Genomic DNA, 60,435 nt, shown 5'->3' on the forward strand with positions numbered 1-60,435 from the left:
ACACAATGTAACCCGCCGGTAACATCCTTAATGCGGTCTCCATTAACATCCTGCGATGATGAATCCCTCATTTGATTGTATTGTAGCATTATAAAATGCCCCGGTTGGATGTACAACATTAAATTACACGAGAAGTAATGAATAAGATCACTCGATAAGGTGCTCATATTGATGTTCTAGGCCCACATTGGTCATATCCGGAGATGTTCCATATACCTTCGGGGAAGCTAAAACCTAAATAGACCAATATCTTTATTATACAAAATCACATGGGAATCTTCTAATATGTAAATGCAGATGTTTGTCCGTAACGTAAGGTAGACTGAGAATGGAATGACAAAAGGAAATTGAGAGAATGATAGTATGAGTGTGTAATTATCCAAAACTTATCTTGCAACGCATAATACCACATGAAAGTTCAATAACCAAGAATGCATATTTGCCACACAATCTCCGGGTTAAACCGGGAAAGTAGTCCGAATCTGAAGTAAATTAAAATCACATTCCAATTCACGGGTCATGCCAGCTCAAGTGGGGGCAACTTGGCCAAAGCGCTTATTTTGGCATTCTGAACAAACACCTTTTTTGATTTTGCCCCAAAATGCCTAGATCCCTCTCGGCTACAACCCTGAATTTTAGAGATTTTTAAAAATTTCATCTTTCAGAAGAGTTTACTCTACAACCAAATAAGCTATTCTTAGTACGTCAATTTGAAGGTTTTTAATGTGGATTCTTATAGGTGTACCCACATTTTATTTTTATTATAGTAACTACAGTAAACAGGCTGATTACGGGCAGGTATACAAATTGTCAAAAAATAGCATATTTTCATCATGGGCGGGATTTTTTATTTCTTAATATTTTGGGCTCAAATTTTCACCACACTTTGGAAAACTTTTCTGCTTGATGCGTTTACAAGGGCAAATGATTTGGGAGATACGGTCAGATGAGTGAGTGGTAGTTTTGAGCTTTTTTGTTGGAAAATCAATGCTAATCAATTAATTTAATATTTTTTTTTATTTTTCCTTGAATTTTTCACATGTTCTGGGCAGGATTCTCATTATATGAAATCATAACTAGCTCATTTATTTACTTCTGTCCATAATTTAATTGTGGTCCTAAAAGTTAAAAATACGTTCCTGTGGGATACAGCCAAAACGTTATGCTTTAGAAGTACGATGAAATCAGATAGATTAGCAGGTACCTATATAAAATTTCATTTTTTGGATGACAGCTGCTACTTGAATAATACCCTTATTTGAGTAATAAATTTCACGAGCAAAAAAAATTAAAAATATTGAAAATACAGGGTTGTAGCCCAGAAGGATCTAAGCACTTAAGAGCAAAATCAAAAAGACGTTTGTTCAAAATGCCAAAATAAGCGCTGACATCGACCAAAACTTTTTTAAATTCTGTACCCCTGTCCAAAATCTGCTATGAGCTTAAACATATCGTATGTAAATTTTAACGCAGATTCTAAATAGAGCTAACCCCATCATTCGACACGTCAAATCGCATGTGAATTCAAAAATAAGGTTTTGGTAAGGAGATTCAGTATACAGGACTAGTGTTTTCATTTCCGGTCATTATTCGGCTTCCCGGAAAACGGGAAATAGCTGATTGCTCTTCTCGAGAATTCCCGGGAATCGGGCAATATTTTAGATCAGAGATCAGAGAAGTATCAAGTTGCTGTCATCGGAAAAATAAATCCAAACTGCCTCCAAATTATCTTCCGACATCTCCGGATTTAAATTTACGACTACTCTGGAGAGGCTCTTTTGACCTAGAAGATATTTTCGGATTCTCCCAGAAGTCTCTTCCAACTTTCCTAGAAATTTTCATCTGATTTCATCGGAAGCTTCTTCCAGAAGTCCTTCTGACTTCAACAATAGCTTCTTTTGACTTCCGCTGGTCCATTCAACTTCTGCAGCAACTTTTTAAAACTTGCATTGGTAGTTTCTATTCAATCGAATTTTTCGACATCCCCGGAAGTTTCGTCCGACTTCCTTGATAAGCCAATTCCTTCGATTTTCAATTCTTCAGATTTTCCAAAGAAGATGCCTCTAAGTAGTGTCTTCAAACTTTCTTCTTAGAAGTTTATGTTGAGGGGGCGGGCTCGGCGTAGTGGTTAACATCTATGATTCTCAGACCAAAGTCACTGTCTCTTCCCCGGACAAGTCACGAATGACCCAAGAGTAATACTGACTATGTAAAATGGGTAAAATTGGTGTATGTTCAAGCATTTTTGTTTTAAAGTGTTTTCAAATATCAGCTTATATATTGATAGTAGGATTTGGGACGTGAAAATACACCATCTCATAAATCTGTGTAAATTCGTGTGTTATCTTTTAGAAACTGAAATCTCTTCGAAAAAATGAAACATTTATTTTTTGCATCATTATAGCTACGTAAAAAGGAACCAGTTGTCGTGCTAATGAATTGAAAAATAAGCGCAACTAAGCGGGAATAAATTATTTATTCCGTTTCTATTCAGTTAGCATATTTGTATGAGTGAACCGGATCGGTAGTCGATCAGTACAGATGTTTTTTAAAGTTTCTCCTCCCATCCGAACGTAGTTTTTCATCTATTGTGAAGTGAGGTTGATTGATTGTGCTATTGTGCGGAATATGCGGAAGGTGCATATAACGACGCCTTTTGTTTTATTTATTATGCGTTTATTTTTTCAGGCTCGTTTGCTGTAGCTTTGCGGAGCCGATATTCATTGTTTAGATAACAAATTGACTTAAAACCAATGTTAGTAAAGCGGGGGCCGATTTTTTTTTGGTTTGGATAGCAATGTGCTCTTGATCTCGAACTAGGCGACACTCTGATGAAAACGACAAACATGGGGATACACCGACACAAGATGACACTAACTACTAAATCCTCAAATCTATCGGTTTTAAAAATACATAAATTAAATTCAAATAGTCGAGGGTCTTGGGTCGCCAAGACATCTCTAACGGGTATCGCGGGTTGTTTTCCTCGGACCCTGAGGGATGTAGATAACTCAGATCTGGCAACACGGTGTAAGGTACATGACCAAACAACATGCTCGATATCGTGATAACCACTGCCACACGCACATAAATTGCTGTCTGAGAGCCCTACGAAGAACGCCTTGTGCGATTTGTTCGAGCGAATGTGAAACTTTTTTATAACAATAGAAGCCGCAATCAAGATTATTCTTGTAGTGTCTAAATTTGCACCTTTGGTCCATTTATGTTTGACCTTGATTATGCACCACGATCTTTTGTGCGTACGAGTAGAACAAAGAGATAAGTTAGAAGAGCATTGTCAGTAATTGCGGTGGTTCAAGGGAAATTAAAGCTGCCGGTAAAATAATCTTAGTGTGTATTTTTTTATTACTGATTTATCAAATGCTCTATATTGACGAATAGAGTTTGCTAATAATTCACCATCCCACTAACACAGCTCTTCCCTTCCTGTGACATCTATGAAGGTAGTATCCCAAGTAACCAAAAGTTCCGCATTCAACGATTAAAATAACTTCCAAGTTCCGTAAAGTTCAAATAAAGTTCCAACCGAACCTTCAAGTTCCATAAAGTTCAAATAAAGTTCCGACAGAGCTTTCAAGTTCCATAAAGTTCGAATAAAGTCCCGATAGTACTTTCAAGTTCCATAAAGTTCAAATAAAGTTCCGACAGAACTTTCAAGTTCCATAAAGTTCGAATAAAGTCTCGACAGAACTTTAAGGTTCCATAAAGTTCAAATAAAGTTCCGACAGAACTTTCAAGTTTTATATAGTTCAAAAAAAGTTTCGACAGAACTTTCAAGTTCCATAAAGTTCGAATAAAGTTCCGACAGAACTTTCAAGCCACATGAAGCAATCCGCACAAGTCTTTATTAGTAACAAAATTTAATGTACGTAAATATGAAATGATCAGTGGCCCGAATAAATCATAATTCTTATATTTATGCAGTGCATCAACATTCTATCCAAACATAAAAAATAATTTAAAAGTAATTTCCTGGATTCGGGCATGCGATCTACGAACGCTAACCACTGCGCCACAAATGTGTTGGAATACAATGCGGGCAACACCAATTTAAAATTCATCAAGGTGTTGTGTTTCGTATTCAAGTCAGTCAGCTGGCACTGAAAACTCCAACAGTAGGCGGGACAACAGCTCACTTTATTATATCTCATATGACGCAGCGGTTCGTGCTGGGGCTCTCACGCAGAAGGACTGGGTTTAATTCTTCAAACAGCTCCAATTCTACTACTAATACTGATAAAAATCAATACACATTAATACACCTGCCTAGAAAAAAACATTCATAAAAGTTCGAACTAAATATAGAATTGGTGTAGAGGACAAAAACCTTTTTTAATTTATTTTCTTAAAGTTCCGTTCAAGTTCCGCCAGAAGCTGCTAAGAATGCTCTTCAATTATGATACCGGAACATTCAAGTTCTTATAGCGACTTAAAAATGAGGCTGCTTCGAATTCTATAGACCACCACCAACCAAGTTGCTTAAACCACAAATAGCCTTTTATCAGAACTTTTGGTTACTTGGGATGGGATCCCTGCACCTTCTTAAGTAGACGTTGGATTCACTTTCCCTTCCTTCCCCTGCGATTTTAAGGATGTGGCCAGGTGTATAATGCGATGCTTGTATTGTAGATTTTATTTTTGTGTAGGTAATCACTAATCCCAAGTGTTTTTTCTGCGTCAACAGACGATATTTTCTGCAAAAAGTATTAAAGCCCGATTCAGATTAAATTTTGACGCATTCAAGTGATCATAACTCAAGAATTAAACAACATACACGGTTGATCAAACCGTCAAACAAAAGGGTATTTATTCAACTTTCAAACGTTATATGACAAGTTATTACAATTCACGGTTTCGAACGAACTGTCGCACTTTACTTGTGATCGATGCCATTGCACAGTCGCTGGCGAACTTATTCCACTTTAAACGCATTTGTTGTGCATTTGTCACTTCTTTACCTCATCTTCGAAGTTTTCGCTTGACAATTGCCCAATATTTTTCGATCGGTCTGAACTCAGGGCAATTCGGAGGATTAATCTCTTTGGCGACGAAATTAACATTGTTTGCAGCATACCATTCTAGTACCTCCTTAGAGTAGTGGCAGCTGGCTAGATCGGGCCAAAACCAAGGTTGCAAAGACTCATTTCAGCTAAAATAATGTTTTTCGGAATAATAAAACCAAAAGATGGTATGATGGCATGTTTTACTTGTAACTTACAAGAAGAGGTTACAAAGTATGCGTTGGAAACATAAAACCTGTAAATTTTGCTTTCTATGAGTCACAATCAGCGATTTGCTGATCGCTGAGTGAGTGAGTGAGTTTGTGAAAAATCGCTGATTGTGACTCTCATGAAGTTAAATAAACAGGTTTAATATGTCAAACACATTTTTTGCAACCTCTTCTTGTATCCTACCAATTCAAAATTTGATCATGGCATCTAATAATTTCATAATTTAGAAAAACATTGTTTTAGCTGAAATGAGTCTTTGCAACCTTGGCCAGAACATAACGTTGGTCATGTGTTGCCGAATGAAGGGTAAAATCCGCTTTTTCAGACACTCTTTAATGTAAACCTTCGACGTCATTGTGTGAGATGTGATGAAAACCTTGGGTTTAAGGCCGAAACTGCAGATTCCTTGCCAAATCATTAGTTTCCGGGCAAACTTATCAGCAAAAACAAATGTTTACCTGGAAGGGACATCCCCACGACCAGTTGCCAGGTAAAATTAATCCGGGGATTTGTTTTTAATCCATTTTGACATATGTTTCGTCATCCATTAAAATACAGCCATCAAATTTCGTCAAATCTCGTTCGTATAGTAATCGTGCTCGCTTTTTGGCCACTAAATTTTGTTTCAGGGAGCGATTCGGATGTTTACTAGCACAAAAAGACTTATAACCTTCTCTTGAAAGGATGTTACGAACGGTGGAAAAGTTGTATGGAGACACCTGGATTGCTTTTCACGTACCTCAACACCTTTCTCCTCAGCTCTTTGTCCCTAGTGCCACTTTTATGATAGATGCGCTGTGCTCTATCCACACTCAGAGTATCCTTGTAACGTTTGATTACAAGACTCACCGTTGACTTTGGGAATTTTAACACTTTTGCTATTTTTTAGGCAGACCACGAAGGGTTCTCTAGATGTTTGTGCACAATTAATTTTCTTTTCTCAAGTTCCATGATCCGTAATTTCGGGATGCGTCGATCAATCGAGAAAAACTTTTCACCAATATCTTCGTCAATGAAACATCAACAAATGCCTGTCAAACGTTTTTTGTTCCAACCACCAGGGGCGCGGTGGTGTATTAAACCGTGCGTCCAGATTTACTTCAAATCGAGATTTAGTTGAGCATTATATAGCCACCCACGATTTGTTCAACCGCATATACTATGCTATGCTATTATAGAGGTAAAAAGGAACCATGCGTGGAAAATCAATATCAGAGCTTAGACGCATTGTCAGGACTCCAAAAGTGCTGGAACTAAAATGTGAGTGCCAGCTATGGTTCATTTTCGTGACAAATGTAGCTGCTAATTAAAGGTAAAGGTATGCTTAGTTGAAGTTTATATATGTAGTATATCTGGAATATACTGATATCAAGAAATCATTCAAGCGTTCAAACGTTATGACCATTTTTAAAAGTGACAGTTATTCCGAATCACCTTGTATAATACAAACAAACAAAACTTTTGACTTAATTTCTTGTAACTTTCACCCAAAAATGCTTCTAAACTTGTGTCCCGGAAAATTGGATCAGATTCCCGGGATTCAGAAAATAATATTTTTGGTAAATTTCCCGGGATTTGTTTTCCATGACGGTAGGAAACACTAACCAGGGCACGTTCCGGGCTCCCGGGGAAGTGTCAAAAATCGGACTTGATACACATGAGAATTGAATTTTGAGATTATTTATATACATATTGAGTGTCCTGGGCCAAATTGGCCACATATTCCTGATTCCCTTGGGGGAAATGGCCAGAATCTGAATTGAACTAAACCCCATCGTACGACACCTCAAATCATGACAATTCGAAAATAACATCCTTGGTGGTCATGTTGAATGGAAGACGGGTTCGATCTCCCCATTTAATCTATCTTTGGTGAACTAATAAGGGGCTGTTTATGGGACAACAGCCTATACAAATTTCCTAAAAAATGTATGAAAAATTGTCTACGCAGGGCGAGGCTCTCAAACCTCTAAAAATATGTCGACGTAGTTTATGATCAGAGGACATTACAGAGGTTCATTTTGATCGAAATTTATGATAATGATCAAGTGTGATAAGTCACCTCTAGAGTGTCTGTATTCATATAGTGACGACACGAAAAAATTTGAACAATCTATCGCCCAGATAACCTGTCATATGGATGAGATAGTACAGGCACTCTGGTCTTCTCTAATCAACAAATGTATCCTCAAGAACAGAAAACCGATAATCGACAGAGCAGTTACAAGAAACTTTATAATCCTCCAAAGCTTCGAATGTCGTGGATCTCCACGATCCGAAGTAAATTTAAAACACTAAAATCCTACGAAATATTTCCCATCCTGAACAGATGCTTGAATGCTTCGATAACGCAAATCGGTATGACACCCACCCACGCAAATTTTACGATGAACAATTTCTAGAGAGCCATAATCACTCTCAGCACACACCTAGAAGCTTCGCACCATCCATCGTTTTGGCGGTGACACTCGATCTAAGAGAGTAGGTTTTAACTTAACTCTGCTCGCCAGATGGCACTTTGGCACCGGTGGTCATTAGCAGCCTCAATGTCCCGTGCGGTTTTCTGTCTGTTTCGATTTAGGATTGGACCGGGATAGACCGTCATCCTCTCGTCTTTCGGTGTGTAGTAGGTAGCTTTAGTCGTGGTGCTCTAAAAGTGTCGCGTGAATTTTTCCTTTCTCTGATTGACAGCAGACAGTGTGAGCAGTTAGTGCGTTTTGATTACAGGCGCGCGCGAAGGGATTTGAATGTGCGTCATCTCATGCAGTCGCGTGCGTCTCACTTTTAAGCCCTTCTGTGCGTTCCGAATATATATAACGTGTCTTCTCCACATTTGTCGGTAATTCCTCGCATATGAAAACCCCGAATAATGGAGGAAAATGTGCGAGGGCGAGCGCGCACTGAGAGTGATGTGTATATTTAAAAATAACTATTTTCTCTCCTGCCGAATATGTTGAACACATCTTGAACGGACAGCGAAGATAATATTTGCCGTTTTCCCAGTAAAATTCGCAGCCTCGCAACGATCCCGGTCGGTTGGTTCTCTCGCGCTCTCAACCGTGAGAACACCAGAGACTCGTGTGTACTTCACTGGGACTTGTGGCAGCACACACCAAGAACCAACCGAACTTGCCTGCCAGGTGGAGGTCGTGCGGGAGTTTCCACTTGATTCGTCCTCTCGATTTAGTGAATATTTATACTTTTTTTTTTAAATTGAAAATTGTGATTTTGATTGCTCGAATTGATTTTGAAACGCGTAGCTTTGTAGCGAACCCTATACTAACAGACTGATTAATTTTAAAACGGAAATTCAAAACGCTAATGTGATAGTGAGTGAACCGCGACTTGTTCTTCTGTATGGTTTAATTTGTCTTTTGAGAAAAAAAAACATAAAGTGCGAATAGCAACGAATCCAAGCAGGAACGAGAAAAACGACATTACGAAAAAAAAACAGAAAAACACAAAAGAAAGAAGAAAACGACAAAATTTTAAAAAGTTGGAGTGCTCTTTGCGACGACACGGGTCTGCTTATTTCTTGCTCATATTCTCCTCAGTGTGTGCGCGTTGGAGAGTGTGAGATTTTTGAGCCTGAAAAATTCGGCAGTGTGACTCGGGTATTCAATGAAAATACTGATTTTCCTTCAATTTTCTCCACGTTGAACCCGGCAATAGGAAAAAGTCCTTCCCCCCCAAGGCCTACACACACGGTGGTTGGCGAAAACGGAATTCCAGCATGGTGCGGTTATCGGTGTGGGTCCTACTAGGACTTGCGCTATTCACCCTCTCGGTGCACGGTAGGTTCCGCGTGTTAACGGTGTTTGCAATGGTTTCAAAAAAGTGAAAATTTCCAATCAAAATCAGTGAGTGCGTGATTCAGAAATATCCTCTCGGTGCATCGACGACGCCGATAGATCGAGAAGACGCAGTGTGTCCCTACACCCCGAAGATGTATCGATGCCAATAATTGTTGATTCCGACCCAAGCAAGGAGTGCAGCGCATCGCGATATTGAAAAGCCACGATTGTTACATAATCCACCTTATGCAATGGGTGGAAATTTTCAGCTGATCCTACTAGAAAACGAATCGTGATGTATGTATGAATATTTTGGTGGGCGATACCCCAAGAATCACTGACTGGGAGCAGCAACGGAACGTACGTATGGGGTATGGTTTCTCTTTGACTAATGACAGTGAGTGAGGTTAGCGAATTATTTTTAACATCTACCGAGACCGACCAGTGCACTTATGTTTGACATGAAGCGAACGGATCTTTAATTAAATATTTGAACGGGCGAAGGGTTTAGAAGCGTTCTCGGTGTGTTATTCCACAGGTGATCAACAAGTCTGCTGTCCTGTTGAAGTTGGTGATCACCTGATGGAGTAAAGGAGACGCATAATACCGTAACGCGTAATAGAGAGTGGAACAACACGATTCATGAACAATGCTGCTCCATCAAGCAAATGTTGGTCGATTTAACGCTGCATGGTTCTGTCAAACGTTTCGTGCTTCGAGGTACTTCAGTTTACGATTTTAATCTTTCAGCAGTCACACTAGTTTACTGAGTACACCGTTGTATTTTTTCAATGAATTAGCACGAGTGCTGGAAGATAAAGTGACTGCCTGAGATCAATCTCACCAATTTCCACCAAACTTTGATTCCCTTATTTCAGTAATATTCATAACTTAAATTTTTAATTTAAAATTTTTGAAAAACTTCTATTGAACTACAGTAACAAATTTTTTCAATGATATTCTAGAGGAAATATACCTAAATTAGTTGTCATAATTCGAATAATTTCTACACGCAAAACAAACTTCTCTTACTTCTAATGTAAGGTTGGATTTATTTCATCCTCTGCATATGTTTCATACAACAAATTTAATGGCAGTTCTTGCAGTGGATTGCAGCGTACAAGCAAGTTTTTCCAAAATGTATATTTTTTGTATAAAACTTCCACGAGATGATTTTCTAGACGCAATGCATTTGGGGAAAAAAAATCTTGTTCGAAAAATAAGCTAACATAAAAATTTAAAACAATATTTTAAAAACCTCCCGGTGATCACATTACAGAATCTGTTCATGTCACGAAACTTTGCAAATTCTGCATACTTTACCTGCAGAATCTTACATTTCTTGATTGGGTGTACTAGGGCTTAGATCTAATTTTACCTACTAAGAACAACCCGTGCTTTACCTCTATTTTTCACGAAATGGAATGTTTTCGCTGCAGATGACTTCTAAATGTATTACCCTTTCCGATCGTACCGTAAGATTTGATGAAGAATAACTAATTGTTGAAATATTGTTAAAAATTGAACACTGCTTCTTTGCCCCAAAAACGGCCTACAGATTCTAAAATCGGCCTAACGCATTAAAACGCCATTGAATTCACTTCAACCTATCGGAAGAAGATAAAAATTGTTATTTTTTCGGAGCGCTTTTTTGTTTTTTATTTATTTATTTGTTTGTTACATCATCAGGCTTGATATAGCCCCAATGATGCCTTTAAATTAGTTCAGTACAATAATGAGAAACAATGTCATACAAACATAACACAAACATATCCTTAACATTAAAATTTGAACATAATCATTAACATAGAATTTATTCACCGCTAGAAAAAAAAAAGAATCTGCTTGATATTGAACTGCATAACTTTAACGTGTTACTCGATAGGATACCACGCCACGGCGACGATATTTAATTTGATGAGGCCATGTAGAAGTGCTCAAAGCTGCGTGCTTCCACTTTTATCAAGAACAACTTTAAACGAAACGTAGTCCATATCTTCACAAACCTTCCATCTAGGCACAAGTTTGGTTACCCTAACACCACAGACAAACAGACATAACACATTGAATATTTTTCAATATAAAACATCGTCACTAAACCACTACCGCCATCTGTTGAGTATACTGTGATGGGTAGTACGCTGAACAGATGGCGGTAGTGTGTAAACGTCAAACGCAAGGTTTATTGACTATGTGCGCCACAGGTGGCGGTGCTACCAACTAAAAACATTTAAATTGACCGTTAAATGCGTGTTCGATGAACAAATTGCCAGTGTTATGTCTGTTTGTCTGTGCTAACACTATCCGTTTCTTTTATACCAAGCGATTGAGACACCAGCAGGTCGATGTCATGCTCTTTTACTCGGTTATCGATATTTGAGAGCACCAATGAAAACGAGTTATCCCTACTAATAGTGAAGTAATCATCCTTTCTTCTCGGGCTGACGCCACAACCATGACTGGACATGTTCCTTGAATCTGAAGGCTTAGACGACGGCACTGGCGTTGAATGTTGCATCAATAATGATTTTTCTGTGGCCAGCATCTGATTACCTCCAGACAACATTTTGATCATTTCAGCAACTTGAGCCTTCAATTCCGTCACCTCCTTGATAATCTGCAGTGGTTGCTTTTGTTGCATACATTTATTTGTATCTCGAAAGCGGACCGATCCAAATTCTACCAAACAATCATCGCAAAGCCAAATGACGTTTCTGCAAAGAGCACGTACTGTATAGGCACACGCACATTAGATCCATTTGTGTTGCGTTGACGTAAATTTGACAGTTAGACAATAGATTTAGCTGTCACTTTGCCGCAACGCGTCAGATCCGGATCTAATGTGCGTGGACCTTATCTGTTGTGAGACCTACGCAGTGTGAGTGAAAAGCTTGACTGCATCTTCCTTGACAGGCAGTGAATATATCGTTTTTTTGCGCCGATGGAATGAGAGCACTTTTTGCACGGCATGTTTTGATTCAATGACAATGGAATCCTCAGTTCGACAGCGATGGTATAACAATCTTCCGATTTCTGATGGTTGATGTTAATTTCTCGGCGATGTATGATGATATCAGCAAATCCAGGCTTGATCATGCGAAAGAAGCACTACCCAATTAACAATTTTGGTTTTATAAGGGTTCTGTAGACCATGATTCAGACTTGTAGAATGCTATAAAACCGCAATAAAACCTGCAATGTTACATGGGTAGCAGGATTACGTAATGATATTTCTTTGATTTTCCTCGATAACGATATAAACAACAGTTTTCAACGGTAAATCAAGAGCAACAAAGCAATACAGCTAGCAACTTAAACAACTCAGCAACTTTTTGAGAATAATGGCTGCAATCATACATACCACGCGTTTTTACTGGCTTCGTTCGGTAGCTTTTGAACTGAAGAATCGTACCAAACGCACAATTGGGTTCTTTAATTTTAAAAAAATATATCGGTTTTTATATATCATCTTAAAGAGCTTCGTTTTCTGAGCACAGCGATATTTTTTTCGAACCCACACACTTTCATCCTGATTTTTAAATCAAGATTTAAAGCAAAATAATAACTTCACTGTTTGACACTAAACTGTCAAACTGACAGCTCGCTCCCATACAAAGTGACACCAAGGGGCGCTAATAAGGTTATTTTTGCAAATGTAATCGTTCTTATTTAAAATAGTTCCTGTGTTCCAAAATTGATAAAATTTTGGGTTTGGGTTCCATTTTTAATGCAGATTACGAATATGTATTTACCTCAATAACCTTAAGGAACTCAATTGACTTTTTAACGCCGAAATCATGGATTTATTTGATGTTTTCTACTCGATAGGCCAAAACAACTAACAACATCTAGCGGCTACCGAAAAGGATTTTTATCAACCCTCAGGATCTCAGTTGAACTCAGGAATGTGCCAACACCCAGTGGGAGCTAAATTTATGTTAGGCCCAAAATCATCGAAACACTCTTTTATTAAAGTAATTTTAGTACATTTCACAAAAATGCAATATCAAGCATTGGGCAACCACAAGTTTGCAACTCTATTTAAAATTTGAAATAAACAACCATCCTCATACTATCCCGAGTAATTAAGATGTTTGAAATTTTTAAAGGGCCTATGACAAAAATGTAAACAAACCAGAAAATGAATTGTAAATTTTTCCGACACTATTTAATTCATATAGGGGAAATGGCTCTAATGTTGGCCTATGGATTTAAGATTGGGCCCATACATAAATTAAGCAATCGACTAAATTTTCAATAGCGTCCAAAAATATTCATTAGTGACGCGTTTATCTAGATAAAATTGATAAACAGCAGATTTTTAGTGACGGGCCCAATCTTAGATCCATAGGCCAACATTAGAGCCATTTCTCCTATAAGGAAATTTAAGTATTTTAGGCATTTATAGTAATAGTAACTATATTTTAGAAAAATACATAAAAATCGATAGCAATTTAATTTTATAAATTAATATGCCTTTTTGAGAATCTTTCAACGGTTAGTTCCTTTTTGCTAAGCCGTTTTGCTTGTTATCAGACATAGTATTTGCTAAGCCTTATCATAACGTCAAACAAATGCAAAACAAATCATTGGCCGATGCAGCAGCAGGGCCTGGATTTGATTTGAAAATTTTCAATCATCACTCGACTAGAATCCTCACTAGACTTATCAATGGAACCTAATGGAACGAAAAACATATATGTTAAGCCGTTTTATCATGTGGACCTATTTATGAATTATTCGACAAATGTCGTTGATCGACCGTTTTGAAAATCAAGTTATTTTTAATGATTTTAATCGATAATGCGGAGCATTCCTATACCATTGGCAGCTTTTCAGCGGTGCTATAGAACAGGGTTGCTTCCAATCTAATAAAGAAAAAAAATGTACTTTTAAGTTACTTAAAGAGGTTGAAACGAATGTGCTTGAATCATAAAACCTGTCAATTCTGCTTTCAGAGCGTCGTAATAAGCGCTTTTACGATTCGTGAGCGCTCACTCTGAGTGAATCATATTTTTATAAGCCATAGAGGTTTTCAATTACCAATGATGACATTTGTTACAACTCCTACTGCAATGTTCCTCCGTAGATCTCCTAATAAAGTGCAGTGCATATTGTAGCCAAAAGTTAGTAGTTTCCCATGAAAGTTGACTGATCTGCCACAACTTGCCTCAGTTCAAGATATACTTAATGGAAAAGTGTCTAAATTTTAATAAAAATCAACTTTTCAAATATGCATCATAGCGATACACAATATTCAACAAAAATGTGAAATTTGATACATTGATAAACTTTGTAGAACATTCAAAGCAATAAAATGATTGTACTATGAGTTTTTTTCTTCCTTGGATTTGATTTCCGTCGATCTTGTTTTCCGTGCTGAGCACCAATGCTACCGACGCCAGGAAGGCAGCTCCCACACCTGGACCCTACTTATCGACCCATCAACTCATGAACCGGGGACCAACGGCTTTACTTCCCTTCCGAAGGAAGGCGTGATCAGAGATGTTATGCTTCAGAACATCCCGGCGGCGCTGACTGGGATTGAACCCAGGCCTGCTGGGGTGAGAGGTAATCTCGCTTACCACTACACCACCGGCGCCGCTATGTACTAAGAGTTATTGAAGAAAAGCTCTTTTTTACTGGTTTTCCACAAACAATGCATCATATCTCGTCAAGAGATACGAAATTGCTGTTTTGAGCAAAGTTGCTTGTTTTGATGCGATCTACATATTTTGTGAAGACACTAACTCATTTTATGAATATTAAAAAAAAAGGAAAGCTTGTATCACCCTAATACGTGGATACATCATCACCCTAATAGCGTTAGCGTTAACGTTGTTATTCTGAAATTTTCAGTTAGACTACTTTCAGGGGAGTAAACATTGGTTCCAATCTAAACAAGAGTAACAGAAGCATGACTGTCGCTATTCCCGGCCACGCCCATCTTTACCATAACTAGGGATAGGGAAGGAAATGTTGATGTAGTACTTACTTAACGAGAGGCCACCGACTTAGCGACACCCTCATAAGTGCTACGGATTTGGAGGGTTGGGTAGGGTATTCGGTTAGGATTCAACTCAAGTTGGCGATGCAACCAAAAGTATGTATTGTTTATTTGTTGATTATTTAATCTCTCGATAGAACATATTCATTTTGTTTAGTGATCATGAATTTTAAGAGTCATGACGGAGAGCTTGGGATTAAACCCATGATTTTCTGCTCAGTAAGCAAAAACGATCCCTCCAGGGTCATCGAGCATCTCAGAACAATAACGCAACAATACAAATCTCCATTACAACATCTAACGAATTCAAAACTCCGAAAATCACTCATCTATAGCTAGTGAGTGGAAGCAACCCTGCATGCACCCATTCTTCATGATACACTTTTTCTGTCTATCTTTCTATTAGGCCTGTGGACATGCGTTAGCTTCGAAACATCTAACCAAACTGGGAAAATTTTCAGACCACAAAAAAAAACTTTCAAATGTAATTACAAGTAAAATAAATATTGATTATTTTACGCAAAAACGAGCAAGTAATATTAAATCTCTTGTACCGTATGCTAATGTTAATTGACTGTAACAAAAAATAATATGCTTAAATAAAATAAAATATCAATAAAATTATATGCGAAATTTACTAAAACATCATTACTTTATCGGTGAGAAGTTTCTAATAAGCCCTCCCAGTTCCTCTGTATACAGAACAAATCTGATAATATAATCAGAATTGCTCAGGCTGCATGAAGCAGCCGATTTCATCACGGAAGTTATTAACAACCAAGAATTAATCGTTTGAGGCATACTGAAGCAATGAGAAGGTGATATGTGTCACTATAGGAAATCATCATAGTTGCAAATATAAAGAAATTAAACATAACCCTTTGCTTCAGTACCGCCAACCTCCATGTCCATGGAGAGGGAGTGGATACATCATCGCCTTAATGGAACAAATAGATAGTCTATTTTAGTCCAATAAGCTTCTTCGAAGACATTGCCCTTGTTAAAGCACAAATTTACACGCAATTAAAAAACGCATGATTTCAATAGGTTCGTTCCACTGTGCGTGGTCAATGTAGAATGCACACCATGGTAAATCTTCCTTTGGTGGTTCGTTTCGAGCAAGAAGAACCTTTTTTTTTCCTTTATTTAACGTCAGTCTCTGTTCCGCAATCTAGTGCCAATCACCGACGGGCATCGATTGCCATCCATTGACGGCAATCGAATGTGCAGGAAGGCAGCTTCCACACCTGCGTAGGATATCGCACCCATTCAACACACATGGGCCGGGACCAACGGCTTTACTTCCCTTCCGAATGAAGACGTGACCAGAGATTTTTATACCTCAGAAAAATCCCACCGACCTCGGCTGGGATTGAACCCAGACCCATCGGGGTGTTAGAAAGCAGTCACGCTTACCACTACACCACCGAAACATTGACAGCAACGAAAAAATTGAATATCAAGAAAAACTATTAGATTGTTTCATTATTAACGTGATTTTTAGCTGTAGGCTACACACTAAAAAAAATCTGAATTTTACTGGTGATGGTGACTTCCTTTTCACGTAAACTAGCAGCTTGCAAGAAATGTTGCAAACAAAGGTGGAAAGTTGCATACAATATATAGAATATTGCATGACATGTCTCATAAATTTACACGATTTATAATGTAAATTTGTATGATTTATGACGCTCCATGTGCATCATAGTAACGGAAATTTACACTACTTTTTTTTAGCTGTGTAGTTCATCACTTAAAACTTTAGATCTGATTCTGTTCACCGATGTTGAAAACGAATATCCGGTTACGCTTCCTTCGCAATGCAAACGACGCGGAGTTCATGATGAGCAGATGTCGAGGCTCAGCTGACCTGAAGGTGCAAGCAGGCTTGATGGATCCTCACTCGCGAGTCTGAAATGAGCCGAACGTAGGATTTTTCTGAGGAGTAGAAATCCTAAGATAAAAAAAAATACTTTTTGCTTAAAATGAAACCGTTCTGCAAAGGCTTGAGCATTTTCACGGGGTGCCAGATTTGTATTGCAAAAATTAAAGTTGCCAGTTTTCGGGAGTTTGTGTCTGGCGGAATATACTGACTAGGAGAAAACCCTTACAAGTATGTTGGTTATACCAACAATCAATACGAAACTAACGATTTTAAAATTGGCTCACCACTTTAGTAGCCTATTGGTCCCAAGCAAACGATTAACGTACCCTATTCTAGTTGAAATTCTATTACTACACTATGTTTGTTTTGATTCGCTATGAAAGTTTGACAGATAACATCAGGGGTGTGTGGATTCATGCAGAACATGCAGGGGTGAGTGAAATAGCTTGGGACTGCTTTGGTACCGTTGTTCTGGTACTGAGTGAGCCAAAAATAATAATGATTTTCTTCGGGACCCAGTGGTCTTAGAGTTACCTCTATGGTTATACTGCCCTGTGGCACGTATTGGGGATTTTTCTGAGGCACGTCGGTGGGATTTTTCTGAGGCATACAAATCTCTGGTCACGTCTTCCTTCGGAAGGGAAGTAAATCCGTTGGTCCCGGCCCATGTGTGTTTGAATGGGTGCGATATCCTACGCAGGTGTGGAAGCTGCCTTCCTGCACATTCGATTGCCGTCAATGGATGGCAATCGATGTCCGTCGGTGATTGGCACTAGATTGCGGAACAGAGACCGACGTGAAATAAAGGAAATAAGAAGAAGAAGATAAAAACCTAAGAGGAAGAGGAGACAATATACTTTTATGAACCAATTTTCTGTCAAACGCGAACCAGCGCCTGATTGGTCGGGCAAACGTTTAGAAACGCGAGAATTTTTACAACCGGGAATCTATTTCTTGTATTTTGACAGTCGACTGCACGGTCGTTTCCGCGAGAGAAGAAGAACACGTCACAGACAAAAAGAAGCCAGTTGTATCCTCTTCTTCTTAGATAAAAACAGGGGTTGGATGTTGCTGCCAAATACGAGCAATCGTCGCCTACCTCGTATAACTCGTTCAAAACGTAAACAAGCCATAAGACACCTACACGGTTTGTTTACGTTTGGAACCAATTACATACCAGAATTGGGTTGTTGAACTTCGGAAAATATACCGATTTTCATACATATACTTATTTAAAATAGTTCCATTGTACCAAAATTGATGAAATGTTGGATTTCGGTTCCATTTTTAATGCAGATGACGAATATGTATTTACCTCAATATCCCAAAACAACCCAATTAACCAACAGCCCCAAGATAAAAATCATTTCATGGACGAGTGCACCGATGAATTTGAGTTCCCTAATAAAAATAACCATAAGAAAGAGCTTAACATTTGTAGCATAGTTCTACTATCAGGATTGCCGTTCGTTTATGGTATTTGTTTATTGTTCATGCACTGACGAAAATTTTACATGAGAGCGGTGCAATTTTTACTAAAAATGAACACTTAAATTAATTAATTAAAATTTAATGTGTTTATTTGTTTATTTGTTTATTTATTTAATAATTCAACTGACAATTAATGTCTTAATGAATAAAACTTAATCTAAATAGTTATGGTCAACGAAACGAAAACGGTCAAGTAACCGGTGACGAAACACATTTGCTGATACGTTAAAGTCAAATTCGCAATAAAAGCAGTTAAATTGTCGGCTGATTGCACGAATTGGCTCATTCTGCGTATAATTTCTGCCTCGTGGCTCCAAAAACAGAAATTCGCGTTGACGAAGAGGTCTCTCAGGAGCATACATATTTAGCTGGGCCAGCAACGTTGGACAGTCGATCTCACCAGTGAGAAGCTTTCCAGCAAACATAGCTTGAGCGACCGTGCGTTGCACCACTAGCGGTTCGATGCCCAGAAGACGGCAACGCTCCTCGTTCGGTGGCAGGTTCGATGAGTCACGCCAGTTCAATAAACGAAGAGCATATCTCACAAACTTTCGTTGAACAGATTCGATTCTAGCGATCCAAGTGGCTTGGAAAGGGCACCATACAACTGCACTTGATTCTAATATAGACCGCACAAGTGAGCAGTAAAGTGATCTGAGGCATAACGGGTCCCGGAACTCATCGGCAATTTTGAAAATAAAACCCAGTTGGCGATTGGCTCGGGAAATGATGTCGTTATAATGGATTTTGAAGGTGAGCCCGCAGTCCAGAGTAACACCGAGATCCTTTATTTGTTCTACACGGGCAATGCAACGTCCAAAGAGCACATAGTCAAACATAATTGGTTCGTTTTTACGGTGATAGGAGATGACGTTGCATTTTTCGATGCTCAGGCCCATCACATTTCTCGTGCACCAGTCAGCGAAAATACATAGCATACGCTGGAGATCCCAACAGTCCTAGAGGCTTTTGATAATTTTGTAGATTTTGGCGTCATCTGCGTAGAAAAGACGACATCCAGATGGTAACAACAGAGCGATGTCGTTTAAAAAGATCGAAAACAGCAGAGGTCCCAGGTTGCTGCCTTGCGGGACTCCCGAGTTGTTTGAGAAAACATTTGAATCCGTCGCGCCAATCTTGACTCGTACAGAGCGATTCACTAAGTACGATCTGAACCATTTCACAGCCGTAGACGAGACACCTAGTATCTCCAACTTAGCAAGCAGGATTTCATGATCCACCCTGTCAAAAGCGGCTTTTAAGTCCATGTATGCAGCATCAACTTGCCATTCAGCATCCAAGCTTCGCAGACAGTCAGAGGTAAACTGCACCAGGTTCGTGGAAACCGATCGCTTGGGGTAAAAACCATGTTGGTCCGTATCGATATAATTTTTACAGCACATAAACAGAGCATCATTTACAATAATCTCGAAAAGTTTAGAGCAGGAGCACATGGAGGAAATCCCACGATAATTAGCGACATTCCGTTTGTCTCCTTTTTTGTGAATTGGAAACAGATAGGAAAGCTTCCAGCGGGAGGGGAATTACTTTGCTGTGCCGAGAAATTAAAAAGTCGCGCAAGTGGAAGGCAAAGGTTGACTGCACATCGTTTTAAAACTGACGAGGGAATTCCGTCAGGACCAGCGGCGAATAAGTTCTTCATTTTGCGTGTTGCGGCTATCACCATGTCTTCAGTGATGTGAGGTATGTCAAAACTAAAAACATCACGTGGCATCCCGGAGGTTGCGACCAACACCTGTGTCGGTGAAGCGGAAAAATCGTGGAAGACTTGTTTGAATTGACGAGCAAACAAGCTGCATTTTTCACTTTCGCTGCAGGCCGTATCAACTCCGAGGAACATGGAACAAGGCAGCCCGGATTCTTTCCGTTTTGAATTTACAAACGACCAAAAACCTTTCGGGTTCGACCGAAGGTTCGCTTCCGTGCGACTCACGTGCCGATTATAGAGGAAGTGGTTGTAGTTTCGATAGCGACGACTTGCGAAATTAAACAGTTGCTTGTAGAACGGTGAGCGAGAGCTGCAGTACCTTCGGAGTGCGGCGGAGCGCTGACGTTTTAGTTTACGTAGGCGTGGGTTCGACCATGGACCATGCTTCTGCGGGGGACGTCTTGCTGGGACAGTGCGGAAAATAACTTCTTCCAGCGCAGAGCTGAAACAATCCACAGCATCATTGACACTAGCGGCCGTTTCGATACAGTGCCAATCTATAGAGAAAGATATAGATAGAGATAGATATAAAAGAGTAAAAAGCCAGTTGTCTCCTCTTCCTTTTAGATCTTCACTGGCTTGAAGCGTTCGTCATTGCGTGTGATGGTAAATGATAAAAACAGACACTGTCTTCAGCTAACAAACGTTGCTTAACCAGCAATAAGCGCTTCTCTTCTGATCCTAGCCGAAGGTAACCTCGTTTCACAGCTTTTTGCTAACACTTCCGGATTCATACGGCCCGCTTGTGACGGCCTCAGAGATCGAAAGAAAGAGCTGAATCTAGATCTAGTGAAGAAACGTTTTTTTTTGTAAGCTGAAGAGCGAATAATAAGTGTCCGTCAAGATGATGTCATTGAAGGTTTGCTGGGAAGTGCCACAAATGTGGAAAAAGTGGGAATATGACGAAGGATTGCGTGCGGCGAACAAAGAGGATGTGATGGATGATTATGCAACATTTAATAACATTTCCAAGGGAGTTTTGGCAAGAACTCCAAATCATTTGTGGGAAGAGTTCCGGGTGTATTTGGACCTGAATGGTCACGGGTTAGTTCTCAGGAAGATTTGAAACAACCGTAAAATTAGCCACTTTGAGCACCTAATACTAGAATTTCCAGATTAAAACAAATTGATTCAATATTTATGTCACGGATAGGTCCTCTGAAAGATCCGAAACTATCATAAAGAAGCCTAAGTGAAAAAATAGAGTCAGAATTATCAACGTAGAAAATTACCACAAGAAGTGCTGATCAACTTATTCAGGTTGTCATCCCAACCTTGATGTATGATGTGGTTGAACCATTTCTGATATCATTTATGTATGGAGCTCGTTTATTAAGACTGGCCAGTAGACTGATGCAAAATTTGAGATTTTCGCTCCACAGGGCTCAAGCGGTTTCAAATCGGGTCTAGATTAGCCTCCCAAGGTTTGAACTGATTTGGTAAGAAACTAACTGGGCACAAACAAATTGAAGTTTATATGGGAATTACTAAGGGGAAACCAAACTTTTTCTTCGTAGTCTTCTATCCTTCTTCCATATTGTACCGTTAAAAATTTCTGTAGCTATTATTATGGAAAATTTTCTCAGCTACAACTTTGCATAAAATTCAACATCAAACTAAATAGTTATTAATTGTTTAAGAGATTGATAATCTTATGGCATGATCAAGCAACTGAATTGTGGGCAACACTGTATTCTGCAGTGTGACATAGTAGCCATGATGTTTTAGCTCTATTCTACGCGCCAGAAACATTAATGTTGTCTGCTGAGCAGTTGATTGAGCATAATCATAAGACAGTCGGCGCCGGTGGTGTAGTGGTAAGCGTGACTGCTTTCTCACCCCAATGGGTCTGGGTTCAATCCCAGACCAGGGTCGGTGGGATTTTTCTGAGGCATAAAACTCTCTGGTCACGTCTTCCTTCGCAAGGGAAGTAAAGCCGTTGGTCCCGGCCCATGTGTGGAAGCTGCCTCTCTGCACATTCGATTGCCGTCAATGGATGGCAATCGATGTCCGTCGGTGATTGGCACTAGATTGCGGAACAGAGACCGACGTTAAATAAAGGAAATAAGAAGAAGAAGAAGAAGAAGAAGAAGAAGAAGAAGAAGAAGAAGAAGAAGAAGAAGAAGAAGAAGAAGAAGAAGAAGAAGAAGAAGAAGAAGAAGAAGAAGATAATTATAAGACAATAGTAACTTGAATCATTAATAACTTTTGATCTTTACATTTTATCGAAAAATGGTCTTGATCAAAGTTGTAGCTGTGGAAATTTACTACAAGTACAGCTATCAATTTTTACAGCAGAGTAACTTCAAATGGTTTGTGTCAAGCCAGTTTCTTACTAAATGACTTTAAATTTTGGAAGGTTAATCAGGAACAAAATTGGAACCGCTTGAACACTGTGAAGCGAAAATTTCAAATTTTGCATCAGTCTACTGGCCAGGGTTGGTCCTCTGGAAGATCCCGAACAACATATTTATAAGTGGCCAATTTATATAGCTCATCCCACAGGGCAATTTATTAAAAAAAATGAAACACTATTTAATTAATTACTAAACTCGTAATCCCTTCATACCTTCAACGGGACAGCATCTTCAACAGACAAAAAAAGCTATAATTTGACATTTTAAAGCAAAAAAAAAAAACAATTAAGTAGAGCATCAGATTCGCGCTATAATTGTAGTCATACAGAAGATCTGCCAAAACGAATACATTTGACCTGCAGATAACTGAAAATGTTGAAAATACGCTTATGAGGATCTCATTTAACAGCTCATTTCTAAAATTAACAAACCATCAGCCGGAGGCGGGCTGTGACTGTCGTAGGCCAACTTTTGCACAGGTTTCTATTTTTTGACTATTTTCTGCCACCGTGATAAGTTATGGCGTAACAAATTGTTCACTTTCTTTTGTTTCGCATTCGCATTCAGCTACGGTTTGTGATGCGACTGGCGGACGAACGAACTAACCGCCGTCAACAACTCGAAAAAATGCATCCGTCGCGCTATGTCAAATATTTTGGGCGCATTTCATGAATACGACGCCACTTAAAAATACAAATACACGTTGTCACTCCATAGCCTCTAGTGTGTTGGGTAATACCGACTCGATTGCTTAATCTTTATGAAAATGGGCTAGTAACAGTTGCACTTGCAATGCGTAGCGAGATTATTTTTAAAAATTGACCAAATTTGTATGATAAAAAAAAGTTCGATTAATCCCATGTGGGCGATGCAGTGGAAGCGGGCGCGCGCGCGTCAAGGTCGTTTGAGATGTGCGTCGGAAAATTCTTCATCCAGCCAGCACCAGACTAACTGCACAGAATTATCGCTTACGTATTACACGCTCTTGACATAGATTCGGCCATTCATCTGCTGCAGCCATTCGGCACGACAAACAAGTTGTTCCGACGTTCGACGAGATCGAGAATGTGACGAGGTGTAACTTTTGGGATCTATTTTCGTGCTCGCCGCTAGTATGGAAATTGATGATCTACCTTTTTTTCAATGTCGCCAAGATTGAACGGTTCGTCTTCGTCACATGTGTTTGACCATTTGGCTTATAATGTTAAATATACGTACACATTTGTTTTTTTTTTTCTTTCTTCTACTTGCTCGTATATTAGCTTATGCTTTCGCAAACGACGTCAGGGTTCGACAGAAATAAGTTCTGACAGCAAGCGAGGAATAATGTATTCGTGATAGAGTTAAAAGATATGCCGGCGTAATTTACCGATGACCAGATCTGACAACAGCGTAACAAATGTACTTTTTACTGGGTTGATACTTTACATCAGATTAAGTTTATGAAATCGAGTCTCAAAGGAAGCGAAAAGTTACTGTCAGATGGGAAATACTTGGCAAACGCTAGTTGTATATGAAAAGACACGAAAAGTGTAACGATTTAGTATTGAATCAGACAAAACACGATTAATAGAAATCATCAGTACCCAAGAAACATCCAAGCCGGTTAAAGATTATTCAGCTTTTCTCCCAGCTGAGTATAGCTTCTCAAGCAAATGTTTAAAGATTCCACCCAAGGCCGGTCAGAATTTTCTTCACTTTTGGAGCTCATATCGAAAAGATTTGGCTTTATACGTTTTCACTACATTTTTCAAAACTGCAAACTGTCAGCTCCAGAAAAAGTGAATTTTCATAGAAGTCGGATAATTGACGTTCATCAAGTAACAGTAATGTATCTGTTTCGGGGCGTTACACTTTGAATGTTTTTATTTATTCTCTTTCAGAGGAATGTTATTGACTGACCCGAGTGTTGCTTCACAGAAATTTGCATCGCTATCCTATTTTAAAACCAATCGTAATTTACCACAGAGAGCGCACGATGCTTTATTAAATGACTATTGGCCAAGGATGGGAAACTTAAATCATTAGTGCGAGTACCAGGAAAATAAAATAGTCATGCTCGGTTGCTAACAGATTGCTAAACGAATTTAAATTCTTCTTAGCATGTGACTGCATGTAGCATCGACACTGACGACAGCCGAACGAAACAGGAGAGAAACTTGGAGAATTAAAAACAAAATCTCTATCGGATGCAAATCCCGTTGAAAGCGGAAATACTTTACGATCAAGATTTAGAATAAGAAGAAATTCAAAGTAAATTTAAAACGAACGAAATGTGGGCGGCTCACTCAAGTCTCTACTCTATTATGATGTAATATGTGTGTTACCGTTACTGGTAACAAATCAGTCAGTCTTTCCGGATATTTAACAGTCCATGAAGTAATTTGTTCGAGAGAGTTATAATTTCCCTAAAGAGTAACAATCAAAGTTTACATAATGTTCAGCGTAGTTATTTTAGGTTAACTTACGTTTAGTGTTTACTTCAGATCCGCTGAAGCTATCCGGTATGTGTCGAATCTTTACAATATCTGTTTAATTAATCTTTTAATTTAGTGGTTACATTATTTAAATTGTTCAATAAATTAATGTATTACCTTACTTTAATAAAATCCTTTAGCGTAATTCAATTGTGCGCAAACCATGCGAAATTAATGTTTACAATCTGAAATGTTGTTGCAATTAGTTTCACAATTCTAATGTGCAATATCATTTGCTTACCATGTAGCCACTTTGTTTGGAGAATTTTAGGCTATTTAGGTATTAACTAATTTACTAACTTTTAAGGTTACTAAGAAGGAATAGTAGTTCAATTAATAACAATGGTTTGTAATGACAAATTTTGCTCTTCAAGTGTTCTCAATTTATTCTCGCTTGACGTTTCAGCAATCCTCTCGATGAACGCTGGGTGTGTCTTCGTTGACGGAGGGGTTTTCGCCAAAGGGCGTAACAGTCCCCCTCAGTACGCTGGTCCCCTGGTCCTGCTTACTAGAGGTTACTCCGACGTCTAATACAGCCAGCTTCACTGCCGGCCTTTCATACAATCCATGAGCTGTTTGTACAGTTGCACTGCGGACTTGCCCACCTTTCTCCTTTACATCCACTACCCGCCCCTTAGGCCAAGAGTTGCGTGGAAGATTAGAATCAACTACTATCACGATGTCACCAATTTGTATAGGTGTGACTGGCTGATGCCATTTCGTTCGGCGACAGATGCTCGGTAAGTACTCCTGAATCCATCTTTTCCAGAAATGGTTGGCGTAGACTTGAGATGTTTTCCATGTATTTTTGAGAGTCGCTGCACGATCGTCGAATGGAATTAATGGTTTTAACCCACTAGATGACCCCATCAAGAAGTGGTTCGGTGTTAAAGCAGGCTCAGCTTCGTAGTCAATAGGGATGTACGTAAGCGGTCTAGAATTAATTGTGCTTTCAATTTCCATTAGCGTTGTCCGAAGAACTTCGTCAGTGGGAAGTCTGGGAAATTGCATTTGCCCTAGGATTTTTTTAACCGACTGTATTAAACGTTCCCAGCTTCCACCCATATGGGGGCTGTTGGGTGGATTAAATGACCACTTTGTATGGCTTGTAACGAACTCTTCCATTAATTTTGTTTCATTAATAGTTTGAACTGCCTCGGTAAGTTCCCTGTTGGCTCCAATAAAGTTGGTGCCTCTATCGCTATAAATGCAGACAGGTATACCGCGTCTCGCCATAAAGTTTCGTAAAGTCATTATACATGAACTTGTGTTTAACGTATGCGCAATTTCTAAATGAACCGCCCGTACTACTAAGCAGGTCAAAAGAACCCCCCACCTCTTCTCAACGCGTCGTCCAACGATAACGTGCATAGGACCAAAATAGTCAATTCCCACATGTGAGAAAGGTGGGGCATATGCTTCTAGCCTAGCCAATGGCAGGTCTGCCATTGCCGGAGGTCTAGGCAAAACAGTGTTGTTTTTGCATCTTTGACATCTCTTTCGAACCTGGTCACACACTCTACGTAACCTGGGTATCACGTATTTTTGACGAAGTTCATTCACAACGGTTTCGTTATTACAATGGTGATATTTCTCGTGCTCGTATCGCACTACAAGTTGTGTCACATGGTGTTCTCTGGGCAGCACGATAGGACTTGCAGTATAAGGACCAATAAATCTACACCTTCTACCTCGTCCTCCCATCCTAATCACGCCTTTCTCGTCGATATGTGGTGACAAGTTGTAAATACTACTTCGTTTAGGTAATACGTACTCACCAATACTATCCGACTGAGATGCCAGCTGTAGGATCACAATCTCTTCTGCGTATGAGGATCGCTGTGCACACTGGTAGGCGTAACACTCTGCTAACAATAATTCTTCTTGAGTTACCGAGCCAACTATTTTAGGCTGTCCATTCAGCTTTCTCCGGATGTTCAAAGGGAACCGTCTAATGAAGACAATTCGACGTAACAGGCGCCACCAGCTCGAAAAATTTTCTGTTCTAATCACGTCCTCTACAACTGAGTGATGATTTACCGTACGCCGCAGTTCTACAGTTGACACATGTTGATCTGTTGGTGGCCCAGGCCATTCCTGTTTCGGCTTCCATAGAAATTCCGGTCCACGAAACCAGCGTCCAGATGGTGTGAGATCGGGGGCTCGTTGCCATTTAGTTCCGTCGTCTGCCACATTTTTACGTGAAGGTATCCAATTCCACTCCGCAATTTCGGTTGTCTCCAATATTTCGCCCACTCTAAATCCAACAAATTGACTAAATCGTCGATGATCCGATGCTAACCAGTATAGGACGTCTCTGGAATCGGTCCAAAAATAACGCTCCTGGATTTTTAGCCGGTGGTTTTCAGCTATACTTTTCGCCAATCGAGCTCCAACGACAGCTGCTTGGAGCTCAAGTCGGGGAATCGAAACAAATTTTAGGGGTGCAACACGCGTCTTCGCAGTTACTAGGGAGCATTCAATTACGCCATTCTCTTCGAACCGTAGATAAGCTACTGCTGCATATCCCTCGATACTAGCATCAACAAAAATATGCAATTGGATCTTATTCGTTTCCACATTGTTGGATGTTTTGATGCGATAGCACCTTGGAATGGACACATCTTCCACCTTGGGTAGTTCCTTAAGCCAAATTCGCCATTTGATGAATTGTGCTTCCCCGATTGGCTCGTCCCACTCTGTTCCGCTTCGCCATATTTCTTGGAGGAGAACTTTAAGGAACATAAGAAGATTCCCCAGCAGACCTAATGGATCAAATATGGTCATAAGTGTCCTTAAAATTTCTCTTTTAGTTGGTACTCTACTCCCTTCCAGTAGCTCTTGCTCGTGCTTAACTGATAGGCGAAACGTGAACACATCTGCAGCAGTATTCCACCACATTCCTAGGACCTTTTCAGTTGCCAATTCAGAATCGATATTGAGATTTTTATCAGAATTAGGCTGTTCTTTAAGCAACTCTGACACATGTCTTGAATTGGATAACCATCCACGTATGTCAAACCCTGCTTGTCCATGGATGAATTGAATTTGTCGAATAAGTTCTAACGCCTCAGCTTCTGTCTCCACGCTGCTCAAAAGATCATCCACGTAATGATCTTTCACGATGACTTCTACTGCCCTGGGATATTGACTTTCAAATCGTTGTGCGTTAGTGTTCTTAACGAATTGCGCACAGCTAGGAGAGCAGGTTGCACCAAATGTCATTACTTGTACAACGTAGACAGACAGGCTGGATCCGGGTAGCCCATTATGCCAAAAGAATCTTTGGCAATGCTGGTCAATTGCATTCATCAAAACTTGCAGAAACATTTCTCGTATGTCTGCGGCTATCGCAACAAGGAATTCACGGAAACGTTGTAGTACAGCAACCAACGATGCGACTTGATCAGGACCTTTCAATAAGAAGGAATTCAGCGAAGTTCCTCGTGCCATTGCAGCTGCATCCCAAACAATGCGAAGCTTTCCTGGTTTGTTGACGTTCACTACTGGAAAAATGGGAAGATACCACACTCGCAACTGAGAGGCCTTCAGCTCTTCTTCCGTTAGCTCGCGAATATAACCTTTCTCCACGTAGTCCCGTATTTTCGCCTGCATGGCTATCGCTAGTTCCGGTTCTCGCAGCATTCGTTTCTCCAAACATTGAAAACGTTTTAGTGCCATCGGTTGACTATCTGGCAGCTGTACATCATCGAACTTCCATAACAGACTTGTCTCGTATCTGTATCCCTTCAACTTGGTGTTGCTTTGTAGTATATCCAATGCTCGTTCGTCTGCCTTCGACAATAATGGTCGACTAGGAGCTTGTATACCAATACTGTCAAACGAGAAGTAGTCCTTTACAGCAAAGTGTAGAGCTTCGCATTCACAAATGTGGAAATTATGCTCAATTCGTCCTTCCATACGTTCTCCAATAGAACATGGTCCATAAATCAGCCATCCTAGCGGAGTTTTAGCCGCGACCGGTTGGTCGTCTCCTCCTTCCTTGCAGTCAACCAGACGCGCTAAATGAACATTGTCCATTCCGATGAGAATACGTGGTCTAACGTTTTTATAAGAATCCATAGGGAGACCGACCAGGTGGTGGTAATGTTGACACAAATCATCCATCACGATGGACTGCGCTGGTAATTGCAAACTTTTTACCGTATGGATGTTTGTCATGCGGTTTCTCTCCGGTGGGTGTCCTTGTGCTGCAGATATTTCGATTGCACACCTTACAGAGTCATTTTCGTACCTATTTTGACCACCTGTCCAACTGATGCAAAGTGGATATGGCTCACCAGCAACGTCCAGTTCTTCCCAAAGACTATGTTCCATCAGGGAGCACGTAGATCCCTCATCTATAAACGCATAAGTCTTAACAGCTCTTTGTCGACTGTATATGATAACTTCAACGTACTTTAGCAATACGGTGCCAAGGCAACAGTGGTGGGTATTGCAATGTTGATTTGTGTTCACTGCGCGTACTCCTTGGTAACTGGAAGAGGTGTTAGGGCTCGATATGTTTCGACTGGGTCGGTGTCGAAATTTGTCATGCAGCAGTGGGTGGTGAAGGAATGTACACCCGTCTTCGTTACAAGGTTGATTCACTTCGCACGTACTGAAATGTTTCTTGAGGCACTTTCGGCATATTTTATTGTCCTTGATTAGCGTCCATCGAGCTTGCGTATTCATTTCCAGGAACGCGCTGCAGTCAGTAATCGTTGTACATCTTCCTCCGCAAGCAAGGCAACATTTTCCTTCGCTGTTTGGCGTTGCTTCAGTGTGGGTGTGAAGAAATGCTTCCTCCTTATTGCGGCGTTTTTCCTGCTTTTGACACCGGTAAACCACGATAGGTACAGTAACTTTGCTAAATGCATCTACAAGATTTCCGATCCATTCACTGAAATCTTTCAAAGTAACAGCTTGCTTCGATTGGCGATGTAGTGCCCAATTCATTTTAATGGAGGGTGGGAGCAGGTCAGTTAGTTCATGCAGCAGTGCAACATTATAGAGACATTCTTCCATCCGACATGCTTCAATTGTTGCGCATAAATTTTGCACTGCGACGCCAAAGTCAATAATGCTCTCCATCTTATCTGCCTTCGGAGCTGGCATCATGCGGATACGTTTGATCATTGTTTCAACGATTACCTCAGGGTTTCCAAATAGTGTTTTGAGGCGGGAAATAATCGTTGATACATTCTCAGGATGAAGAAGTAGGCTTTTCACTGCAGAAAGCGCTCGATCGTACAGGCTTCTTTCCAATCTATCTAGCAGTTCATCGTTCCGGAATGCGCACATTCTAGTAGTTCGCTCATAAGCTGCTATAAACCGAGGCCAGTCTTCAGGATCTCCTCCAAACCTGGGTAAATCTTTCACGGTCTGACGCGCTGCCAGATGCGATCTGGTTAGTGACATTTCTGGTTGATTTGGTGATTGATGGTTAGGTAAAGGTGATTCATCCAAAACTGTAGGTGCGAGAGATTCCCTGCCCATTTCATCCGTCTTCTTTAGCCATTCTTTTATTTTCGCTATAGTGTCTGAACCGGTGTCTTCGTCTTCCGCTTCACTCGCACTCTCCTCCAGTAGCGCCTGTTCCAGTTCTAACCGCTCTACCAACTGCTTCCGTTCTAATAGCTGCTTGGCCTCCAATGCTTTCAACTGGTGTTCACGTAGCTTCGCCGACCGCTTTGAGTACTTTGACGACTGACTTTTGTTGTCCACATTTGATTTGACCTCAGTTGCCTGTGGCACCTTTACAGGCTTTTTCACAGCACCGGTATATCCAGGCGCTTTGGAGTGCACAGGCTTCACTGGTTGTTGCGAAAATTGATGATCAGTTTGTTGCTGCATTTGCTGTACCTGACGTTTATGTTGGCTTCTTTCGACTGTTAGAATCCGTTGCATCGTCTTTAACTGCTCTACGAGATCACGGTTCATCTTGAAAACATCATCCTGAGTTTGTGACTTTACGGGTGTGGAGTGAGTAACCTGCTGACGATGTTGATCACCTTGTGGCTGCTGCAATTGTCGGTGCTGCTGCTGCAATTGTTGCTGCTGCTGTTGCAATACTTGCTGCTCCACTTGTTCCTGTGAGTCGTCATGGTTTTCACCACCACAGTTCTTACAACTCCAATCCACATGTTCGATACCATCAGTTACATTCACGCACTCGTAGTGGTACCACATGTCACATTCATCACACTGTACCATACGTGTGTATTCCAACTTGTGACATTCTCCACAGCCAGTGTCTGCCCACAACTGGTGATCATCATTCGGAGCCCTTTGTCCTCCGACTGCTCCCTGACTCGATGACATTGCGCCGGACAGCTTAAACGGAAATTATAATTTGTTACCGTTACTGGTAACAAATCAGTCAGTCTTTCCGGATATTTAACAGTCCATGAAGTAATTTGTTCGAGAGAGTTATAATTTCCCTAAAGAGTAACAATCAAAGTTTACATAATGTTCAGCGTAGTTATTTTAGGTTAACTTACGTTTAGTGTTTACTTCAGATCCGCTGAAGCTATCCGGTATGTGTCGAATCTTTACAATATCTGTTTAATTAATCTTTTAATTTAGTGGTTACATTATTTAAATTGTTCAATAAATTAATGTATTACCTTACTTTAATAAAATCCTTTAGCGTAATTCAATTGTGCGCAAACCATGCGAAATTAATGTTTACAATCTGAAATGTTGTTGCAATTAGTTTCACAATTCTAATGTGCAATATCATTTGCTTACCATGTAGCCACTTTGTTTGGAGAATTTTAGGCTATTTAGGTATTAACTAATTTACTAACTTTTAAGGTTACTAAGAAGGAATAGTAGTTCAATTAATAACAATGGTTTGTAATGACAAATTTTGCTCTTCAAGTGTTCTCAATTTATTCTCGCTTGACGTTTCAGCAATCCTCTCGATGAACGCTGGGTGTGTCTTCGTTGACGGAGGGGTTTTCGCCAAAGGGCGTAACAATGTGCGTGTGAGTGAGTATTCCATATAAGCTGTTGACGCGCCTGTTAGATTTTTCAAAGTTTTACGAAACAAAATGCACGTTCTTCGTGGATTCAGTATAAGCTTGTTCAGTTAAACAAAAATCACAATGTGGTGAAAAATATCGTTAGACATAATCGTATTAGGCGGCGCTAGTCTCGGTTTTGCAAAACTGTTATACAACTTGGGATCCTAGCCAAATAGATGAAGGTTTATTTTTGACCAGACCATCATCATGCAGCTCTGCAAATGTTAACAAAATATTTGCTGTGAAAGGGAAATCCTCACAGGATATTTCTTCTTGACAAATTAACTTATTAGGGGAAATGACTCTAATGTTGGCCTATGGATCTAAGATTGGGCCCATCGTTAAAAATCTGCTATTTATCAATTTTATCCAGTAGCGTCCCGTAACCTCACTTTTTACCTGTGCACCAATTTTCAAAACCAGATTTAATGTCATATTCATACTCGAATCGGTTGAAAAATACACTTAATCTTCTAGTTAACTCGATATCTATCCATTGCAAGCAATATTTTGATAATTGTTTATGTTTTGAGAGTTGATGCACAGGTAGATTGAGATTAAGAAAACGCCACTGATTTTATCTAGATGAATGCGTCATTGGGACGGTACTAATGGATATTTTTGGTCGCTATTGAAAATTTAGTCGATTTTTGAATTTATGTATGGGCCCAAATTAGGGGCATTTAGGCACATCCATATCCCCAACATAATTATTTTGTATCAAAAACGAATTTACATTTCATTTGGATACAGCAACTAACATTGGCACGTCTTTTATTATGAGTGTATATATCCATGACCACTTTTAATGTTGATCTGGAACTTCTATTCATTCTACATTCATATCAAAATCTCAAAGTAATTCTTATACCACATCTACAAGTGTTTTCGAAACAATTTTGGGCTTTTGTTTTCCTTGATTTGTTTTCCGTCGATCTTGTTTTCCGTACTGAGTACCAATGCTACCGACGCCAGAGAGGCAGCTTCCACACTTGGACCCATCAACTCATGGACCGGGGACCAATGCCTCTACTTCAAGGCGTGATCAGAATTTTTATGCCTCAGTAAATACCGGCGGCACCGGCTAAATCTCCGACTTCTAGCGAGTCCCAGGGTCAGCTTCATAACTTGGTAATTTTTACGGATTTTTCGGAAGAGCAGGTTGTGCAATTCAAGGCAATGCTTCAATGTTGGGCATACCAGAAAACCACAGTAGCTCTGAGAATTTGTTTAAATACAATTTCTAGAAATCATTAATTTCGAATATTCTAGAAACTTCCGGAGCCTAAGAAATCTTGGAAGCTAACACAACTTTAAGATCAGATCAGGGATCAGGGTATTTCTGGACCACTCTGATGGATTTCGGAAATTATTGTAGTTTTTAAGGTTGGTAAAGAGCGGCACCGGTGGTGTAGTGATAAGCGTGATTAACTCTCTCCCCAGCAGTCCTGGGTTCAATCCCATCTTAAATCACTAGACTGATGCTAATTTTGAAATGTTCGCTTCACTGTGCTCAAACGGTTTCAAATCAAGTCCTGATTAGCCCCCCAAAATTTAAACTAATTTGGTAAGAAACTGATTTGGCACAAACCATTCGAAGTTTATATGGAAATTACAATGGGAAAACCAAACTTTTTGTTCATTGTCTTCTACCCATTTTCCATATTGCTTTTTCGAAAATTTCTATAACTATTCTTACGGGAAATTTTCTAAGCTACAACTTTGCGGAATGTTGTTTTTCAGCCAAATGTCAAATTAAATTGTTATTAATGATCATGGCATGATCAAGCAGCTGTTCTGTGGGCAACACTGTATTCTGCAGTGTGACATAGTAGCCATGATATGTGTGCTCTATTCTTCGCACCAGAAACACCAATGTTGCCTGCTGAACAGTTGAATGAGCATAATCATAAGACATCAGTGACTTGAATAATTAATAACTTTTGTTCCTTACTTTTGATTGAAAAGTGATTTTCACCAAAGTAGTAGCTGAAAAAATTTCCTACAATCACTGCTATCATTTTTGAAAGCATAGTGATGTGGTGAATTGTTAGATAGATATGAACGAAAACATAAGTTTTCCCATAGTAATTCCCATATAAACTTGGTTTGCGCCAAGTCAGTTTCTTACTAAAGTAGTTCAAATTTTGGGAGGCTAAGCAGGACCCAATTTGGAACCGTTTAAGCACTGTGGAGCGGAAGGGAAGTAAAGCCGTTGGTCCCCGGTTCATGAGTTGATGGATCGATAGGTAGGGTTCAGGTGTGGGAGCTGCCTCCCTGACGTCGGTAGCATTGGTGCTCAGCAAGGAAAACAAGATCGACGGAAAACACCACCGAGGATGATCTTGAAACAAGGAAAACATGAGATAGGTAGAAATTTGCATCTACGTGGTTCCTAAAGGGTGATACGGTCAAAATTTGGTCAAGGGAAAACGCGTGTAAATCGGTGAAATCGTTTATTTAAAAAATTTAATCAAATTTCTTTTTCAAGTTCAATTAGTATAAAATTCAGGAAAAATATTCAGTTAGGCTTCCGCTTTTCCAAATCCGAATTGCCGGGCCTTACGCTTGACCCTTGCCATCAGATTTTGTACAGCCACCTTGTCCACCTTCTTCGCCGCAGAAAGCCAGTTTGCCTTGAACTGCTGCTCGCCCTTAGCAGTTGTTTTGGTCTTCTTTAGGTTCCGCTTGACAATAGCCCAGTATTTCTCAATTGGGCGGAGCTCTGGCGTGTTGGGAGGGTTCTTGTCCTTGGGAACCACCTGCACGTTGTTGGCGGCGTACCACTCCATGGCCTTTTTACCGTAATGGCAAGATGCCAAATCCGGCCAAAACAGTACGGAACAACCGTGTTTCTTCAGGAAAGGCAGCAGACGTTTATTCTTTTCAAGCCACAGGTACAGATGGCTTGCCAAACCAGATATTTCTTTGCGAACTTTGACAGTTTCATGTGCTTGAAAACATCTGCCACCTTTCCCCTTCCTTTTGCCGTATAAAACTCCTGTCCCGGAAGCTGCTTGTAGTCGGCTTTGACGTAGGTTTCGTCGTCCATTACCACGCAGTCAAACTTCGTCAGCATCGTCGTGTACAGCCTCCGGGATCGCGCTTTGGCCGTCGTATTTTGTTTATCATCGCGATTTGGAGTCACTACCTTCTTGTAAGTCGATAGTCCGGCTCGTTTTTTGGCTCGATGCACGGTTGTAGACGATACACCCAGCTTATTTGCGGCATCTCGGAGAGAGAGGTTAGGGTTTCGCTTGAAACTACCGGCAACTCTCTTTGTCGTCTCAGCGGCTTCCGGTTTTCGATTTCCCCCCGATCCAGACTTCCTGGCTGTCGACAAACGTTCCCCAAACACTTTAATTACATTTGTAACGGTTGATTTGGCAACTTTTAGCGATTTTGCCAACTTTGCGTGCGAGTAGCTCGGATTTTCGCGATGCGCGAGCAAAATTTTGATACGCTGCTCTTCTTGCTTGGACGGCATTTTGACAACTGAAGAGTGAATTCCAAAATCAAAATAGGAGCAACATTCTACACACACACACCTTCAAAATGAGGGGTGTTCAGGTTTTTTAAATGCAAAATTGAAAGAAATACGTCAAGTTGATATTGACCAAATTTTGACCGTATCACCCTTTAATCTTTTATTCGGTGTTCTCTAGTAGTATAGTCGCTATATTTATAGTCTGGCGGATAGAATTTCGATCTATCAAAAAACGGAACCAGTTCAATATATTGTAGACCAACATTTCAAAACGTACTACCAACTTTTATAAACAAAACTTTGATTATTCTTTCCTCGCCAATCGAACGCAAATTACCAGCATCATCGGATAGGGGAAGTTTCCCCAACCCAAAGATGCTGTTAGTTTGCGTAGGCGAGGCTTGAGTCACGAGAAAAGGGTTTCCGAAGTTTTGTTCGCAACAGCTGATGCACTGAAACAAATCGACATGTACCGTTTACTGGATCCATCTTATAACATAGCAATGTCAGCAGATTTATTCATTCTATGTGATGATTGATAGATTCCATTGTATTATCACTTTAAAACTATGACTGCGAAATGGAATGATTTCTATCGTAATTTCACATACTTTGTACTTGATAATACTTTGCTTCGAACGTGGTTAGCGATAGGTAAAAAGTATATGAATATTGTCTGATATATTTCATGGTGAAAAATTGTTGATATGTCATGTTGATATATGTGGGAACAGACATCTAGAAAGTAATGGAAAATCATATAAGTTTGCATCATTAGAAAATTCAGTACAATATACCTGTTTTCATGATGAATATTGCTCACTAAAAGATATATCTTATAAGATAATCAAGTATATTTTATTGAAGTTGCTTTTAACGATTTTTGACGTTTGTTGATATGTCGCGTGTAAACAGACATGTAGAAACTATTGGACTGTCATTTAACTTTGCAGTATAGGAAAACATGTATATCTCATATCTCATTGGAATAGCTTCCTTTGATTTTTGAGGTTTAAAGATTGTAAACAGATTTATCCCAATCATTATATAGTCATATAGATTTGCCTTTTAAGAAATCCAACAGCAAACATTTGTTTTGGCATGTTTTTCTGGGATGAATATCGCTCAAAATAAAATACATCTTACATGATTGCTCTTCATAAATTATTGAAACAATTTTCAACGATGTTATCGTACACTCATTAAAATGATTAGTTGATATTGTTGATATTGTAAATATTGCTAACAACAATGATACTGTATTGAATAATCTTTGTTTGTTATTGTTTCATAAGATAAGGGGTTCCGGAAAAGAATGTATTGAGATTGAAAAAAAAATGATTCTACTGCAATATTTACTTTGCTGTGATTCTAATTGTAAGCCTTCTACACAGCTTATTCAGATTCCAGCCCTAGTACTCGAACTTCATGAACCAGTTCCATCAACTCATATAATTTAGTCGTTGTTTTATTGCACACAGGCGCATTAAAAAAGATTTGAACAAACGACACCACCGAAACGGAACATAAACTTGTCAGTGCTATTTATCTTCACTCTAGCAAAACGAGCATAAAGTTGCACTACATTCCATGTCGGGAGAGCTGTTCTTACTTCATGCTAATTGAACGAGCTCAATCTTGAAGTCAGCCGTGGCCCAGTGGAATCGAGCGCAGAAACCGAAAGCATCACACCTCAACAGTTCTTGATCGAATCCCAAATCAGCTACAATAAAAAAAAAGGCACAACTGTGAAAGCTCCCAGTGCCTGATGTTTATTTTTCGATTTATTTTTAGAAATCGATTAAATATATGTGTCAAAAGAAGAAGTAAATTTCATGTGATTTTCACATAAACTTTACTTCGATTGATTTATGACACATATATTATATTGTGGTGAAACGTAAAGCTTATGCTTATGGGTTTCAAATCCATTTCAGTTAATTATTATAATTTGACTGATTTTCATTTATCGTATGACGATCACATAAAAGCTACCAAATTATCAGCATTGTAAATGTATCAGATATTCATATAGAATTTACCTGACACATTTTCAATCATATCATTTCCAATGGATTATCTAATAGCGCAAATTTATTAGATTTCCACATAACAGGAATATGTCAAATTGGTTCAGTGTGTGCTCTTTTCAGCTGATGTGCTCTTTTCTGTTGTTGGTCGTGATTTGCTCGATTGTTTCCGCTATTTGACAGCTCAATTGGTTCCCGAGATTCTGTCCACCAGACTATGAATATAGCGACTATACACACCAAAAATCTGAAACGAGTTCCAGAAAAAATAATTGCTGAACTGTTTCCAGCAAAAACATTTCTTGCTGAACAACCAGCAATGCATAAAAAATACTGGATTTTACAGCAATCTGTTTGAAACGTCGAAGTCGACCGGGGCCATCGTTCACTTCTATGCAGTTTTTTATTTATTTTTCGAGTCAAGAAGTGTACGAATTTTGAATCATCCCATTAATTACATGAATGGTATTTTAATCATTGGAGGCGAACCAGCCTAAGGCTGAAAGCCTCCTAAATAAAGCTAAATTAATTAATTATTTTAATCATGGAGCAAGTATTTTTAACTTTAAGTTAACTTAGCGTAAAAGGTTATTTTCTCTTTATTTATCACCTTTTCATCTGAATAAAACTATTGAATGGCCAATGGAATGTTCTCAAAATAAGCACAGCTTTTTTATGGTTTGTTCAAAAATTGTCTCTTCATATGAGAAAATAAAGTTTTGTACGATTATATTACTGTAAGCCAGTGTACTAAAGTGTTTTTCAGAAAAAAAAAATTCTATCAAGAATGTTATAAACAATTTAAACAATTGAGAATTACTGTTCTTCCAGCAAAATGATTGGCATTACGCTATGCTGGATAATCAGTATACATTTCTGGTTTTACAGCAAAGTGCTGTCAGTTTGACTTTGGGCCTAATAGCTGGTCGTCCAGCAAACAGTATTTTGCTGGATGGATTGCTGAACTTCCAGCTCGGCAAAATCCAGCAAAATATTGCTGGATTCCAGCAAAAAAAAAAATGGATGTGTACACACCAAAAATCTGAATCGAGTTCCAGCAAAATGGATTGCTGATCTGCTTCCAGCAAAAGTAGTTTTTCCTGACCAACCAGTAATCTAAACATTTTTGCTGGAAGCTCAGTAATATGCATGATCTGTCAAATATGGGATCATTTTTATGTTTCACATTCCCGCGGCATTTTTTTTAAATTAAGAAGTTATTTTTTAACAGTATTATATTGCTCATGTTTGTGAAATTCACTACAAACCAGTAAGTAACCCAACAAACAATCGTTTATTAAAGAAACGACTTGTTGGCCATTTTATTCAACTGCATGCTTAATAGTACTTGTACTATTTTTAATAATAACTTCTGTTCAGGCTTTGTTCACACAAATCTGGAGAATTTATTCAACCACAACATTGAACTACTGGTATTGTATAAGGTATGTCGAGAAGCTTTTATTCGACTTATATGAGTTGTAACAGAGTTTATGCGATAAAATTTTTGATTATTCAGCGTTTATTAGACATCACTGCTTCCTTAAAACAGTGATGCTCTGTATACGCTTGATTCTCATGTGAAGTAACGTTTAATTAGACATTAATTATACATTTAATTAAACGATTATTCAACTGTGGGAAAATTAACCCGAAAATAAGAGGGACGGGGACATGGGAAGGGTGGGTGTGTTTCTTAAGTGTATTGTATTTCATTATTTCTGACGTGGCTCTTATACTTATATATGTCGTTGTATGGGATTCGAACCATGTACCTTCCGATGACCAGCCGCTTGCCTTGTCATCTGAGCTATCCTAGAATTCATCATATGGGCAACTCAATAATCTATAAAAGCTTGCATGAAAGTAAATACCTATCAGCACTCCCGATCGCAACTCTAGCTCCTTCAAGGCCCTGTGGGAATGATTAATTCATTCATCGTTGTTTTAAATGAGACCAATGTTGCCTCTTCACATCTCCAAGTAGAAACAAAGGATGCTCGATTATATTTTAAACTAGACCAATGCATTCATTATCGTGAGTCATGTGATCGATGATTACTATTTAAATTAATTATGTTCTACACAAATAAAAAAAGGGTTGAGCTTGGGATTGAACTCACGACCTTCTAATTGGAAAGCGGAAACGGTAACCACTACTCTACTGGTTTCCCCTTGTTGTTAGACTGAATCAATGTTGTCGAATAATGAATCTAATACGTCGTTTATAAAGCATTTACAAATCATGTGATTACAACATGGACGCATAGTGGTATAAGAGCTATTATGCTGACTGTATTCACCATTATTCAGCAATATTGTAAAGTAATGCAGTGAAATCTAATAAAGGAGCTGGAGAACATTTATTAGACATCTAATAAAGGATGTTATTAAATCAATTGAAAACAGTCAAATTACACTTATTCAGCTTGTTATTAGATCGAACTTCTGGCGTTGAATTGGGAAGACATTTAACACTTTTACAGCTTTTAATAAGTAAATTAATCAGATCAGAGCAAACAGTGGAACAATGAGCTTTTTCAGCATATAATTCTTTTTATTCAGCATTGTACCCTGTTATACAACATTTATTCAATATATATTCTTATTTGTGACTTTGAATTGTTTTTTGGGTGGTATAAGAGCTATTTTGCTGATTTTTTTCACCTTTATACAGCAATATTGTAAAGCAATGCAATAAAATCTAAAAATGGAGCAAGAAAACATTTATAAGACGTTTAATAAAGCATTTTATTCAATCAATTGAAAACAGTCGAATTAAAGTGACAATGTATGTCAAATTACACTTATTCAGTTTATTATTAGATCAAACTTCTGGTTCTGAATAAGGAAGACAGTTAACGTTTATAAAGCTTTTAATAAGGAAATTAATAATATCAGAGCAAACGGCGGAAAAAAGGCGCATCTATCGATCTAAATGAACTTTTTTCAGCACATAATTCGACATCCTCTTTTATTCAGCATTGTACACTGTTATACAGCATTTATTCAATGTGTATGCTTATTTGTGACTTTGAATTGTTTGTTGGGAAGTGCATTAACATTATCACTACGTGAATTTAACTAGGTTCATTACTTTGATTTCAGTTAAAATGCTTGCGAGAAGTGCTTCTGAATCTTTGAAATGTGTTATTGCAATGTGAAAAAAACACATGGATTATTGCAAGCAATTGTGATAAACATAGGATTTACCTAATAAACGAACTATACACATAGGTACCTAGATTAAATATTTAACTCTTAATTTGACACAATCTATAGAAAAACAAATTAAATTACTGATGATTCAGTAAAATATTTATTATGCAGTTTTGCTGAACAAACCAGTGAAATATTCCTGGTTTTGCAGCAATGAGCTGTCAAATGAGCTGCAAGATGTTTTGCTGGTCGTTCAGTAATAATATTTTGCTGGAAGGATTGCTGGATTTCCAGCTCGGCAAAATCCAGCACAATTTTGCTGGTTTACGGCAATAAAAAATGGGTGTGTATGGATGCGTGAAAGAAAGGAACCGAACTGAGTATCGAACACAGGGACCACGAAAAAAAAAACGTTTTTTTCTCCAACTGTTTCATCACGGGGCTTATTACTCAGCCACTTTTTGAAACTTTCATGCACTTTATCTGTCGCGTAAAATTTCCACTCGTTTAATTTTGAGCAATAGTTGGCATAAACAACGAAATTGCTTACAAGCTTGTATACAATGTATTGCGATATTGCGCTTAAATGTACATAAAATATCGTGTAAATTTACGCCAAATCGAGCGTTAATAACGTGTGCGCTATTTATCGCAGGAATTCACATGATTGTTTCATGCGATGTAGAGTATCATTATGCTTGCCATACACATAAAAAAAATGTAATATCGATCAATGTAATTCAAGCTGATGTATGAAATAATGATGTAATAGCAAAAAGCAGATACAATATTACATCAATGAATGTAATTTTGTTCGCAAAATCGATGTACATCGTACAACTTTATATTACACAACCGATGGATTGACCTGGTTGCAGCAGTTTGGATGTAATATTCAACAACTTTACAAATTCATGCATTGGTTGACATAGAACGCTCTTAAAACCATTGTTTCCGATTCAGCTAGTGTGTTGATATCTTTCGAAGCACCCAAAATCCACCAACCATCCGTGAAAGCAATCAGGATGGCGCGACTGCCGACCGACAACCTTTGTGTGGGTTCCAAGTCACTGTGGAATCAGAGGAAACAAGCTGGCGGACAGACTTATGGCTTTAGGAAGAGAGTCTGCCTGGAGATCCCTACATCCGATACCAAGGATATCGTTTGGAGCACATAGGGGCAGAATTATAGTCGCTAAAATATAGTGGCTGTCCAGCTTTCCATGCTCGGCCTGTTTGTATGAATAAATGTATCCTTCACTGTGCCTTATGACACTAACTAGAGGGCGTAGGTTGTTCCATTTGCTTCTGTTCCTGGGAGAGGGAAAGGGAGTGGTCAAAAGCCGAACATCCAGATAGTGTCAAAAAGCACAGTGAAGGATACATTTATTCATACAAATAGGCCGCCATTACCGAGCATGGAAAGCTGGATAGACAAAATGCCACCATGACCGGAAGCTCCATCCTGAGAAGAATTAAGGGGAAAACCTAGGGGCATCCCACTCTAAACTTTGTATTTCTAACGATGTACTTATAAATTTCTAGCTGATATCTTAGATACCTATAAATACTTAAAAATACTTAAGAAATACCTAGTACTAGACAAGGTTGCAAATACTCATTTCAGCTTAAACAATGTTTTTCTAAATTATGAAATAATTAGATGCCATGATCAAATTTTGAATTGGTAGGATACAAGAAGAGGTTGCAAAGAATGTGTTTGACATATTAAACCTGTTTATTTCACTTCATGAGTGTCACAATCAGCGATTTTTCACAAACTCACTCACTCACTCACTCACTCACTCAGCGATCAGCAAATCGCTGATTGTGACTCATAGAAAGCAAAATCTACAGGTTTTATGTTTCCAACGCATACTTTGTAACGTCTTCTTGTAAGTTACAAGTAAAACATGCCATCATACCATCTTTTGGTTTTATTATTCCGAAAAACATTATTTTAGCTGAAATGAGTCTTTGCAACCTTGGTACTAGATTGCTTTCCTGGTTGCTAGACAAATTACTGATGTTTGTTTACTCAATGTCAGGGATTTTATGTCTCAGGTTGGATTTTGTGCATTGCGAGCGTTAAAGTATTTAGTGAATAAATCAAACAAAAAAAGAGATTTACAACTTCAGAGGAAAGGTCAATTATGAGTTTCCGTTTATGAGAATGTGTCTTTTTTCTGACATAAGAGAAAATTTAAAAAAAAATCTGCTTTCCAGCTGCACCGAGTCTCAACCTAAAGTACCCGTCTCTCTTATTTAAGTAGCTATATTTGAGATAGTATTTGAGCAAACACACTTTTCTGAACAAGTTTCATTATGATAGTCACTCCTATTCCCTATTTGGATCGAAATAGATTTGTCCTTATTATTTTTATTGAAAATTTGTTTCGATCAAAATAGGGGTAGATAGGTAATACATAAATCCCAAGTAACAATTTCGGTTTTATAGGGGTTATCTAGACCATGGTTTAGACTTGTAGCATGCTTTAAAACCTCCATAAAATTTTCAATGTTACTTGGGAAATAGAAATAGATAAGTGACTAATTTGAATCCATTGATCAAATTCAGTATTAGGCAAACATGTGAAAGATGACAGTGAGCCAAATGTAAACCAAAGTCATGGTTTATTTAATATATATTTGTGTTTTTTATTTGTCAAAGCTCATTTGCATAAGCTTCAAAAAAGCCGAAGTTCAATTTTAGATTAACAGAGTTTTCTTAAACCTAATGTTAGTGGACCGAGGGCCGATTACTCAAACAATTGGGTAAACAGGTGGAAGTTCTCGGGGTTTCACTGAAGTCCCCATATAGGTCTGCATAATTGACATCGTGCCCTTTCCGAATTGACTCTGTCATCGTCCTCATGTCTTCTTCCAATTGTAGCAGAGATGAACCAGTCTCTTTAATAATGAATAATGAAAGTCTCTTTAATAAAGAAAGATAAGATTTTTCCAATTGTGATATAGATTCAGACTTCAAGAGTGCTATGGTTAGGCTACCTGAAAATGATAGTACATCCAGCAGCTTTTTCATCTTTACAGGAAATTCACCAAAGCCCCGCTGAATGATGTCTGCAAATAAAATATTTAATATAAAATGAGTAGTAGCAGTAGTCAATTAAATTATATTCAAATCCTCAAAATACCTATTTTATCCAATCAGTATGAATCAGTAACTCTTCGGTAGACATTTTTGCAAAATTCACGCGTAATGTTTGACATCGACATGAAAAACAATTGCACTAGAAACCGATGTTATAGCCAAGACTTACTATGATCAAAATAACGTCAAGATAAAAATATTTGAAAATACTTAAAAATACTTAAGAGAGATTTAACAATACTTAATGAGTATGGGAGCTAAAGTTTAGAGTGGGATGCCCCTAGGGGAAAACTGACAAATGGATGGATGTAGAGCAGTTCCACGCCAACTGACAAATCGATTTTATTTTTCCCTTTCCAAATTTCAACAACTTGTACGAAACTGGATTGCGTTTTTGTAAAAAAAAAATACTAATAAAAATACAAATTTTAATCAAAAATAAAAAAAAACAACTGTTTGAAACATCAAAATCAAAAAAAAAATATTTTTTAAACATATGTTTATTTCAAAGCTTATCAAATATGCAAACTTTTGTGCCGTGTAGTTGTAACTTTGTCTCAGACGTCATTTCGATTGGATGAGCCGTTTTCGTGCTATGATTATTGAAATATATCAAATACGCCATTTTGAAAAATTAGGCTTGAGTCAAAATGGCCTTATTATTGGGGAGGATTAGCGTGCAAGTTTCCACATCCTCTGCGGAACGTGTACAGCACATGTGTCAGTTGAGCACTTACTGCCACGATTACCAACAATACAGACTGCTCTCTGTAACGAATCAAATACAAAGACGGCTCTACTGTCCTTCTTGAAGGCTTCCGGAATTTTCTATAGGATTTGACAAACACCAAGCATACAACTACATATTAGGACACGACTGAACCACACGACAATAACGTTTGCATTAAAAAAAATGGACTATTTTCGGATGGTGATAAAAAAAGCTAAAGCAGATAATTTCTTTTGATAAATTTTCCATGGAAGGTAATTATTTAAGCTTACGTGCAATAAACTTCTACGCCCTTGCAAGCGGCCTTCCGGCAGTTAACCGGAACATTCGCCGTGGCGGACGAAAACATGCGTGTAGGCATTTTTTTGAGTTCTTTCTTCGTTTTATTAATCGATTCCTCCTCAGTTTTCGCGACAAAACTGTTGGAGTAGATCTTACGCTTCAGGTTGGCCCAGAAATTCTCGATGGGACGCAGCTGGGGGACGTTGGGCGGGTTCGTCGACTTGGGTATCACATCGATATTCAGCCGCTCCATCTCCTCCAACGATCGCTTCGAGAAGTGGGCCGACGCCAGATCCGGCCAGAACACCGCGTCTTCGCCCTTACGGTATTTCGTGATGAACAACGCAACTTCCGGCAGGCATTTCGTACTATAAATTTCCCCGTTCACGGCCAGTCCGGAGCGAAAGAAGAGCGGCTTTGACATTCCCTTCTCGCTGATTGTCAGCCACAGCAGCACCTTCTTGGGGAACTTGGTGTGTGAAATGAACTTCACATCGGAGCTCACTTCCTTCGTGGGGGAAGCAAAATACGAAGTGCCCTGTCAGTCGTTGCCATCCAGGGTGAGATAGGTCTCGTAGTCCAACACCACCGCCACGTCGCGATTCGCCGGGAAAAACGAGTTGACCATCTTATTCAGCCGCTGCCGCTGCATCATTGCCTGCAGCTCCGAAACCAGTGGACGTGACTTCCGCTTCCTGACATGTATGTTCATGTTTGCCAGGTACTTTTTCACTGTTTGGCCGGTTGCATCGACCTCCCGGCCAAGCGCACGCAGCGATGTAGCCACTTTTCCCTCGGTCTTCCTCTTCAACATCCTTTGGAGCTTCTTGTCGCTCAGGCTCGTCGGCCGTCCGGAACCGGGTTTTCTTTCGATGCTCTGATTGTTGTCTAATAGTGCCAAGATGTTGTAGATGCCGTAACGGGCGTATCCGGCGTCCATAAAGTGCCGCACGATGTCCGTTTTCGACGCGGCGGGGTGTCGTTCTTTGAACGCGCACACTTCTGAACGGAGTTGCTTCACTGATTTTGCCATCACGGTTAGAGTTCGACTGATAGAGCTGTTAAATTTTGTCTGCTGACTCATGAGTTACTATGATTGATGCTGCATGGGTAGTTTCGTCCGAGGGGGGTGACTCCATCTACGATGCAGGAAAGATTGTGTTTTGTGTGGCTAGCTGCGCGCACACTAAGTAGATAGAAAGAAGATTCATGATGATGATTCTGAAGATTTCCTGCAAAAAGATGATGGGCGATGCAAGTTTATGCGAGAAGATGCGAGAAATGAAAGACGATTTTCCGAAGATTGATTCACTGCTGTGAGATTTTTTAAGAATCAAAAATTGAGATTTCGATGTGTCGCCCCCCTCGGTTTTGTCAGTGCGGGTGAAGGTAAACCAGGGTAAACCCATGAAAAATCGACTATTTTTGTTCATTTTTTTACTGCAAACATCAGACCCACACAATGATGCAGCACCACGAGCAAGACATAGACTAACCACGATATCCGGAAACAGAACCACGCGATGGCATTGGATACTATTACAATCAACGCGATCCTATCCCCAGTAGGTCAGAATTCTGTACTAATAACTACTCTATTTCTAAACTCTGTTATACAATGGTGACCAGCAAATCCCGATTAGGAATTTGCCGGTTTTCCCCGATTTGTTTATGGTCTGGTCATTAATTAGACAGCAGACATTTTTCAGGATCTTGAATGTGCTTCTGTGTTTGAAATCTTCAAAATTTGTCTGCATTCGCTCAGAACTCTATACAGGATTTCTTTGGAATGTCGTCAAGAATTTCTGTTAGAATCATATCCATACACAGAATTCTTTTCAGATAACCTCTAAAATTAATATGAGAATCATATCCATACACAAAATTCTTTTCAGATATCCTCTAAAATTAATATGAGTCTGGTTCCTTGAAAATTTCTGTATATCATTCCAGAAATTACCTGTAGAACATTCCAAAACATTCTTGGAATTTATCCTAATATTCACTTCGAATTTTTAATAATTCATCCAAGAATTCACTGCCGTTTCCTTTATTAATTCTACATACAAATCATCGAGAGTTTTACAAAAGCTGTTGCTCTTTAATTCTAGATCTAAATAGAAGTAATGTTTTACTTTATAACGTAGGCAGTTTGGATAGGGTAAACGCTCCTATAGATGCGGTACGTTAGAAGCATTAGGTGCCAATAGTTGTACAGACTCCTTACACAACTGTAAAGGCCCACGCACATTAGATCCGGAATGGACGCGTTGCGGCAAAATGACAGCTAAATCTACTGTCTAACTGTCAAATTAACGTCAACGCAACGCAAACGGATCTAATGTGGGTGACCCTTAAGAATCTAACGCTTCAAACGTACCGAAACTATAGGAACATTTACCCTGATAAATCAATTTCTTGTATCAATCGTCACACGAAATTCACATTTCTTTAGATTTGCCTTTCTCGATTGCAATAGGGTAAACGCACCAAGAGTGGAGGTATGTTAGTGCAATGTGTTCCTATAGTGGCTCTAACGTACCTCGACTATTGGTGCGTTTACCCTATAATCGATGTATATTTACCTCAAAGATAAATTTATCGAGACGTATGACGTACATTGCAGCGTTATAAAGTGACGCATCGGCGACTGAGCTATGTTCTTTGCATTTCGCCTTCATCGATCTCCACCGCACCGGGAAACCGATTACTGTTTGGCACAATGCCATTCCATGCTAAGCAGAAAGCGCTCTTACACAGACAACCAGTGGCAGCTCTAAAAATAAACGGACCGATTGTCGATGCAACACAAATTTCGTGCTCACTGATTTCGATTGGAAATATCGAATTTCTTTACGACAATTTCCGCTAACTTTTCCCTTTCAATTCTTAACTAGACCTCCAGGTTAGTGCAGAAACTCCAACGGAGTACGAATGTCGGCCATACATTGAAAAAGCACTGCATGAACTCAGGGCAGGAGGTAGTGAAAATTACTTTTAACAATTATGTACACTTCTAATCTAACTATTTAAAAGAAACAGATACCGTGAGTAAGGAGGATGCGACCACGGAGGATGTGACTACGGAGGAACCGAGTAGTTCTGAAACACCAATAGATGTCACTAGCCAAGAGGAGGAAGACAACACTGCCGCCGAGGAGACCAGTATTGAGCAAGATGTTCCCGAACCCGAACAGCTGACCGCATCGGAAGAGGTGCAGGAAGCACTTTTCGACAATTCCACCGAGCAACCCATCGAGGGTAGCGAGGAAAATGCAGAAGGAGACGAAGAGGTAGAGGAAACTGAAGAAGTGACTGCTTCTGAAGAAGAAGAAGAAGATGATGATGAAGTAGCAGCAGCGGAAGACGAGGAGGAGGAAGATGAAGAAGCACAAACCGATGAAGCTGTAACCGAGAGTCAGGAACAGGAAGCTGAAGCCGAGGACGATGATGATGATGATGAAGGTGCCGACGATGAAGACAAAGAAGATGCTACCAGTGCCGATGCTGAGGTAACCATATTTATCCACCATCGGTAACGGGTGCACACCGCTTTAACCGCTGATCGTCGAACCTTTCACTGCTCCTGGCTATCTCTTGTTTATGTTCTCAATCGTTCTTAAGCCCTTCATTAGTGTTCTTGTCTGTATCACATTTTCAGTCACTGCTATTCTAGGTTTCAATCCCGGACCAGTACCGGATCCAAGCCACCAATCATAATTCTTTTACTTCCACCGCATATGAACTTTCTCTTGTTTCGCGTTCACCATCTCTGACCTTTCCCGCCTACTCCACAACCCCGCCAAAACCGTCTGTGTACGCTGTTATCATTCAATCACCAATCACAAACCGCTGCATCAAGGCTTCGTGATTTGGGACTGTGTATGAACATGAAGCGCTGCTTTCTCTGTTCTAATTCTGTGACTGACGAAGCTATTGTGTTGAACTCAGGACGAAGACGACACTGATGCAGATGCTAGCGATGAGGCAACCGAAGATGCTGAAGAAGACGACGACGACGACGACGAGGTAACAGAAAGTCAGGAGGATGCTACTCTGAGCGAAGAAGCTGCTGAAAAGGAGGCCGACGAAGATTCTGATGCTGATGATGGGGAAGACACGGAAGAGGAAATCAGTGCTGAGGCAACTGATCAGGAAAATGAGGAAGATAAGGTAGGCAGGCGAAGAAAAGGTCTAGCTAAGTGTGAGAGAGCACACAGCACACTGAACTAGACATTGTTGCATGATTGTGGTACGTTTCACAGGAAGAAGAAGAAGACGAAGACGAGACTGATGACGAAGAAGATACTGAGGACAATGACGCGGAAGGAGACGATGCGGTATTGAGTACTGAAGAGGTAAAACATCGCAAAGTTTTACCACCGCACTTGTGATGGTACATTTGTTGATGAGGTCAGGAGGTTTCAGTCTTTGTTTATTGTGTAGGAAGAGGAAGAAGACGATGATGACGATACGGACCAAAATGTCTACGACGAAGAGGACGACGATGACAATGACCAGGTAGAGATTTCCAGCAGTAATCCAGCAATTCGATTAACGTAGTTGGTGGATTGTGTTGGGAAACTTTTAGACTTTATTTCGTTACTTAGGAAGATGAAGAGGAAGATGAGACTGAAGATGGCGATGAAGTAGAAGAAGACGATGAAGAGGAGGATGATGAAGTACAAATAGGGAGTGCTGAACAGGTACAGTTCTTCAATAAAATTATCTCAATTCAATCACAAAAGTGGTGAAAGAATTGAGACATTTTTAATTGGTGAACTGTACAGTCAGTGTATTGTTGCATAGGAAGATGATGATGACGAAGACGACGATGAAAATGTTAATGGGGATGAGGAAGATGCTGACGACGACGATGGCGTAGAAGCAGATGACGATGAAGATGATGATGATGAAGAACATGCGTTAAGCACAGAACAGGTAGCGTTTTCCAACAGAATTCGTTACGAAATGTGTTGGAAAACTGCTTAACCATAGCTTCATTGTATGTAGGAGGAAGATGATGATGAGGGAGGTGATGACGAAGACGAAGAAGAAGATGAAACTGAGGATGACGAAGATGAGCAGGAAGAGACTGAAGTGAGCGCGGAAGCGGATGAAGACGAAGACGAAGAGGAAGAAGATGACCAGGTATAGTTTTCGACACAAATTCAAATATTTGGATTGTGTTGAAAACTGTAACTGATTGTACAGGAAGTTGAACAAGACGAACAAGATGAAGAGACGGAGGGGGATGAGGATGAAGATGACGAAGATAAGAGTGATGATGACGATGAGGAAGCTAAATATGCGGCAGAAGTGAGCGAAGAAGCGGAAGAAGTCGACGAAGACGAAGACGACGAAATGGCGGCTAGCGCTGAGGAAGAGGTAGAGCACCGAACCCCAATTCCTGAACCAAAACCTCAACCGCACTACCCTACCTGGACCTGTGAATAACATCACACCGAACGTTTTGGCGGGGAAGGGAGGCCAAAATCACTAACTGCGTTGTCCTTTCACCATTTTTGGAGTTGATTGAGAAAACGGATGTTCTACATCGTGAGTTGATGTTTAATTTCAGGAAGAGGAACAACCATCGGCTGAAGTAGAAACAGAAGCTGAAGCAAGTTCGGAAGCCGCTGAAAAAACTGAAGAAGCAAGCAACGAAGCTGTAGAGGAGCCAGCTGTTGCTAGCGAAGAAATCGTAGAAGAAGTCAGCGTCGAAACTTCGGAAGAAACTGCCGAACCAGTAGAAGAACAAACCTCTGAGGAGAATGTTGTCTCTGTTGAGGAAACTGAACCAGTTGAGGAGGTCGTCGCTGAAAGCACAGAGGAAGCTGCAGTGATTGAGGAAGCTGCAACAGAAGAATCCGCAGAGGAAGCCGAGGTTGTTCCGGAACCGGTTGTGACTGAAGAGGAAGCCAGCGAAGAAGTGGCACAAAAGGTAGAAGTCACATCCGAAGAAGCCACGCCAGTTTCTGAGGAAGCCACACCAGATTCCGAAGAAGCCGTGGAGGCTGCTGCAGAAGAAAGTACCGAAGAATCCGAACCGCTTCCGGAGGAAGATCTGCTACTGGTAATGAAAATCATTCTCTATCTTTTTCATAAGCACGCTCTTTTCAATAATGTCGAATAACCGTTTCACTTCCTTCCTCAATTGTTTGTGTGTGTTCTTCGTGTCTCACTAGGAGTACGAAATCCCAACGAACCTTAGAGATACTTCGCACGTTTACGAATTGCTGCACATTAACGACCAGTCCGCCCAAAAGGAGGAGGCCCTCCAGAAGGTCGCGGGCGTTATCCTTCGTGATCTGAAGAAAATCTACGACACCGCCATCAAACCGCTGGAAAACCTCTACAAGTACCGTGATCTCAGTAATCGTCACTTTGGCGATCCCGAAATCTTCTCCAAGCCACTGATCCTTTTCATGGGACCGTGGAGCGGTGGAAAGTCTACTATTCTCAATTATCTTACCCACAATGAGTACACTCCCAATTCGGTTAGGACCGGTAAGTAGAGGTGAAACTTAAAACGGCTTTAAATCGGAAGCTAATTTGGTTGGTTTCTTTGCAGGTGCCGAACCATCGCCAGCCTACTTCAACATTCTCATGCACGGTGATGAACCGGAAGTGCTGGACGGAACTCAGCTCGCTGCCGATTGGACCTTCTCCGGACTGCAGAAGTTCGGTCAAGGTTTGCTAGATCGCCTGCGAGGACACAAGCTGCCCAACAAGCTGCTCGAACGGGTAAGTCGCGTATAGATCAACAACAATAGTCAACCAGTTCACAGGGTTGACCTTTGTTTGTAAGGATGCCAAAACGTAAATTCCTACATTGTTTATCAACGAGCATAGGAATAGGCGAAACGCCACAGTGAGTCATGAGTTGAATTATAAAAACATCCTACTATAACGTTTTGTTTAAACGGTTTTGACTGGCCGTAGCTGTCAGTTTAAAAGCCGAATGTCGTTCGTCATCAAAAACGACTCAACTTAAATGCATATTACATAAAACATAAAGGCATTCATAATGCTACTGAAAATGTTAGATTGCGTTTCGCAATCCCACATTGTAGTAACATGCCAGCAGCAGCTGTTGTTGTTGCGTACATATGGTGGGCAAACACGCTGACATTTGGACCGCCATCGTGGTGGCGGTCAGCTACATTTACAGCGCGCCGCAGACGCGCAAGAAAGAAGACCAACCGAAAATCAGATGAACCAAAATAGCTTTACCGCACAAGAGCATCTATTTTTGAGCTGCCCGCATGCGAGAAATGAATTTGAGAGAGGGGTTGCTGAATCTATCAAACGGAACTACTTATAGCTATCCATATATAAAATATCCCAATTTAGAGACGGATAGCATCCGGTAGCCATTAATGGTTATTAGAATAACCTGAAGGGGTCATTTGGGAATCTGTTGGGGCACCCCTCATTTAATGTAAAATTTGAATGTATGCACCGATATAGAATCGCACCGGGTTTAATGGGAAAACACTTGTTGGCTTGAAAACCACTTGTGAATGCTTTTGAAAGCGTGGTTCTAATTTCGTTACCATCTAATTTACGTTGTCTTGGCAGGTCAACATTGTCGAGATTCCCGGCATTCTAGAGGTACGCAAGCAGGTCTCTCAGTACTTCCCCTTCAACGATGCCTGCCAGTGGTTCATCGATCGTGCTGACATTATCTTCCTGGTGTACGATCCATCCAAGCTCGATGTCGGACCAGAAACGGAAGCCATTTTGGACCAGCTCAAGGGAAGAGAATATCAGGTGAGAATCTATATTCAGTAATGATCCGAACAAGATTTTTTTTTCAATGCATCCGTACTCTTGTAGACCCGCATCCTACTCAACAAGGCCGACCAAGTGAAACCGGAAGAGCTGCTCCGCGTCCAGGGCGCCCTGATCTGGAACATTTCGCCATTGATGTCCTCTGCTCAGCCACCAGTGATGTACACCGTCTCTCTGTGGTCCAATCCTTTCGAAACCGGAGCACCAGTGCGTCTACTGCAGGCTCAGGAACGTTCCTTGCTGCTCGACCTGGGTCAGGCCATCGACAAGAGAATCGAAAACAAGATTGCCAGTGCACGTCGCTTTGCTGTAAGTTCCCGAATCAAGCTTAACCAAAGCTCAAATCCTATTCTAAGCTCAATTCCAATTATTTTGCAACCTAAAGGTACGTGTCCGTAACCACGCCAAGATGGTCGACTGCTATTTGACGACCTACTATAACCACAAGACGCTGTTCACGAACAAGAAGCACATTTCCGAGCAGATCATCGGCAACCCGCAGCAGTACCACATCTACGAGGGTCTCTCCACGTTGACCAACATCTCTCGCTACGACCTGCCGGATCCGGACGTATACCGTGACTTCTTCCACCTGAACCCATTGTACGAGTTCCAAAAGTTGTCTGAGACGTGCACGTACTTCCGCGGTTGCCCGATCAACAAGCTGGACATTGCCATCGCGTACGATCTGCCCGAGTTGATCGGCAAGTACAAGAAGCTGGCCGACGCGGCTATCGAGAAGCTGAAAATCCCGTCGCAAACTACTGATTTCGGACGAGGCAAATCAAGCAGTTGAGTGTGATACGAGATAGTGGGCGGCGAGCATCTCGCACAAATCCCCACCCCGCCCCCTCATCCTAAGAATTCACCCTTTTCGATGTTATTGTTTCTCTCACACACGCGCATTCGTTGAGTTTTTGTTTATCCCCATACATACTTGTTTCGTTACGATACTATTATCTGTATAGCTTTAGATGTAGTTCACGCTCATACACAAAATGCGTACACACATACGTGTTACAAATACAAATTGTCCAAATGAAAGTGAACGAATGATTGATCTATATATAAATTGCAACCTGTCATTTAAAGCAATGCATTAGAGAGATGAGAGCAGATGATGTCTTAATTTTAATTTTCTGTTTTATAGTCGAGTAGAGTTTCTTCCTACAATTCGAAAATCTTATGAAATTTTAAAATACGACAAAAATCGCATCTTCGAGTCCGAATCCAGCTATAGAAAACCATAACAAACTCTAGTCAAATTCAAATTTCTTTCAAGAGGCTGATGTTGAAACCAAAGATATAAGAGAGAAAAAGAGAGAGAGATAGAGGAAAAGGACATAACCTCAACAAAAAATACGTTTTCGCTAGTGCTGGCGCGAAATACACCAAACAACTATTAAGATCACGCTCGTTTGTTAACCCTAGCCACAACAGCCTTAATGTAAACAAAACAGTATAGAGAGATGTAAACCGATCAGATGGAACGTGTCAGCATTTACAATTGCAGTTTGTATGGAGCTATTGTTATTGTAACACAAAAAAAGAGGAGAAATGAGGAAGCTCAGTTGATCAAAAATAAAGATTGATTTCATCGAAAGAGTTTTTTCTACTGTCCATTCCGTCCACTTCCCATTAATTGCGATAATTTTCATAAATAACGCCTTTGGAGATTTTGACCAAAAAGGGTTCAAAACGTTAAAAATATTTAAATCCGTTAATCTTCGTAACCAAAGCCTAAATGGCGATCTAATCGGTGCTTGAGTGTTCAAAATCTCTGAGTGCGTTTATCTCCGAAACTAGTAACGCAGGCATATCACCTTTTCGTGGTGCGTTACTGGTATAATACCACAGACAGACATACAAATTAGTACTGTTGTACTCCTTTAATCTAGTACCTCAAAACGAACAATTTGTGGTACTAGCTTAAAGCAGTACAACCATAGAGGTAACTCTAAGACTAGAAGGTCCCGAAATAACGTGCTCAACTTTTTGGCTCAGCTCTGGTACTCTCTTCGGTGCCAAGCTAATCGATTCACCCCTCGAAACATAGGAAAAACCAATAACCCCTCATTTTATCTGTCAAACTTTCATAGCGAATCAAAACAAACATTGCGTAGTACTAGAATTTCGACTAGAATGGGATACGTTAATCGTTTGAATGGGACCAATAGGCTAGTCAAGTAGTGAGCCAATTTAAAATCGATAGTTTTGTATTGATTGTTGGTACAACGCTAGTACAACAGTGAACATTGTATGTCTGTACAAGGTATAAGATCTACCTCCGAACCCTAGTCACTGACAAACCGACATGAATGCCCATGCAAATTACCATGACATTTCTGATCAAAACACAAAACTGACATCTGCCACCGTGTTCGCGGAAAATCTTTATTCTAACCACGAACACGGTTACAAGATTTATGATTTGGTTCGTGTCTAATCTATTCCGGACAAATTATTTTTATCTAGATAAAACATTTCTATGGTTTTGACAGATGAGATCGCTGCACATTTCAATCGGCCGCTATCCAGCTTTCCATGCTCGGTAATGGCGGCCTGTTTGTATGAATAAATGTATCCTTCACTGTGCTTTTTGACACTATCTGGATGTTCGAATTTCAACCCCTTCCCCTTTCCCTCTCCCAGGAACAGAAGAAAATGGAACAACATACGCCCTCCAGTTAGTGTCAAAAAGCACAGTGAAGGATACATTTATTCATACAAACAGGCCGCCATTACCGAGCATGGAAAGCTGGATGGATTCTCGATCAAGAGTTAAGTTTAATTAGTTTCATTTCGGTTTGTCGGTGCCCTAGTCCTGACAACTCCAAACTATGCCTTGTTAATAGTGACAAGACTTGGAGAAGTAGTTACAATGCCTGTTGAATTGTGACGGAAATTTAAGTTAAATTTAAAATCTAAATTAAAGGGGCTTATTACGGATGTCACTTCACGGTGAAAACTTGTCACTTGTCGTCACGGTGAAGTGATTCCCATTTGATTAGTACGGCAATCATGGCTCTTATTCTGAGTATCACTTCCTTATCACCGTGTAGTGACACCCGTAATAAGGCCCAACATTTAGATTTTAAATTTATCTTAAATTTACGTCACAATTCAATAGGCATTGTAACTACTTCTTCAAGTCTTGTCACTATTAACAAGGCATAGTTTGGAGTTGTCAGGACTAGGGCACCGACAAATCGGTATGAAACTTAAATTTAACTCTTGATCGAGAATCCATAGCGGCCGATTGAAATGTGCAGCGATCCCATCGGTCAAAGCCATAGAAATGTTTTATCTAGATAAAAATAATTTGTCCGGAATAGATTAGACACGAACCACTGGGTTCTGATCGTAGCCGTCGTATGCTAACCGTAGCTCGGCATAGAGCCGTTGGTGTTCGTAATGGAACACGTCGAAAGCAGCTCGCGATTCTCATTTGAAAAATATATTGGTTTTGGGCTTAGCTTACGACAGCCACCATTCCATCCAAGATGCGTAGTTTCGGCGCTGACGGGTCCAATATTGCCACCAGTATTGGAAATTCACCACATTTTCGTCCGTCAGCAGGTTTGGGCGAACGGACCGGAAACCACGGCCGTGTCCACGTCCGAGGTGGGGAAGGCACAGTTTAAGCATCTTAGATTTACCTCTTTGGTTTAAGTGTCAGCGTTTTGTGGTCGGAGAACAAGCAAACGTGAGTATGGCCGCTCGTAGATGATCGCGTAGCCCGGTGCTCACGTAAATACGATCAAGACGGGATCATGCATTTCTGCTGACGAAGGTGAAACCGACATCTCGTGCGCACAGTTTTTCCCACATGTCGAAAAGCTTAAGTTGCTGGACGGTACTTCTGAGCGACGGACTTGTGTTCGAGCTGAATGAGTCACTTGGGCGAAGCACGCCATTGAAATCGTCCAATAGAATTACGTGCTCCGTGCGGTTGCGGACATATTAGGCAAGAGCGCCGTTGAAAAATTCTTCCCGAGCAGCAGGCTGTGCAGTGCCCGAGAGTGACATCTTGCACTCGTAAAGCGATCAGCCAAACCGTCCAAACTTTTATCGACGTGAGGATACTGGATGCGCGACTTCAGTGCGATCGCCGTCCCTCTCCATACTTGATCCACATTAGTGACGACGACAAAGCCTGCACGGTAAGAAAAAAGTACCCAAAATTGAGTTCCTTTCACTCATCACGTGGCTTCCGTGGGGCTAGGTAAAATTAAGTTAAAGAAGAAAACTCAATTTTGAGTAATCCTGGCGTTGACCAAGTTGACAAAAAAATAATAAAACGGGGCAGACTGGAACCGAACCATGGACGTTGAGATTACGGGGCCCGTGTGTTGACCACTCGTCTATCAACGCTTGTGAAGATGAAGTGGTTAAAGGCGCATAAAAACAACCTCAATGAAAATAAACTTATATTTGAGTTCATTTATTATTACTCAATAGTTGAGTAAATTTTAACCAACGCCACTTTTCTGATTCACTCAACGGTGGACCTCAAATGATAGAGCCCAACGTTGAGTTTTTTTAAACTTAATTTTGAGTATTTTTTCTTACCGTGTAGAGTTCTCTACCACCGTTAGTAGTAGTGATCAACTCGACAGTGAGCATTCAAAAGGGCGTATACGCGATGATCGATTCTCTTCATCGATTTTCTCTTTTATTAATAACTCGCTAGATTTAACGTTTGTCGGTGCGTTTGTTGTTGCTTTTGAAAGCCAATACAACCTATTACAACTCTACATTGAACAAATTCTACAAAATTGTTTCGCTTAGCTGTAGCAATGCAAAGAGAAAAACGATGAAGAGAATCGATCATCGCGTATACGCCCTTATGCATGCTCACTGTCGAACTTCACTAATACATATACGCTTTACTGGTTGAAAATAAAAAACAAACCGCTGTCAAGTCGAACACTTTGACAGCTGATTTCGTGGTTGAAAATAATAAACAAATCGATTTTACACGAATACACTAGCAAGGTTGTGTTAGTGAGATCTTGCGTCGAGAAGTCAATAGGGTATTGTTCACCTATTATTATCGTCTTCAATGCACGCTAACTTGAAAGTACCCATTAATGGTTGAAAAAGACCCATTTTGAAGAAAAGTGGCTTAACTCATTCACGCAGAAAAAAACTATCGTCGTAACAAAAATATTTGAGGTAAATTTAAACGTAAACTCAGTTTGTTCTGGCCACAAACATAAATTAGGTTCATTTCAAACGTATTCCATGTTTGGAGTCATGTGAAATCAATTTTTAAAATAAAAATAATGTTACATTTATTTCAAAAATATTCATGTTGAAAATAAACGTTTTTATTTTTGTTTGGTTTGACAGCTATGCGAACAATAATAAATATGTTTATTTTAAACATGCTTCTCATGTTGAAAATAAACATACATATTTTGGAATTATTAAGTAGTTGAGTGCAGGGTAAAGCAAAATAAAACGGCTTGCAAAGAAATGAAAAAAAAAACAAAGATCTTCGGGCAGGGCATCTTAATTCCTGCTCTTTTTCGAGTGCGATTAAGGGTGACCTGTGGGTATTGGGGTCCTGGTCCGGGATGCGAGGACCCGTCGGGATGGGTGTCCGGGGGTTCCAGTTCAGTGGAACCGGTGCAAATTTGTGTTAAAGCGTCGTTTTGCCGTTTCTGCCGCTGGTCCTCATACCGGTTTCTTTCCATGTTCGGTATTGGAGGAGGATCCGGAATGGATTCGGAATGGATGGCCGTTTTCTGTTGAGCTTGAGCAAAGCTGGGGCAACTTTTTCCGAATGTAACAAGAAGGAAATAAAAAGGCATGACACACTAAAAACCGTTTACCCTAATCCTATATTGTTGAAATAAACTTGCTTTTGAATTTAATTTTAACATAAATATTTTAGTTTTAAACATGCTTTCAATTTACTTTGAATAATTCATATGTTAAGAGTATAAACATTTATATTTTTGTTTTAAATGAACAAAATTCGTATCCGTGTTAAATGAGTAAATTTTTTACCCATTAATGAGTATCTGTTACCCATTAATGAGTAATTGTTAATCATTAATGGGTAACAGATACTCATTAATGGGTAAAATTGTTTAATCATTAATGAGTTAAGCCACTTTTCTTCAAAATGGGTCTTTTTTTACTCATTAATGAGTACTTTCAAGTTAGCGTGTGCACTACTTCATTGACAGTTAGCCCCCTTCTGAAAAAAATGGGTTTTGGCCAGCTAGATTTACCAAGCGTTAGTACCCAATGAGCTGGATTACCGAGGTGAAGCAATCACTCACACAACCACTGTACGATACACGCAAGTACACGCAAGTAGTGACGTCACTACTTGCGTTTACGTTGATTTTTTGGTTTACTAATACAACCCTATTTCACGATCTGCGCCACCTCTCTCTGTACCTCATTGGTTAGTACCATCAGCTGTTTGACGATCGTGATTGTGATACACAGAAAAAAAAGTTGTTGAATATCACATCCAAACTGCTGCAACCAGGTCAATCCATCGGTTGTGTAATATAACGTTGTACGATGTACATCGATTTTGCGAACAAAATTACATCCATTGATGTAATATTGTATCTGCTTTTTGCTATTACATCATTATTTCATACATCAGCTTGAATTACATTGATCGATATTACATTTTTTTTGCTGTGCAGTTTTGTGCTTTGATCAGAAATTTAATGGTACTTTGTATGGTCATTCATGTCAGTTTGTCGGTGATGGGACGCCGTTGGGTAATGGAGGGGAAATTCTACTCGTTGCGTGTCGGAACCTTCTTCCGACCTGACTGGTTTTGCGTGGAGGCCTTTTTGCGGATATCCGTGAATTCCGCACGTTTTGAACAAAACTTGCTGGTTGCGCAATGAGCTGCACCACAATTGGTGCATTGTGGATCAGCGTCCTCCATCCTCTCGCATGCTTCGGTTTCTTGCCGGTTTCGTTGCAGCGATGAGCCATGTGGCAATTTTTGGTCCCGTGCCCAAACATGAGGCAGTTTGAGCATTGAATAACGTTACGGAGGCGAGGTTGATAACGTTCCCAATTAACCACGATGTGGAAAAGGAATTGAATGCACTGAAGGTCCTTCAGACACGTGAGTTTCGCTCGAGGTGGACCAAATACAGCTGGTCACGGTACTTACGGGAGGTGTCGTGCTGATTAATTTTGAAGATTTGGTTCGGCTTCAAACCGTTTTCCTTCAGTTTCTCCGACAGCGGTTTCCATGTAGGGCAGACCCCGCAGGACTACCTTGAGCGGCTAATCCGCCTCGATAGCGTTGGAGAAATACCAACCGGTGGAAACTAACGATTTTAAATTGGTTCACTACTTGGCTAGCCTATTCATCCCAAGCAAATCGATTAACGTACCCTATTCCAATCGAAATTCTAGTACTACACTATGTTTGTTTTGATTCGCTATAACATTTTGACAGATAAAATGAGGGGTTTGAGGATTTTCTTATGTTTCGAGGGGTGCATCGATTAGCTTGGGACAGAAAAGAGTACCAGAGCTGAGCCAAAAAGTTGAGCACGTTTCTTTGGGACCTTCTGGTGTTAGAGTTACGTCTATGGAGATACTCCACTTTTTTCTGCTTCAACAGCTGTTCAACGGTCTTGTAGTGGTTCTTTGCTGGAACCATCAGCTTGATACCTTCAATTTGTTGAGTAGCAACCGATCAACTCTGTCCAAACAACAAGCATGTAGCAACCCATGAAGATTCGTGTCACTAATTTATTCATTCCTTCACAAACCTTCGTTCAATAAAGAAGTTCTTTTCCAATTGCTCTGCCTAGT

The 60,435-nt window shown here is 39.9% G+C and overlaps 2 protein-coding genes across 10 annotated transcripts; both read left to right on the forward strand.

Annotated features, from left to right (window-relative positions):
* The first annotated feature begins 7,762 nt into the window (after positions 1–7,762).
* On the forward strand, positions 7,763–54,215 carry LOC135700422 (sarcalumenin). Of its 9 annotated transcripts, none has more exons than XM_065220926.1 (13): positions 7,763–7,915; positions 8,925–9,046; positions 47,721–47,804; positions 47,860–48,335; positions 48,775–48,996; positions 49,855–49,974; positions 50,038–50,211; positions 50,405–50,899; positions 51,012–51,333; positions 51,398–51,570; positions 52,408–52,599; positions 52,666–52,929; positions 53,006–54,215. In XM_065220926.1, exons 2-13 carry the CDS (start codon positions 8,986–8,988, stop codon positions 53,414–53,416), a joined length of 2,994 nt encoding a protein of 997 aa, XP_065076998.1. In that variant the 5' UTR covers positions 7,763–7,915; positions 8,925–8,985; the 3' UTR covers positions 53,417–54,215. The 9 variants fall into 9 exon arrangements, with proteins under 9 accessions (XP_065076998.1, XP_065077016.1, XP_065077026.1 ...); XM_065220944.1 differs by having other exon boundaries at positions 7,763–7,882; XM_065220954.1 differs by having other exon boundaries at positions 7,763–7,871.
* LOC135700227 (uncharacterized) lies at positions 49,074–49,646 on the forward strand (the record flags this gene model as incomplete). Its single annotated transcript, XM_065220674.1, has 3 exons — positions 49,074–49,181; positions 49,270–49,344; positions 49,434–49,646. Coding segments are annotated over 3 exons (327 nt in total), but the record flags the coding sequence as incomplete, so codon positions are not given.
* Positions 54,216–60,435: the final 6,220 nt, after the last annotated feature.

Source organism: Ochlerotatus camptorhynchus, unplaced genomic scaffold (assembly GCF_037179485.1).
Source record: "Ochlerotatus camptorhynchus isolate MF236.1 unplaced genomic scaffold, CSIRO-AGI_Acam_v1.1 ptg000011l, whole genome shotgun sequence".
NCBI lineage: Eukaryota > Metazoa > Arthropoda > Insecta > Diptera > Culicidae > Ochlerotatus > Ochlerotatus camptorhynchus.

What these genes read in the sequence shown, in the direction of transcription:
- LOC135700422 (XM_065220926.1), top strand. Translation starts at nt 8,986, where the DNA reads ATGGTGCGGTTATCGGTGTGGGTCCTACTAGGACTTGCGCTATTCACC. An exon ending in CTACCAGTGCCGATGCTGAG is followed by an intron (nt 48,336 to 48,774) that starts GTAACCATATTT and finishes TGTTGAACTCAG; the next exon opens with GACGAAGACGACACTGATGC. An exon ending in AGGAAAATGAGGAAGATAAG is followed by an intron (nt 48,997 to 49,854) that starts GTAGGCAGGCGA and finishes GATGATGATGAG; the next exon opens with GGAGGTGATGACGAAGACGA.